Raw genomic sequence first — 72,089 nt, forward strand, 5'->3', positions numbered from 1 at the left:
TAGGTTTAACAGAAAATTGGCCAAGGTATGGTTTTGGTTTCTTGTATTTAATATATAATGTCCTGTGAAAACTTAGGCTAGTTGTCCATAGGTTAGGTTGAACCAGGATGACTTGTTAAAGTTTAGTGAACTAGTAAAACTATGGAGTTGAATATGTTAATATGTTGCTGAATTATTGAGTAATGATGAGGTTTGAGTTTGATTCTAAATGATGATGATGTTATATTGATGATTTATGAGTATTGTTGCTTTGGTTATGATTGCATGGGTTAGAGTTGATGAAACTGAGTGTTGAAGTGTTGTGGAATGAAGAAAATTGTTATAGAATTGTTTTGAGTGTGTTTAATGTTGTTTTGGGTTGTGAAACTTAGTTTGAAAATGAGAATTTGAAAAATAAAGGTGTTGAACTCTTTTGGTAAAAGCATATTTTCAATGAACTTTGGTGATCCATAACCCGAGCTTCGAATATTGAATTTGAGTCAATTTTGATTCAAATCAAAGATAGTTTTAAAAGCTTTAAGAAGGTATAAACTATGTGAAAAATGAAATTTTGTAGATGAAGTTATAGACGTCGAAAGTTATGTGTAAAAATTGAATTTTTGAAGTTCTAGGAAAAACTAGAAACTCTGTTTATGATCTATTAGCCAGGTTTTGGGTTATGGAGTAAGGGTTAGTGAGTGGGAGAAGATAGAATTGGTGTTGAAGGAGTTGAGGAAGGGGATGCTTGATTTGATGAAGAAGACGAGAGTAATGAGGATTTGTAATTTAAAGAGATATATGTGACCGGGTAGTAGGCAATGGCATTGTCCACTTGTTCTGGGTATGAGATAGGGAAGAAAAATCATGAGAAATGACTTTAATTATGGAATTTGAAATGAATGTATGTTTGTGATACCTGTGCAGTAGCAAGGATGGTGACTATTCCCGTTTGCTCCAGGTTAATGTTTGAGATTTGATAACAATAATGATTGATTTAAGCTGAATGAATGTATGTTTGAGACCCTGGGCAGTAGCAAGGATGGTAGTTCGTCCCGCTTGCTCCAGGTTAGTGATTGTGACGCCTGGGTAGTAGCGGCAGTAGTGGATTATTCCACTTACTCCAGGTTGAACTTTTAAACACCCGCTTGGGTAGTAGCCGCAGTAGTGGTTATTCCACTGGCTTTGGGTTAAGTGGGTAGTAGCAAGGAGGTTGTAGCTCAAACTCACTTGCTCTGCATGGGTATTTCAGTCCATGGTTAGCTACCAGGACGTGTCGGGTTAGCTATATAACCGACAGATGATATCATCATCCATAGGGCAGGCATTCATCATATGCATTTATCTGTTTTGCTTGAGTTTATATTTCTTGGGATTGCTTAATTGATAATCTATGCTTACCTGCTATATTTACTACCTGTTGTAATTGTATTCTACTTGTGTTTACCATTGTCTATTTGCTTGTTTGTGTGGTTTCACTGGAGTTGCAGGATTTGGAGGAAAGTAGACGACGGAGGGTTTCAGTTAGAGTTTAGTTAAGAGTTAGAACCTTAGATGATCTACTAATGCGTGAGCATCTTCCCTATCTTTTCCTAGTGAATTTGTATTCAAATTGTCGAGTTTAATCAAGATTTAATTATCTTTAGCCACTATGAATGCTACTTTGAGTTGTTTGTAATTTCTATTTATTTCAGGTAGCATTCTGATGGATTTGATGGAGTTTTGTAGCAGAAAAGGAAGAAAGCGAATGATGTTGTCAACCCTGACCTCTATGAACTCAAACCTAAATAACTCGAGCTATAGAGGTCCAATTGACGTGATTTTAGCAGCATTGGAAAGCTAACTTTTAGAGCTTTCCAACGATATATAATAGTATACCCTTTTCTTCTATTTCATACGTACAATTCTACGTTGAACTTGAGAAACTCTAAGTTCAGCGTGGGATCAAAAGCACAAAGGAGGAATCACGCATCACTCCACGCTGAACTTGGGAATTTCCAAGTTCAGCATGGATCCTAATAACCCCCAAGCACTCAGAAAGATGCGCATGAAGCTAAATTAATTTTGATTGAATTTGTATTTTATTTTAAAATAGGAAAAGATATTATTTTAATTTTAGGAAATATATTTTACATTAATTAGGATTAGATATAAAATGGAAAAGAATCAGCCCTTCGGGCTCATCTCTTCTCTCAGAATTCATTCCGCAATTTACAATTTTTTGGAATCCTTATTTTTCTCTGAACTATGAGCAACTAAACCTCCACTGTTAAGGTTAGGAGCTCTGTCTATTGTATGGATTGATACTATTACTTTTCTATTTTAATTCATGTACTGATTTATAATTCAAGAATTGTTTTCGTTCTTTATTTTATGAATCTGGGTGGAACAGAAGTATGACCTTGGTTCTAATTGAGTTCTTGTATAACTTAGAAAAGCTCTTTACTTGAACAACAGCTTGAAAAATATTCTCCTAAATTTCTAATTATCTGGACTTAACGGGATACGTGACATATAATCCTTTTATATTTGGGTAATTAGGATTTCTGTGGCATATAAACTAGAATTTAACTTCACCCTCTAATTGGAATTAAGTGACCAAGGAATTGGCAGTTGATGAATTTTAGAGGAGACTAAAAAGGTCTAAGGAATTAGGGTTTAGTCACATACAGTTTGCCATGAATTAAATCTTGCATGTTTAAAATAGTTAGTAAGAAAAGTCAATCCGGAAAATAGATATCTCTGAAGCCTTAATTGTTTCTCCATATATTATTCACAATTTGTTTATTGCTTGCTTTCTGATATTCTGAATTTATTGTTAATGCTTTTGAACCTTTAAACACCATTTTCTGTTTGTCTAATTAAGTAAATCACTTAACCACTATTACTTAATCCATCAATCCTCGTGGGATCGACCCTCATTCACTTGAGGTACAACTTAGTATAACCCGATGCACTTGCCGATTAGTTTGTGGGTTATAAATTCCGCACTATCTACCCTACTTATAGTTTACAATTTATTACCTTTAAGTTTATAATTTGAGTATCGACATTCTAGAATTGCCTCTGGCTTTTTCGGGACTTTATTTATTATATATGTGGGCACCTTATCCATACTGAGAACCCTCGGTTCTTATCCCATACGATATTGTGATTTTTCAGATGCAGGTTAAGATGCACCTCGGTGAGCGTCTGAAGTTCCCTATGCAAGCGAAGTTGGTTATTTCGGGATTATTGTATTTAGTATTATGTTTTGTATATGTGTATATATATTCTCCACCCTTATATTTTGTATTTTGTCCCTCTTAGAGGTTGACTTGGAGAAACATGTGTTTTGTCTTATATTTGGGGTTACTCTTTTGGGTTATATATATATATGTATATATTTACTTTGGCCGGTTCTAGCTTCGCGAGCCGAGTCAGAAGCCTTACTATATGTATCTTTGGAATTCTTCTCTCATATTTATCACTTACGCGAGTGACGCGATTTTCTGTTTAACGCTTTTCTTAACTTTTTTTCACAGGCTTCTAGTTAAAATTTCTTTTAACTATTATATATATATATATATTTACTTTTAGAGGTTGTAATACCTTGCCACCTCAACTTTATGAATTAAGCATAAGACTCTCTATGGTAGGGTGTTACAATTGCCAAGCATTATTTTGGTACGACGAAAGAGTAAAAAAACACTACAATACAAGTGAACCGAAATACACACTTTGTTGTAGAGGAGAACAAGTGGAGATTCCATAGTTACAAGAAGCTTCTGAGACTCTTTATAATTTGTTATATGCAGATGATGCCAAAAGCCACCACTTTCATGAGAACATTAGAACTTACAATAGCATGTTTCAATTCACATTCATGGGTGCAAAAATTGAAAGAAGTATTAATCAGACAAAAGGACCACATACATTTATTCTTTTTGGAAAGAATTATCATTTGATGGGTAGTCTAATACCACCAGAGGGGAATATAGCAAAATTTGCCCAGCTATATGTGTTTGATACTGATAATAAATTCTAGAATTGAATGTTTATTCTCAGGTGTGTTTACAATAAATTTTTTTAATATTTCTTATTTAAAATGTCTGAAACAATGAGTCAAAGTTTGGATTAGATTTTTCTTATAGTTCAATTATTCATATACTACTTAATATTGACCATATGTTTTTATGATGCAGGGGGGAAAACAATAACATCCAAGAAATTGATAGGGATCTAAAGACAATGTTAGATGAGCATAATGTTTTAGTCAAGGCATTCCATAAGCTTCGTGAGTCATTTGCTTCTGAGTCTGGAGCAATAGTCAAGCTAAAGCTTTTCAGAAAAAGAGGGAAGGATGGTAAACGTTATAATGTACCTTCAACTAATAAGGTGGCAGCTTTGATTTTTTGTGACTTTGACATAGGCAAAAATGATCGGACATTGTGGATGAAATGCAAACTGGAAAGTTACAACGCATCAATCAACTTAATCCTGCCTATCTTGGTTTACAATATCCTTTATTATTTCCTTTTCGAGAAGATGGATACAATGAGGATATAGTTCTCAACAAGACCAATCCGAACAATGGAAAAGGAAGACAAGAGGTATCAATGAAAGAATTTTTTGCTTTTAGGATACAAAAAAGGTTAGAAGATGGTTCCCCATTATTGTATGCAAGGAGATTATTTCAACAATTCTTGGTGGATGCATATTCAATGATTGAATCAGCTAGATCGAACTATATACGTCATGATTAAGACAAATTTAGATGTGAAATGTACAAAGAAATTAAAGATGCTGTACTTAATTGGGAAATAATGCCATCCTCTCGAGGAAAATGTGTTATTCTACCTTCGTCTTTTACTGGAGGTCCTAGGTACATGATTCAGAATTACCAGGATGCAATGGCTATTTGCAAAGTCATGGGGTATCCAGATCTTTTCATCACATTCACATGTAATCCTAACTGGCATGAGCTTGAGGATTTTTTAAAGAATAGAAAATTATATGCATCTGATCGTCTAGCAATCCCTAATACTAAGTATATGAAACAATGGTGTTGGATATCTCAATTTGATAAATTACTGAGTACTCTTTTAATTGGATAATACTGTTTTATATAGAAAACATATAATATGAGTTATTAAGGCATTTTTATCAATAGGCACTGACAAAGGAATTTTTCATAATGAAAAATTTTATTATTTTGTTACCATGTCTAATTGATTATTGTGCAAGTTATCTTACGAAATTTATTCAACAACTTACTATTGATCAAGATTCTAATTTTAAGATATCATAGTCTCTTCATTTTATTCCTTTTTATTCACATTTTATTTTCTCCAGTTGTTTACACCATTGACTTTCAAAAACGTGGACTCCCTCATGCACACATATTCATTTTCCTTCACCCGGATGACAAGTATCCAATCGGAGAAGACATTGATCATATTATTTTTGCTAAAATTCCGGACCGTAGCAAAGATGGTGCACGGATTCCCACACTCTACACAACTGAACCAGCAAGTGCACTGGGTCGTTTAAGTAATACCTGAGGTGAGTCAGGGTCGATCCCACGAGGATTGTTGGCTTGGATCAAAATGTGGTTATCTTGTAAATCTTAGTTTGGCGAATAGAAAAGTTGTGTAGTTGTTTAAAGGCATAAAAGTAAGGTAAAATAAAGATAGCGTTACTCAGTGGTTGTGAATTCAATGATAAGAAGATGGTTAAGGATTCAGAGATGCCTTGTTCTTCTGGATCAATAATTTCTTACTGTCTACTCCAACTGTGAATGATTTCTTCTATAGCAGGCTGTATGTGATCAACGCCGGTTTGAGCAGCCGCCAATCTTCCTCTAGGCTGAACACCAGGTTTAGTGTGCATCTAGTCTGAATGAGGGTGAAGCTCCTGCAGTTCATCCCTTTGGTGATCCTACTCCAAATGCCACAGACAAGGTCGAATCTTCTGGATCAGAGAATGTTGCGCCTTGGTTCTAGTCTTTACCACAAAGACCCTAATCTCTCCATACCTCGGCTGAACTGATGTCTCGAGAAGTCCCCAACGAAGTCGTGGATTAGCCGTCTAAGAAATGTATCCTCAAGCTAGTGGTTTATTGATATCCGATGAAAAATGCTCGCTAAATCAATGTAGAATAGAGATAACTTTTGACGGTTTAACTCATTCATAAGGTTGAAGAACAAAGATATATCTTATGATAGAATCAAACACGAATTGAAATAGAATGATAGTACTTTTATTAATCCATAAAACTCAGCAGATCTCCTAACCTTAACCTAGGAGGATTAGAAACTCATACTGTACATAAGAACAATACAATTAAAAAATATGGCAAAAATTCTTATGGTGGTCGAATATCCTAAAACAAGAGTGATCTTCTCCTATATATACTAATCTAATAACTAAGGATTACAAAAATATGATAGTCTTAGGCTTGTAGCGCAAAAATCCACTTTCGGGGTCCACTTGGTGAGTGTTTGAGCTGAGCTAAGGGTGTCTCCACGTGCTAGTAGGGCTCTTGGGCGTTGAATGCCCCCTTTGGACTCCCCTTTGGGTGTTGGACGCCAGTTGCTCCCTTTTGGGCATCCAACGCCAGGAAGGGTGTAGATGGTTGGCGTTGAACACCAATTTTGGGCCTATTATATATTTCTGGAAAGCCCTGGGTGTTAGCTTACCATAATCATTGAGAACACTCCATTTGGATATCTGTAGCGCCAGAAATGCTTTGTTTGAGATCACGAAGGTCAAATCCTGACAGCATCTACTACGCTTTCCTTGCCTCTGAATCAGATTTTGTCAAAACTCTCAGATTTCAGCCAGAAAATACCTGAAATCACCATAAAACACAAAAAATCATAGTAGAATCCAAAAATATGAATTTACACTCAAACCTATGAAAATATAATAAAAATTAAATAAAACATAACAAAAACTATATGAAAATGATGTCAAAAAGCATATAAAATATCCGCGCATCACAACACCAAACTTAAACTATTTCTTGTCCCCAAGCAACTAAAAACAAAGTAGGATAAAAAGAAGGGTAAGATACAATAAATCTCAGAGTCTTTAAAGAAACTCAGTTTCAATTAGATGAGCGGGGCTTAGTACCTTTTTGCTTTTGAATAGTTTTGGCATCTCACTATCGATTGAAACTCAGAAGTGTTGGCATCCTTGGAAACTTAGAATCCAGATGATTGATGAGCGGGTAATTTGTACGCTTTTTGGCATTGTTTTTAGTATGTTTTTAGTATGATTTAGTTAGTTTTTAGTATATTTTTATTAGTTTTTAATTAAAATTCACTTTTCTGGACTTTACTATGAGTTTGTGTGTTTTTCTATGATTTCAGGTATTTTCTGGCTGAAATTGAGGGACCTGAGCAAAAATCTGATTCAGAGACTGAAAAGGACTGCAGATGCTATTGGATTCTGACCTCCCTGCACTCGAAGTGGATTTTCTGGAGCTACAGAAGCCAAATTGGCGCGCTCTCAACGGCGTTGGAAATTAGACATCCTGGGCTTTCCAGCAATATATGATAGTCCATACTTTGCCCAAGATTTGATGGCCCAAACCGGCGTTCAAAGTCACCTTCAGAATTCCCAGCGTTAAACGCCGGAACTGGCACAAGAATGGGAGTTAAACGCCCAAACTGGCACAAAAGCTGGCGTTTAACTCCAAGAATAGTCTCTACACGAAAATGCTTCAATGCTCAGCCCAAGAACACACCAAGTGGGCCCGGAAGTGGATTTTTATGTCATTTACTCATCTTTGTAATTCTTAAGCTACTAGTTCCCTATAAATAGGACCTTTTACTATTGTATTTTACATCTGGAGATCTTTGAATCTTTTGATCACTGGGGGCTGGCCTCACGGCCATGCCTAGACCTTGTTCTTATGTATTTTCAACGGTGGAGTTTCTACACACCATAGATTAAGGTGTGGGGCTCTGCTGTACCTCGAGTATTAATGCAATTACTATTGTTCTTCTATTCAATTCAGCTTGTTCTTATTCCAAGATATTCATTCGCACTCAAGAACTTGATGAATGTGATGATTATGTGACACTCATCATCATTCTCACTTATGAACAAGTGACTGACAACCACTTCTGTTCTACAAGCAAACAAGGCTCTAATGTTTATCTCTTGGGTTCTTTAACCCGAATCTTCGTGGTATAAGCTAGAATTGATGGCGGCATTCAAGAGAATCCGGAAGGTCTAAACCTTGTCTATGGTATTCTGAGTAGGATTCAATGATTGAATGACTGTGACGAGCTTCAAACTCGCGATTGTGGGGCGTTAGTGACAGACGCAAAAGAATCACTGGATTCTATTCCGACATGATCGAGAACCGACAGCTGGATAGCCGTGCCGTGACAGGGTGCGTTGAACATTTCCACTGAGAGGATGGGAGGTAGCCACTGACAACGGGGAAACCCTTGCATACAGCTTGCCATGGAAAGGAGTAAGAAGGATTGGATGAAGACAGTAGGAAAGCAGAGAGACGGAAGGGACAAAGCATCTCCATTCGCTTATCTGAAGTTCTTACCAATGAATTACATAAGTATCTCTATCTTTATCTTTTATTCATATATCATCCATAACCATTTGAGTCTGCCTGACTGAGATTTACAAGGTGACCATAGCTTGCTTCATACCAACAATCTCCGTGGGATCGACCCTTACTCGCGTAAGGTTTATTACTTGGACGACCCAGTGCACTTGCTGGTTAGTTGTGCGAAGTTGTGTTTATGCCATGGTATTGAGCACCAAGTCTTTGGGGCCATTACTAGGGATTATTTGAGTTGTGAAAAGTAGTGATCACAATTTCGTGCACCAAGTTTTTGGCGCCGTTGCCGGGGATTGTTTCGAGTATGGACAACTGACGGTTCATCTTGTTGCTTAGATTAGGTATTTTTCAGAGTTCTTAAGAATGAATTCTAGTGTTTCAAGGTGATGTTCTTATCATCACCAAAGCTGATTGATTATCATCAATTTAGCTCTTGAATGCAATGTCCTGCTGAAGCTTGGCTATCCATGTCTAATTTCTTTAGACTAAAGCTTTAGACTAACATTGCATGATTCCTGGAATTCTCATTACGAATTTTGATACCTTTATTTTACTTTTCCACTTATTTTTTGAAAAATCCAAAAAAAAATTACAAAATCATAAAAACCAAAAATATTTTATGTTTCTTGTTTGAATCCAGTGTCTCATTTTAAGTTTGGTGTCTTGCATGCATTGTTTATTTGATCTTGGTTCTATTTTTAAGTCAATAATACAGGGAACTGAAGATTCAGTACATGCAGCAGAGGAATTATACAGAAAAAGCTGGGCGTTCAAAACGCCCAGTGAAGAAGGAAAACTGGCGTTTAAACGCCAGCCAGGGTGCCTGGCTGGGCGTTTAACACCCAAAAGGGTAGCATTTTGGGCGTTTAACGCCAGAATGGATACCATTCTGGGCGTTTAACGCCAGGATGGCACAAGAGGGAAGATTCTGTTTTTAAGGCAAATTTTTTTCAAGTTTTCAAAGTTTTTCAAAATCAAATCTTTTTCAAATCATATCTTTTCAATCATATGTTTTCAAAATCAATTTCTTTCCATTTTCAAAAATACTTGCTATCAATTAATGATTTGATTCAAGATTTCAAGTATGTTGCCTTTTCTGTTGAGAAAGGTTTAATGTTTGAATCATATCTTTTCTTGTTAGCCAAGTCATTAATTTTTAAAAATCAAATCTTTTTAAATTATTTTTCAAATCATATCTTTTCAATCATATCTTTTTAAAACCATAACTTTTCAATCATATCTTTTTAATTTCTAATTTCAAAATCTTTTTCAAAAATTACTTTTCCACTCTTGTTTTTCGAAAATCAATTAGTGTTTTTCAAAATGTTTTTTAAAATCTTTTACTTAATTTTTGAAAATTTATTCCCCTCTTCTCACATCCTTCTATTTATGGAGTACCACTCCTCCTCAATGCACAATTCAAACTCTATCTCACTAAGTTCGAATTTTTCTACCTCTTCCTTCTATTTTTCTGTTTCTCTGACACCTCAAGGAATCTCTATACTGTGACATAGAGGATTCCACATTTTCTTGTTCTCTTCTCTTTCATATGAGCAGGAGCAAAGACAAAAGCATTCTTGTTGAAGCTGATCCTGAACCTGAAAGGACCTTGAAGCGAAAGCTAAGAGAAGCTAAGGCACAACTCTCTGTAGAGGACCTAACAGAAATCTTCAAAGAAGAAGAAGACATGGCAGCCGAAAACAACAACAATGCCAACAATGCAAGGAAGGTGCTGGGTGACTTTACTGCACCTACTCCCGACTTCTATGGGAGAAGCATCTCTATCCCTGCCATTGGAGCAAACAACTTTGAGCTTAAGCCTCAATTAGTTTCTCTAATGCAACAGAATTGCAAGTTCCATGGACTTCCATTGGAAGATCCTCATCAGTTTTTGGCTGAATTCTTGCAAATCTGTGACACTGTCAAGACTAATGGGGTTGACCCTGAGGTCTACAGACTTATGCTATTCCCTTTTGCTGTAAGAGACAAAGCTAGGATATGGTTGGACTCAACCTAAAGATAGCCTGAACTCTTGGGAAAAGCTAGTCAATGCCTTCTTGGCAAAGTTTTTTCCACCTCAAAAATTGAGTAAGCTTAGAGTGGAAGTCCAAACCTTCAGACAGAAGGAAGGAGAATCCCTCTATGAAGCTTGGGAAAGATACAAAAAATTGATCAGAAAATGTCCTTCTGACATGCTTTCTGAATGGAGCATCATAGGAATTTTCTACGCTTTTTGGCATTGTTTTTAGTATGTTTTTAGTATGATCTAGTTAGTTTTTAGTATATTTTTATTAGTTTTTAGTTAAAATTCACTTTTCTGGACTTTACTATGAGTTTGTGTGTTTTTTTGTGATTTCAGGTATTTTCTGGCTGAAATTGAGGGACCTGAGCAAAAATCTGATTCAGAGACTGAAAAGGACTGCAGATGCTATTGGATTCTGACCTCCCTGCACTCGAAGTGGATTTTCTGGAGCTACAGAAGCCCAATTGGCGCGCTCTCAACGGCGTTGGAAAGTAGACATTCTGGGCTTTCCAGAAATATATGATAGTCTATACTTTGCCCAAGATTTGATGGCCCAAACCGGCGTTCAAAGTCACCCTCAGAAATTCCAGCGTTAAACGCCGGAACTGGCACCTAAATGGGAGTTAAACGCCCAAACTGGCATAAAAGCTGGCGTTTAACTCCAAGAGGAGTCTCTACACGAAATTGCTTCATTGCTCAGCCCAAGCACACACCAAGTGGGCCCGGAAGTGGATTTTTATGTCATTTACTCATCTCTGTACACCCTAGGCTACTAGTTTTCTATAAGTAGGACCTTTTACTATTGTATTGAGATATCAGGGTAGCTATCTTCATTTTATGCTATCTTAGATCATTAGGAGGCTGGCCATTCGGCCATTCCTAGACCTTGTTCTTATGTATTTTCAACGGTGGAGTTTCTACACACCATAGATTAAGGTGTGGAGCTCTGCTGTACCTCGAGTATTAATGCAATTACTATTGTTCTTCTATTCAATTCCGCTTGTTCTTTGTCCAAGATATTCATTCGCACTCAAGAACATGATGAATGTGATGATTATGTGACACTCATCATCATTCTCACTTATGAACAAGTGACTGATGGTGCGCGAAATTGTGATCACTACAACTTCACACAACTAACCAGCAAGTGCACTGGGTCGTCCAAGTAATACCTTACGTGAGTAAGGGTCGATCCCACGGAGATTGTTGGTATGAAGCAAGCTATGGTCATCTTGTAAATCTTAGTCAGGCAAACTCAAATGTATAATGGTGACGAACGCATAAAACATAAAGATAAAGATAGAGGTACTTATGTAATTCATTGGTAGGAACTTCAGATAAGCGTATGAAGATGCCTTCCCTTCCGTCTCTCTGCTTTCCTACTGTCTTCATCCAATCCTTCTTATTCCTTTCCATGACAAGCTTATGCAAGGGTTTCACCGTTGTTAGTGGCTACCTCCCATCCTCTCATTGGAAATGTTCAACGCACCCTGTCACGGCACGGCTCTCCATTTGTCGGTTCTCAATCAGGCCGCAATAGAATCCAGTGATTCTTTTGCGTCTGTCACTAACGCCCCGCCTTCAGGAGTTTGAAGCACGTCACAGTCATTCAATCGTTGAATCCTACTCAGAATACCACAGACAGGGTTAGACCTTCCGGATTCTCTTGAATGCCGCCATCAGTTCTCGCCTATACCACGAAGATTCCGGTTAAAGAATCCAAGAGATAAACATTAGAGCCTCGTTTGCTTGTAGAACAAGAGTGGTTGTCAGTCACTTTGTTCATGAGTGAGAATGATGATGAGCGTCACATAATCATCACATTCATCATGTTCTTGGGTGCAAATGAATATCTTGGACAAAGAACAAGTGGAATTGAATGGAAGAACAATAGTAATTGCATTAATACTCGAGGTACAGCAGAGCTCCACACCTTAATCTATGGTGTGTAGAAACTCCACCGTTGAAAATACATAAGCATAAGGTCTAGGCATGGCCGAATGGCCAGCCTCCCAATGATCTAAGATAGCATAAAACGAAGATAGCTACCAAAGTCTGCTAATACAATAGTAAAAGGTCCTACTTATAGATAACTAGTAGCCTAAGGTTTACAGAAATGAGTAAATGACATAAAAATCCACTTCCGGGCCCACTTGGTGTGTGCTTGGGCTGAGCAATGAAGCAATTTCGTGTAGAGACTCTTCTTGGAGTTAAATGCCAGCTTTTATGCCAGTTTGGGCGTTTAACTCCCATTTGGGTGCCAGTTCCAGCGTTTAACGCTGGGATTTCTTGAGGTGACTTTGAACGCCGGTTTGGGCCATCAAATCTTGGGCAAAGTATGGACTATCATATATTGCTGGAAAGCCCAGGATGTCTACTTTCCAACGCCGTTGAGAGCGCGCCAATTGGGCTTCTGTAGCTCCAGAAAATCCACTTCGAGTGCAGGGAGGTCAGAATCCAACAGCATCTGCAGTCCTTTTCAGTCTCTGAATCAGATTTTTGCTCAGAACCTTCAATTTCAGCCAGAAAATACCTGAAATCACAGAAAAACACACAAACTCATAGTAAAGTCCAGAGAAGTGAATTTTAACTAAAAACTAATAAAAATATACTAAGAACTCAACTAAAACTACCAAAAACATACTAAAAACAATGCCAAAAAGCGTACAAATTATCCGCTCATCACAACACCAAACTTAAATTGTTGCTTGTCCTCAAGCAACTGAAAATCAAATAAGATAAAAAGAAGAGAATATGCAATGAATTCCAAAAACATCTATGAAGATCAGTATCAATTAGATGAGCGGGTCTTTTAGCTTTTTGCCTCTGAACAGTTTTGGCATCTCACTCTATCCTTTGAAATTCAGAATGGTTGGCTTCTTTAGGAACTCAGAATCCAGATAGTGTTATTGATTCTCCTAGTTAAGTATGATGATTCTTGAACACAGCTACTTATTGAGTCTTGGCCGTGGCCCAAAGCACTCTGTCTTCCAGTATTACCACCGGATACATACATGCCACAGACACATAATTGGGTGAACCTTTTCAGATTGTGACTCAGCTTTGCTAAAGTCCCCAATTAGAGGTGTCCAGGGTTCTTAAGCACACTCTTTTTGCCTTGGATCACAACTTTATTTCTTTCTTTTTCTTTCTTTTTCTCTCTTTTTTTTTCAGTTTTTCTCTTTTTTTTTTTTTTGTATTCACTGCTTTTTCTTGCTTCAAGAATCATTTTTATGATTTTTCAGATCCTCAGTAACATGTCTCCTTTTTCATCATTCTTTCAAGAGCCAACATCCATGAACCACAAATTCAAGATACATATGCACTGTTTAAGCATACATTCAGAGAACAAGATTATTGCCACCACATCAAAATAATTAAACTATTATAAAATTCAAAATTCATGCAATTCTTTTTCTTTTTCAATTAAGCACGTTTTTATTTAAGAGAGGTGATGGATTCATAGGACATTCATAACTTTAAGGCATAGACACTAAGACACTAATGATCATAAGACACAAACATGGATAAACATAAGCATAAATTTTCGAAAAACAGAAGAATAAAGAACAAGGAGATTAAAGAACGGGTCCACCTCAGTGATGGCGGCTTGTTCTTCCTCTTGAAGGTCTTATGGAGTGCTTGAGCTCCTCAATGTCTCTTCCTTGTCTTTGTTGCTCCTCTCTCATGATTCTTTGATCTTCTCTAATTTCATGGAGGAGAATGGAGTGTTCTTGGTGCTCCACCCTTAGTTGTCCCATGTTGGAACTCAATTCTCCTAGGGAGGTGTTCAGTTGCTCCCAATAGTCTTGTGGAGGAAAGTGCATCCCTTGAGGTATCTCAGGGATTTTATGATGAGTAGGGTCTCTTGTTTGCTCCATCCTTTTCTTAGTGATGGGCTTGAGGTCATGCCTTCTCAGTTGAACTGGCTTCCCTCTTGAATCTCTCTTCATTGAACGCCCTCTTCATAAATGTTTGTGAGGACTTGGTCCAACCTTTGATCAAAGTTGACCCTTTTTGAGTTTGAAAGGGACCTCATGGATCACCTTCTTCATGGCCACAACTTCATAGAAGTGGTCTTGATGCATCCTTGAGATGAATTTCTCCATCTCCCATGACTCAGAGGTGGAAGCTTTTGCCTTCCCTTTCCTCTTTCTAGAGGTTTCTCCGGCCTTGGATGCCATAAATGGTTATGGAAAAACAAAAAGCAATGCTTTTACCACACCAAACTTAAAAGGTTTGCTCGTCCTCGAGCAAAAGAAGGAAGAAGAGAGTAGAAGAAGAAGAAATGGAGGAGACGGAGAGTGGTAGAGGGTGATTGGTGAATTGGTGAAGAAGAAGAGAGAGGGTGGTGGGGTAAGTGGGGATCTTGTGGGGTCCACAGATCCTGAGGTGTCAAGGAAAAGTCATCCCTGCACCAAATGGCATGCAAAATCACGTTTTGTGCTATTTCTGGCGTTAAACGCCGGGCTGGTGCCCATTCCTGGCGTTTAACGCCAGGTTCTTGCCCTTTTCTGGCGTTTAACGCCAGTCTGGTGCCCCTTTCTGGCGTTAAACGCCCAGAATGGTGCCAGACTGGGCGTTAAACGCCCAACAGCTAACCTCACTGGCGTTTAAACGCCAGCAACATCTTCCTCCAGGGTGTGCTATTTTTCTTCCTGTTTTTCATTTTGTTTTTGCTTTTTTCATTGATTTTCTGACTTCTTATGATCATCAACCTACAAAAAAGATAAAATAACAAAAGGAAATAGTTAATTATAAAACATTGGGTTGCCTCCCAACAAGCGCTTCTTTAATGTCATTAGCTTGACAGAGGACTCTTATGGAGCCTCACAGATTCTCAAAGCCATGTTGGAACCTCCCAACACCAAACTCAGAGTTTGAATGTGGGGGTTCAACACCAAACTTAGAGTTTGGTTGTGGCCTCCCAACACCAAACTTAGAGTTTGACTGTGGGGGCTCTGTTTTGAGAGAAGCTCTTCATGCTTCTTCTCCATGGTGATAGAGGGATATCCTTGGGCCTTAAACACCAAGGATTCTTCATTCACTTGGATGATTAGCTCTCCTCTATCAACATCAATCACAGCCTTTGCTGTTGCTAGGAAGGGTCTGCCAAGGATGATGGATTCATCCATGCACTTCCCAGTCTCTAGGACTATGAAATCAGTAGGGATGTAATGGTCTTCAACTTTTACCAAAACATTCTCTACAAGTCCTTGAGCTTGTTTTCTTGAGTTGTCTGCCATCTCTAGTGAGATTCTTGCAGCTTGTACCTCAAAGATCCCTAGCTTCTCCATTACAGAGAGAGGCATGAGGTTTACACTTGACCCTAAGTCACAAAGAGCCTTCTTGAAGGTCATGGTGCCTATGGTACAAGGTAGTGAAAACTTCCCAGGATCTTGTCTCTTTTGAGGTAATTTCTGCCTAGACAAGTCATCCAGTTCTTTGGTGAGCAAGGGAGGTTCATCTTCCCAAGTCTCATTTCCAAATAACTTGTCATTTAGCTTCATGATTGCTCCAAGGTATTTAGCAACTTGCTCTTCAGTGACATACTCATCCTCTTCAGAGGAAGAATACTCATCAGAGCTCATGAAAGGCAGGAGTAAGTCCAATGGAATCTCTATGGTCTCATTTTGAGCCTCGGATTCCCATGGTTCCTCATTGGGGAACTCAGAGGAGATTGGTGTACGCCCATTGAGGTCTTCCTCAGTGGCGTCCACCTCCTCTCTTTCCTCTCCATATTCGGCCATGTTTATGGCTTTGCACTCTTCTTTTGGATTTTCTTCTGTATTACTTGGGAGAGTACTAGGAGGGAGTTCAGTAACTTTCTTGCTCAGCTGACCCACTTGTCCTTCCAAATTTCTGATGGAGGACCTTGTTTCATTCATGAAACTTTGAGTGGTTTTGATTAGATCAGAGACCATTGTTGCTAAGTCAGAGGTATTCTGCTTAGAATTCTTTGTCTGTTGCTGAGAAGATGATGGAAAAGGCTTGTTATTGCTAAATCTGTTTCTTCCACCATTATTATTATTGAAACCTTGTTGAGGTCTCTCTTGATTCTTCCATGAGAAATTTGGGTGATTTCTCCATGAAGAATTATAGGTGTTTCCATAGGGTTCTCCTAGGTAATTCACCTCTTCCATTGAAGGGTTCTCAGGATCATAAGCTTCTTCCTCAGATGAAGCTTCCTTAGTACTGCCAGGTGCATTTTGCATTCCAGACAGACTTTGAGAAATCAAATTGACTTGTTGAGTCAATATCTTGTTCTGAGCCAGTATGGCATTCAGAGTATCGATCTCAAGAACTCCTTTCTTCTGACTAGTCCCATTGTTCACAGGATTTCTTTCAGAAGTGTACATGAATTGGTTATTTGCAACCATTTCAATTAGTTCCTGAGCTTCTGTAGGCGTCTTCTTCAGATGAAGAGATCCTCCAGCAGAGCTATCCAAAGACATCTTGGATAGTTCAGAGAGACCATCATAGAAAATACCTATGATGCTCCATTCAGAAAGCATGTCAGATGGACATTTTCTGATTAATTGTTTGTATCTTTTCCAAGCTTCATAGAGGGATTCTCCATCCTTCTGTCTGAAGGTTTGGACTTCCACTCTAAGCTTACTCCATTTTTGAGGTGGAAAGAACTTTGCCAAGAAGGCATTGACTAGCTTTTCCCAAGAGTCCAGGCTATCTTTAGGTTGTGAGTCCAACCATATTCTAGCTCTGTCTCTTACAGCAAAAGGGAATAGCATCAGTCTGTAGACCTCAGGGTCAACCCCATTAGTCTTGACTGTGTCACAGATTTGCAAGAACTCAGCTAAAAACTGATGAGGATCTTCCATTGGAAGTCCATGGAACTTGCAATTCTGTTGCATTAGAGAAACTAATTGAGGCTTAAGCTCAAAGTTGTTTGCTCCAATGGCAGGGATAGAGATGCTTCTCCCATAGAAATTGGGAGTAGGTGCAGTAAAGTCACCCAGCACCTTCCTTGCATTGTTGGCATTGTTGTTGTTTTCGGCTGCCATGGGTTCTTCTTCTTTGAAGAATTCGGTCAGGTCCTCTAAAGAGAATTGTGCTTTGGCTTCTCTTAGCTTTCTCTTCAAGGTCCTTTCAGGTTCAGGGTCAGCTTCAACAAGAATGCCTTTGTCTCTGCTCCTGCTCATATGAAAGAGAAGAGAACAAGAAGATGTGGAATCCTTTATGTCACAGTATAGAGATTCCTTAAGGTGTCAGAGGAAACGAAAAATAGAAGAAAGAAGGTAGAAGAATTCGAACTTGATTAGATAAGGTTCGAATTGTGCATTAAGAAGGAGTAGTACTCCATAAATAGAAGGATGTGAGAAGGAGGGAAGAGAATTTTCGAAAATTGATTAGAAAGATGTCAAAAACATTTTAAAAATTGATTGATAATTTTCGAAAATTGAAAGTGGAAAAGAAATAAAGTGATTTTTGAAAAAGATTTTGAAATTAGAAATCAAAAAGATTTGATTGAAAACTATTTTGAAAAAGATGTGGTTAAGAAGATATGATTGGTTTTAAAAACATGTGATTGAGAAGATATGATTTGAAAACAATTTAAAAAAAAAAGATTTGATTTTTTTTTTTAAATTAATGACTTGCCTAACAAGAAAAGATATGATTCAAACATTAAACCTTTCTCAACAGAAAAGGCAACAAATTTGAGATGTTCAATCAAATCATTAATTGTTAGTAAGTATCTTTGAAAAAGGAAAGAAATTGACTTTGAAAACATTTGATTGAAAAGATATGATTTGAAAAAGATTTGATTTTGAAAAACTTTGAAAACTTAAAAAAAAATTGATTTGAAAACAAAATCTTCCCCCTTTGCCATCCTGGCGTTAAACGCCCAGAATGGTGCACATTCTGGCGTTTAACGCCCAAAATGCACCCTTTTTGGGCGTTAAACGCCCAACCAGGTACCCTGGCTGGCGTTTAAACGCCAGTCTGTCCTTCTTCACTGGGCGTTTTGAACGCCCAGCTTTTTCTGTGCAATTCCTCTGCTGTATGTTCTGAATCTTCAATTCTCTGTATCATTGACTTGAAAAGACACAAATCAAAAATATTTTTGGATTTTTAATAATCAAAATGCAACAAGAATGAAATAACAATGCATGCAAGACACCAAACTTAGCAGTTTGTATACTACTGACACTAATGAGAATGCATATGAGACACACAAAACACTCAAGTCAATTGAATTCAAAGATTAGAACACGAAAATCATCAAGAATTACTTGAAGACCATTAAGACACATGAATGTATGCAATTGACACCAAACTTGAGATGAGACACTAAACTCAAACAAGAAATTTTTGGATTTTATGAGTTTTTTGAATTTTTTTTTCTTTTTTTTGTGTTTTTCGAAAATTAAGTGGAAAAAAATATCAAAATTCTTAATGAGAATTCCAGGAATCAGTGCAATGCTAGTCTAAGACTCCGGTCCAGGAATTAGACATGGCTTCACAGCCAGCCAAGCTTTCAAAGAAAGCTTCAGTCCAAAACACTAGACATGGCCAAAGGCCAGCCAAGCCTTAGCAGATCACTGCTCCAAAAGCAAGAGTGACAAAAATCAACAAGCTCTTGTGATGATAAGTTGAAACCTCGGTCCAATGAGATTAGACATGGCTTCTCAGCCAGCCAGATTTCAACAAATCATCATGAAACTCTAGAATTCATCTTCAAGAATTTCGAAAAAAAAAATACCTAATCTAAGCAACAAGATGAACCTTCAGTTGTCCAAACAGAACAATCCCAGGCATTGTTACCAAAAGCTTGCTCAAAACTTGAACAATCCCCGGCAACGGCGCCAAAAACTTGGTGCGCGAAATTGTGATCACTACAACTTCACACAACTAACCAGCAAGTGCACTGGGTCGTCCAAGTAATACCTTACGTGAGTAAGGGTCGATCCCACGGAGATTGTTGGTATGAAGCAAGCTATGGTCATCTTGTAAATCTTAGTCAGGCAAACTCAAATGTATAATGGTGACGAACGCATAAAACATAAAGATAAAGATAGAGGTACTTATGTAATTCATTGGTAGGAACTTCAGATAAGCGTATGAAGATGCCTTCCCTTCCGTCTCTCTGCTTTCCTACTGTCTTCATCCAATCCTTCTTATTCCTTTCCATGGCAAGCTTATGCAAGGGTTTCACCGTTGTCAGTGGCTACCTCCCATCCTCTCATTGGAAATGTTCAACGCACCCTGTCACGGCACGGCTATCCATCTGTCGGTTCTCAATCAGGCCGGAATAGAATCCAGTGATTCTTTTGCGTCTGTCACTAACGCCCCGCCTTCAGGAGTTTGAAGCACGTCACAGTCATTCAATCATTGAATCCTACTCAGAATACCACAGACAAGGTTAGACCTTCCGGATTCTCTTGAATGCCGCCATCAGTTCTCGCCTATACCACGAAGATTCCGGTTAAAGAATCCAAGAGATAAACATTAGAGCCTCGTTTGCTTGTAGAACAAGAGTGGTTGTCAGTCACTTTGTTCATGAGTGAGAATGATGATGAGCGTCACATAATCATCACATTCATCATGTTCTTGGGTGCAAATAAATATCTTGGACAAAGAACAAGCGGAATTGAATGGAAGAACAATAGTAATTGCATTAATACTCGAGGTACAGCAGAGCTCCACACCTTAATCTATGGTGTGTAGAAACTCCACCGTTGAAAATACATAAGCATAAGGTCTAGGCATGGCCGAATGGCCAGCCTCCCAATGATCTAAGATAGCATAAAACGAAGATAGCTACCAAAGTCTGCTAATACAATAGTAAAAGGTCCTACTTATAGATAACTAGTAGCCTAAGGTTTACAGAAATGAGTAAATGACATAAAAATCCACTTTCGGGCCCACTTGGTGTGTGCTTGGGCTGAGCAATGAAGCAATTTCGTGTAGAGACTCTTCTTGGAGTTAAACGCCAGCTTTTATGCCAGTTTGGGCGTTTAACTCCCATTTGGGTGCCAGTTCCAGCGTTTAACGCTGGGATTTCTTGAGGTGACTTTGAACGCCGGTTTGGGCCATCAAATCTTGGGAAAAGTATAGACTATCATATATTGCTGGAAAGCCCAGGATGTCTACTTTCCAACGCCGTTGAGAGCGCGCCAATTGGGCTTCTGCAGCTCCAGAAAATCCACTTCGAGTGAAGGGAGGTCAGAATCCAACAGCATCTGCAGTCCTTTTCAGTCTCTGAATCAGATTTTTGCTCAGAACCTTCAATTTCAGCCAGAAAATACCTGAAATCACAGAAAAACACACAAACTCATAGTAAAGTCCAGAAAAGTGAATTTTAACTAAAAATTAATAAAAATATACTAAGAACTCAACTAAAACTACCAAAAACATACTAAAAACAATGCCAAAAAGCGTACAAATTATCCGCTCATCAACTGACAACCACTCTGTTCTACAAGCAAACAAGGCTCTAATGTTTATCTCTTGGATTCTTTAATCAGAATCTTCGTGGTATAGGCAAGAACTGATGGCGGCATTCAAGAGAATCCGGAAGGTCTAACCTTGTCTGTGGTATTCTGAGTAGGATTCAATGATTGAATGACTGTGACGTGCTTCAAACTCCTGAGGGCGGGGCGTTAGTGACAGACGCAAAAGAATCAATGGATTCTATTCCGGCCTGATTGAGAACCGACAGATGGATAGCCGTGCCGTGACAGGGTGCGTTGAACATTTCCACTGAGAGGATGGGAGGTAGCCACTGACAACGGTGAAACCCTTGCATAAGCTTGCCATGGAAAGAAGTAAGAAGGATTGGATGAAGACAGTAGGAAAGCAGAGAGACGGAAGGGAAGGCATCTTCATACGCTTATCTGAAGTTCCTACCAATGAATTACATAAGTACCTCTATCTTTATCTTTATGCTTTATTCGTATATCACTATACCCATTTGAGTCTGCCTGACTAAGATTTACAAGGTGACCATAGCTTGCTTCATACCAACAATCTCCGTGGGATCGACCCTTACTCGCGTAAGGTTTATTACTTGGACGACCCAGTGCACTTGCTGGTTAGTTGTGCAAAGTTGTGTTTATGCCATGGTATTGAGCACCAAGTTTTTGGGGCCATTACTAGGGATTATTTGAGTTGTGAAAAGTAGTGATCACAATTTCGCACACCAAGTTTTTGGCGCCGTTGCCGGGGATTATTTTGTGTATGGACAACTGACGGTTCATCTTGTTGCTTAGATTAGGCATTTTTCAGAATTCTTAAGAATGAATTCTAGAGTTTCATGATGACCTGTTGAAATCTGGCTGGCTGAGAAGCCATGTCTAATCTTATTGGACCGAGGTTTCAACTGATCATCACAAGAGCTTGTTGATCTCTATCAATCTTGCTATTGGAGCAATGATCTGCTAAGGCTTGGCTGGCCATTGGCCATGTCTAGTGTTTTAGACCGAAGCTTTCTTTGAAAGCTTGGCTGGCTGTGAAGCCATGTCTAATTCCTGGACCGGAGTCTTAGACTAGCATTGCAATGATTCCTGGAATCCAAACTAAGAATTCTGAAACTTTTATTTTCTATTTCATATAATTTTCGAAAAAAGCACAAAAAAATTTCAAAATCATAAAAAAACCAAAAATATTTTATGTTTCTTGTTTGAGTCTACTGTCTAATTTTAAGTTTGGTGTCTTGCATGTATTGTTTATTTGATCTTGGTTCTATTTTCAAGTCAATAGTACAGGGAACTGAAGATTCAGAACATGCAGCAGAGGAATTACACAGAAAAAGCTGGGCGTTCAAAACGCCCAGTGAAGAAGGACAGACTGGCGTTTAAACGCCAGCCAGGGTGCCTGGTTGGGCGTTTAACGCCCAAAAAGGTAGTGCATTGGGCGTTAAACGCCAGAATGTGCACCATTCTGGGCGTTTAACGCCAGGATGGCACAAAGGGGAGGATTTTGTTTTCAACTCAATTTTTTTTCAAGTTTTCAAAGTTTTTCAAAATCAAATCTTTTTCAAATCATATCTTTTCAATCAAATGTTTTCAAAATCAATTTCTTTCCTTTTTCAAAGATACTTGCTATCAATTAATGATTTGATTCAACATTTCAAGTATGTTGCCTTTTCTGTTGAGAAAGGTTTAATGTTTGAATCATATCTTTTCTTGATAGCCAAGTTATTAATTTTTAAAATCAAATCTTTTTAAAATGTTTTTCAAATCATATCTTCTCAATCACATTTTTTTAAAACCAATCATATCTTTTTTATCACATCTTTTTCAAAATAGTTTTCAATCAAATCTTTTTGATTTCTAATTTCAAAATCTTTTTCAAAAATCACTTGATTTCTTTTCCACTTTCATTTTCGAAAATCAAGTAGTGTTTTTCAAAATGTTCTCAAATTCTTTAACTTGATTTTCGAAAAAAAGCTCCTCCTCCCTTCTCACATCCTTCTATTTATGGAGTACCACTCCTTCTCAATGCACAATTCGAACTCTATCTGATTAAGTTCGAATTTATCTACCTCTTTCTTCGATTTTTCTGTTCTTCTGACACCTCAAGGAATCTCTATACTGTGACATAGAGGATTCCATATTTTCTTGTTCTCTTCTCTTTCATATGAGCAGGAGCAGAGACAAAGGCATTCTTGTTGAAGCTGACCCTGAACCTGAAAGGACCTTGAAGCGAAAGCTAAGAGAAGCTAAGGCACAACTCTCTGTAGAGGACCTAATAGAAATCTTCAAAGAAGAAGACATGGCAGCCGAAAACAATAACAATGCAAACAATGCAAGGAAGGTGCTGGGTGACTTTACTGCACCTACTCCCGACTTCTATGGGAGAAGCATCTCTATCCCTGCCATTGGAGCAAACAACTTTGAGCTTAAGCCTCAATTAGTTTCTCTAATGCAACAGAATTGCAAGTTCCATGGACTTCCATTGGAAGATCCTCATCAGTTTTTAGCTGAATTCTTGCAAATCTGTGACACTGTCAAGACTAATGGGGTTGACCCTGAGGTCTACAGACTTATGCTATTCCCTTTTGCTGTAAGAGACAGAGCTAGGACATGGTTGGATTCACAACCTAAAGAAAGCCTGGACTCATGGGAAAAGCTAGTCAATGCCTTCTTGGCAAAGTTCTTTCCACCTCAAAAATTGAGTAAGCTTAGAGTGGAAGTCCAAACCTTCAGACAGAAGGATGGAGAATCCCTCTATGAAGCTTGGGAAAGATACAAACAATTGATCAGAAAATGTCCTTCTGACATGCTTTCTGAATGGAGCATCATAGGTATTTTCTATGATGGTCTCTCTGAACTATCCAAGATGTCTTTGGATAGCTCTGCTGGAGGATCTCTTCATTTGAAGAAGACGCCTACTGAAGCTCAAGAGCTAATTGAAATGGTTGCAAATAACCAATTCATGTACACTTCTGAAAAGAATCCTGTGAACAATGGGGCAAATCAGAAGAAAGGAGTTCTTGAGATTGATACTCTGAATGCCATATTGGCTCAGAACAAGATATTGACTCAACAAGTCAATTTGATTTCTCAAAGTCTGTCTGGAATGCAAAATGCACCAAGCAGTACTAAGGATGCTTCATCTGAAGAAGAAGCCTATGATCCTGAGAACCCTTCAATGGAAGAGGTGAATTACCTAGGAGAACCCTATGGAAACACCTATAATTCTTCATGGAGAAGTCACCCAAATTTCTCATGGAAGAATCAAGAAAGACCTCAACAAGGTTTCAACAACAATAATGGTGGAAGAAACAGGTTTAGCAATGGCAAGCCTTTTCCATCATCTTCTCAGCAACAGACAGAGAATTCTAAGCAGAACCCCTCTGACTTAGCAACCATGGTCTCTGATCTAATCAAAACCACTCAAAGTTTCATGACTGAAACAAGGTCCTCCATTAGGAATTTGGAGGCACAAGTGGGACAGCTGAGCAAGAAAGTTACTGAACTCCCTCCTAGTACTCTCCCAAGCAACACAGAAGAAAATCCAAAAGGAGAGTGCAAGGCCATCAGCATGGCCGAATTTGGAGAGGAAGGAGAGGAAGTGAACGCCACTGAGGAAGACCTCAGTGGGCGTGCACTGACCTCCATTGAGTTCCCCAATGAGGAACCATGGGAATCTGAGGCTCAAAATGAGACCATAGAGATTCTATTGGACTTACTTCTGCCTTTCATGAGCTCTGATGAGTATTCTTCCTCTGAAGAGGATGAGTATGTCACTGAAGAGCAAGTTGCCAAATACCTTGGAGCAATCATGAAGCTAAATGACAAGTTATTTGGAAATGAGACTTGGGAGAATGAACCCCCTTTGCTCACCAAAGAACTGGATGACTTGTTTAGGCAGAAATTACCTCAAAAAAGACAAGATCCTGGGAAGTTTTCAATACCTTGTACCATAGGCACCATGACCTTTAAGAAGGCTCTGTGTGACTTAGGGTCAAGTGTAAACCTCATGCCTCTCTCTGTAATGGAGAAGCTAGGGATCTTTGAGGTGCAAACTGCAAGAATCTCATTAGAGATGGCAGACAACTCAAGAAAACAAGCTCATGGACTTGTAGAGGATGTTTTGGTGAAGATTGAAAACCATTACATCCCTGCTGATTTCATAGTCCTAGAGACTGGGAAGTGCATGGATGAAACCATCATCCTTGGCAGACCCTTCCTAGCCACAGCAAAGGCTGTGATTGATGTTAATAGAGGAGAACTGATCATTCAAGTGAATGAAGAATCCTTGGTGTTTAAAGCTCAAGGATATCCCTCTGTCATCATGGAGAGGAAGCATGAAGAGCTTCTCTCAAAACAGAGCCAAACAGAGCCCCCACAGTCAAACTCTAAGTTTGGTGTTGGGAGGCCACAACCAAACTCTAAGTTTGGTGTTGAACCCCCACATTCAAACTCTAAGTTTGGTGTTGGGAGATTCCAACGTTGCTCTGATCATTTGTGAGGCTCCATGAGAGCCATCTGTCAAGCTACTGACATTAAAGAAGCGCTTGTTGGGAGGCAACCCAATGTTATATTTTATCTATTTTCTTTTGTTATTTTATGTTTTTTGTAGGTTGATGATCATGAGAAGTCACAAAATCAATTGAAAAAGCAAAAACAGAATGAAAAACAGGAAGAAAAATAGCACACCCTGGAGGAAGAACTTACTGGCGTTTAAACGCCAGTAAGGCTAGCAGGTGGGCGTTTAACGCCCAGTCTGGCACCATTCTGGGCGTTTAACGCCAGAAAGGGGCACCAGACTGGCGTTAAATGCCAGAAAAGGGCAAGAACCTGGCGTTAAACGCCAGAAATGGGCACCAGCCCTGCGTTTAACGCCAGAATTGGCTCAAAACGTGATTTTGCATGCCATTTGGTGCAGGGATGACTTTTCCTTGACACCACAGGATCTGTGGACCCCACAGGATCCCCACCAACCCCACCACTCTCTCTCTTCTTCACCCATTCACCAATCACCTCAACACCTCTTCCCCAAAAACCCTTCACCTATCAAATCCCATCTTTCTCTTCACCACTCACATCCATCCTTCATAAAACCCCACCTACCTCACCATTCAAATTCAAACCACTTTCCCACCCAAACCCACCCTCACTTGACCGAACCTTACCCTTCCCCCTCCCCTATATATACCCTTCTTCACCCCTTCATTTTCACACAACCTAAACACCACTTCTCCCCCTCTTTGGCCGAACACAAAAGCCATTCCCTTCTTCCTCATTTCTTCTTCTTCTACTCTCTTCTTTCTTCTTTTGCTCGAGGACGAGCAAACCTTTTAAGTTTGGTGTGGTAAAAGCGTTGCTTTTTCGTTTTTCCATAACCATTTATGGCATCCAAGGCCGGAGAAACCTCTAGAAAGAGGAAAGAGAAGGCAAAAGCTTCCACCTCCGAGTCATGGAAGATGGAAAGATTTATCTCAAGGGTGCATCAAGACCACTTCTATGAAGTTGTGGCCTTGAAGAAGGTGATCCCCGAGGTCCCTTTTTCACTCAAAAAGGGTGAATATTCGGAGATCCGACATGAGATCCGAAGAAGAGGTTGGGAAGTTCTTACCAACCCCATTCAACAAGTCGGAATCTTAATGGTTCAAGAGTTCTATGCCAATGCATGGATTACCAAGAACCATGATCAAAGTGTGAACCCGGACCCAAAGAATTATCTTACTATGGTTCGGGGGAAATACTTGGATTTTAGTCCGGAAAGTGTAAGGTTGGCATTCAATTTGCCCATGATGCAAGGAGATGAACATCCTTACACTAGAAGGGTCAACTTTGATCAAAGGTTGGACCAAGTCCTCACAGACATTTGTGAAGAGGGCGCCCAATGGAAGAGAGATTCAAGAGGAAAGCCGGTTCAATTGAGAAGGCATGACCTCAAACCCGTGGCTAGAGGATGGTTGGAGTTTATCCAACGCTCAATCATTCCCACTAGCAACCGGTCCGAAGTTACTCTAGACCGGGCCATCATGATTCATAGCATCATGATTGGAAAAGAAGTGGAAGTTCATGAGGTTATAGCCCAAGAACTCTATAAGGTGGCGGACAAGTCCTCTACCTTAGCAAGATTAGCCTTTCCTCATCTCATTTGTCACCTCTGTTATTCTGTTGGAGTTGACATAGAAGGAGACATCCTCATTGATGAGGATAAGCCCATCACTAAGAAAAGGATGGAGGACACAAGAGACCCCTCTCATCATGAGATCCCTGAGATGCCTCAAGGGATGCACTTTCCTCCACAAAACTATTGGGAGCAACTGAACACCTCCCTAGGAGAACTGAGTTCCAACATGGGACAACTAAGGGTGGAGCATCAAGAACACTCCATCATTCTCCATGAAATTAGAGAAGATCAAAGAATCATGAGAGAGGAGCAACAAAGACAAGGAAGAGATATGGAGGAGCTCAAGCACTCCATAGGATCTTCAAGAGGAAGAAAGAGCCGCCATCACTAAGGTGGACCCGTTCTTTAATTTTCTTGTTCTTTATTTTCTGTTTTTTGAAAATTAATGCTTATGTTTGTCCATGTTTGTGTCTTGTGATCATTAGTGTCTTAGTGTCTATGCCTTAAAGTTATGAATGTCCTATGAATCCATCACCTTTCTTAAAAAAAAATGTTCTTAATTGAAAAAGAAAAGAATTGCATGAATTTTGAATTTTATAGCAGTTTGATTATTTTGATGTGGTGGTAATATTTTTGTCTTCTGAATGTATGCTTAAACAGTGCATTTGTCTTTTGAATTTGTGGTTCATGAATGTTGGCTCTTGAAAGAATGATGAAAAAGGAGACATGTTACTGAGGATCTGAAAAATCATTAAAAATGATTCTTGAAGCAAGAAAAAGCAGTGAATACAAAAAAAAAAAGAAGAGGCGAAAAAAAAACGAAAAAGAAAGAGAAAAAGAAAGAAAAAGAAAGAAATAAAGTTGTGATCCAAGGCAAAAAGAGTGTGCTTAAGAACCCTGGACACCTCTAATTGGGGACTCTAGCAAAGCTGAGTCACAATCTGAAAAGGTTCACCCAATTATGTGTCTGTGGCATGTATGTATCCGGTGGTAATACTGGAAGACAGAGTGCTTTGGGCCACGGCCAAGACTCAATAAGTAGCTGTGTTCAAGAATCATCATACTTAACTAGGAGAATCAATAACACTATCTGGATTCTGAGTTCCTAAAGAAGCCAATCATTCTGAGTTTCAATTAAGCGGCTGGCCTCACGGCCATGCCTAGACCTTGTTCTTATGTATTTTCAACGGTGGAGTTTCTACACACCATAGATTAAGGTGTGGAGCTCTGCTGTACCTCGAGTATTAATGCAATTACTATTGTTCTTCTATTCAATTCAGCTTGTTCTTATTCCAAGATATTCATTCGCACTCAAGAACTTGATGAATGTGATGATTATGTGACACTCATCATCATTCTCACTTATGAACAACTGACTGACAACCACTTCTGTTCTACAAGCAAACAAGGCTCTAATGTTTATCTCTTGGGTTCTTTAACCAGAATCTTCGTGGTATAAGCTAGAATTGATGGCGGCATTCAAGAGAATCCGGAAGGTCTAAACCTTGTCTGTGGTATTCTGAGTAGGATTCAATGATTGAATGACTGTGAGGAGCTTCAAACTCGCGATTGTGGGGCGTTAGTGACAGACGCAAAAGAATCACTGGATTCTATTCCGACATGATCGAGAACCGACAGATGGATAGCCGTGCCGTGACAGGGTGCGTTGAACATTTCCACTGAGAGGATGGGAGGTAGCCACTGACAACGGTGAAACCCTTGCATACAGCTTGCCATGGAAAGGAGTAAGAAGGATTGGATGAAGACAGTAGGAAAGCAGAGAGAGGGAAGGGACAAAGCATCTCCATTCGCTTATCTGAAGTTCTTCCCAATGAATTACATAAGTATCTCTATCTTTATCTTTTATTCATATATCATCCATAACCATTTGAGTCTACCTGACTGAGATTTACAAGGTGACCATAGCTTGCTTCATACCAACAATCTCCGTAGGATCGACCCTTACTCGCGTAAGGTTTATTACTTGGACGACCCAGTGCACTTGCTGGTTAGTTGTGCGAAGTTGTGTTTATGCCATGGTATTGAGCACCAAGTCTTTGGGGCCATTACTAGGGATTATTTGAGTTGTGAAAAGTAGTGATCACAATTTCGTGCACCAATGATATTATTGACTCTCTTAGTTTAGTTCTTTTTGATTCTTGAACACAGCTTTTAATGTCTTGGCCGTGGCCCTAAGCACTTTCTTTTCTAGTATTATCATCGGATACATAAATGCCACAGACACTTAACTGGGTGAATCCTTTCGGATTGTGATTCAGCTTTGCTAGAATCCCCAGATAGAGGTGTCCAGAGTTCTTAAGCACACTCTTTTTGCTTTGGATCACGACTTTAACTGCTCAGTCTCAAGCTTTTTTACTTGATACCTTCACACCACAAGCATATAGTTAGGGACATTGTTCCTTTGGAGTGCTTAGGCCATGATTTTGTTTCTTTTAGGCCCCTTAACTATTGATGCTCAAAGCCTTGGATTCTTTTGCCCTTGCCTTTTGGTTTAAAGGGTTATTGGCTTTTTGCTCTTACCTTTTGGTTTTAAGAGCTATTGGCGTTTTCTGCTTTTTATTTTTGCATAAATATCTTTTTTTTCTTTTATTTCTTTTTGCTACTTTTTCTTGCTTCAAGAATCAATTGCTTTTGATTTTTCGGATCATCAATAATACTTCTCCTTTTTCATCATTCTTTCAAGAGCCAACATTCTTAATTCCAATTTCAAATCTGCACTGTTCATTCATACATTCAGAAAATAAAAGCAACACCACCACATCAAAATAATTAACTATTCTTAAGATAAAACTTAAAATTCATGCATCTTAATTTTATTTTTCAAATAAAATTTTCTTTTAAGTAAGGTGAGAGATATATGGAACATTTGATAACTTTTAAGACATAGATATAAATGATCATGCAATAAGGACACGAGAACAGACAACAAAACATAATAGAAAACAGAAAAATGACATAAAAGCAAGGGGTGATGGAACGGGATCACCTTAGTGACGGCGGCTACCACTTCCTCTAGAGAATCTAATATAGTGCTTGATGTCTTCAATATCACGCCCGTGTCTCTGTTGTTCTTCCCTCATAGCTCTTTGATCTTCTCTAATTTCATTGAGGATGGTGGAATGCTCTTGATACTCCATCCTCAGCTGATTCATGTTAGAGCTTAATTCTCCCATAGAAGTATGCCATTGATCCCAATAGCTTTGAGGAGGAAAATATACATCCCTTGAGGTATCTCAGGGATCTCATGTTGAGGTGGTTCCACATGCTCATGTTGTGGTTCATGTATCGACTCTCTAGTATGCTCTATCCTTCTTTTTGTGATGGGCTTGTCTTCCTTAATTGGAGTGTCACCTTCTGTGACAATTCCAGCTGAATTGCATAGGTGACAGATAAGATGAAGGAAAGCTAACTTTGCTTGAGTGGAGGGGCTATCCACTACTTTGTACAACTCTTGAGGTATCACCTCATGTACTTCCACCTCATTTTCGAGCATGATACAATGGATCATGATGGCTCGGTCTATGGTCACCTCGGACTGGTTGCTAGTAGGGATGATAGAACGTTGGATGAATTCCAACCATCTTCTAGCTATGGGCTTGAGGTCAAGCCTTCTTAGTTAGATAGGCTTGCCTTGGGAATCCCTTTTCCACACTGCTCCTTCTACATAGATGTCTGAGGGTACTTGATCGAACCTTTGATTAAAATTGACCCTTCTATTGTAAGGATGTGGGTCTCCTTGCATCAAAGGCAAGTTGAACGCCAACCTTACACTTTCTGGACTGAAGTTTGAGATTCTCCCTCGGACCGTGGTGCTCCAATTTTTAAGATGAGGGTTCACACTAACATCATGGTTTTTCGTGACCCATGCATTAGCATAGAACTCTTGCACCATTAAGATCCCAACTTCTTGGATGGGATTGATTAGAGAGTTCTCCGACCTTGGGTGCCATAAGTGGGAATAAAAAGCAAAAAATATAGCTTTTCCAACACCAAACTTAAAAGCTTTACTCGTTCTAGCGTAAAAATAAACAAAAGAGAGGAATGGAGTAGAAGAAGAAGAAGATAGATGGAGATGGAGGGAGAAGAGCAATTCGGCCAAGTGAGGGCTAAAGGTGTATGAGTAATGTGTGGGATAAGTGGAATAAGGGGGTATTTATAGGGAGGATGTGGTTAGGGTTTCAAATGAATGGGGCATTATGGGTGAGAAAATTTGAAATTTAGTGGGTGGGGGTTGGTGGGAGTTATGATGTTTTGAGGAAAAGGTATGAATGTGATTGGTTTAGGGTTTATAGGGAAGAGTGTGTAGGGAAGTGTAAAAAGAAGAGAGAAAAAGGTGGGGTAGGTGAAGATGCTTTTGGACCCACTAGTCCTGAGAGGCTAGGGAATTTAAATTCCCTACCCCCTTATGGGTGTAGAACACTCAGCTTATGCCGCTACCCCACTCAGGGCGTTGAACGCCCAGGAGGGACCTTCTTCATGGCATTTAACACCATGTCTTCTACTTTTTTTGGGCATTGAACGCGCAGCCTCTGCTCCATGGATGGCGTTCAATGCCAATAATGTTACCCTTTGTCGACGTTGAACGCCCACTCTTGCCTTCTTGTTTGGCGTCAACGCCAACAAGACATGTACTCCAGGGTATTCTAATTCCACTTCTAAACATTTCTGTCTCTGTTCTGACTAATGCACATGATCATGAACCTAAAGAAAATAACTAAGAAAAATAAATTCAAAGAAAAACATAAATAATAATTATGGTTGGGTTGCCTCCCAACAAGCGCTTCTTTAACGTTACTAGCTTGATGGTCAGCTCCTTACGGAGATTGATATGGGCTCAGAATTTTGCCCCTTACTGTGAACTTTCTTCCTGTTTTCTCATGGATGAGCTCCATATGCTCTAGAGATAAGACTCAACTCACTGTATGTGGTATGACTGGTTTCTTTGTAAAGATAACTCTCATGCCAGGTGAGAGGCCTTCAGTAGGGATATTTTTGTCCCTCCAGCCTTTAAGTACTTTCTTCTTAGTACCTTTGTTCTCAGTGCTTGTTGCTGGCTGCCCAACACAAACCTTAGAATTGGTGTTTAGGGGCTTAGTAAAGCTCTACACTGAGAGAGATGGTTGGAACACTAAGTTGCACAGTTATCTCTCTTTTCTCAGAGGGAGAGTTGGGGTGAGGCATCTTGAACAAGATGTGCTTCTCCCCTAGTTGTAAAATTAGTTCTCCCTTTGCTACATCAATGATAGCATTGGCAGTGGCTAGGAAAGGTCTTCCAAGGACGATGGACTCATCCTCATCTTCGCCAATATCTAAGATTATGAAGTTTACAAGGATGTAAAGGTCTTCAACTTTTACTAAGACATCCTCACAAGGCCATATACTCTTTTCATTAACTTGTCTACCATCTTTAGTGAGATATTTGCAGCTTGTAACTCAAAGATTCCCAACTTCTCAATCACAGAGAGTGGCATGAGATTTATATTTGATCCTAGGTCAGACAGAGCCTTATTAAAGGTCATGGTGCCTATGGTGCAAGGAATTAGGAAGTGTCTTGGATCCAGAAGCTTTTGAGGCAGCTTCTGCTGAACCAAAGCATTGAGTTCTTTGGTAAGCACTGGAGGTTCTTCCTCCAATGTCTTTACTCCGAATAACTTGGCATTTAGCTCTATGAGCGCTCCTAGGTATCGAGCAACTTGCTCTTCACAAGTTTCCTCATCCTCATCAGAGAATGAGTATTCATTAGAACTCATGAATTACGAGAATGGTCGCAAGGGGACCTCTATGGTCTCTACATGAGTCTTGGCTTCCTTTAATTCTTGGATAGGGACTTCATCAGTGGGTGTTGAATGCTCAGTAGGAACACCCTTACTGGCGTTCAGATCCATCTCTTGTAGAACGTTGAACGCTCATGATGAGCGGATAATTTGTACACTTTTTGGTATTGTTTTTAGTATGTTTTTGGTAGTTTTAGTTGAGTTTTTAGTATATTTTTATTAGTTTGTAGTTAAAATTCACTTTTCTGGACTTTACTATGAGTTTGTGTGTTTTTCTGTGATTTCAGGTATTTTCTGGCTGAAATTGAGGGATCTGAGCAAAAATCTGATCCAGAGACTCAAAAGGACTGCAGATGCTGTTGGATTCTGACCTCCCTGCACTCGAAGTAGATTTTCTGGAGCTACAGAAGCCCAATTGGCGCGCTCTCAACGGCGTTGGAAAGTAGACATCCTGGGCTTTCCAGCAATATATAATAGTCCATACTTTGCTCAAGATTTGATGGCCCAAACCGGCGTTCAAAGTCACCTCAAGAAATTCCAGCGTTAAACGCCGGAACTGGCACCTAATTGGGAGTTAAACGCCCAAACTGGCACTAAAGCTGGCGTTTAACTCCAAGAAGAGTCTCTACACGAAAATGCTTCATTGCTCAGCCCAAGCACACACCAAGTGGGCCCGGAAGTAGATTTTTATGTCATTTACTCATCTTTGTACACCTTAGGCTACTAGTTATCTATAAGTAGGACCTTTTACTATTGTATCAGGGGACTTTTGGTAGCTATCTTCGTTTTATGCTATCTTAGACCATTGGGAGGCTGGCCATTCGGCCATGCCTAGACCTTGTTCTTATGTATTTTCAACGGTGGAGTTTCTACACACCATAGATTAAGGTGTGGAGCTCTGCTGTACCTCGAGTATTAATGCAATTACTATTGTTCTTCCATTCAATTCCGCTTGTTCTTTGTCCAAGATATCACTTGTTCTTCAACATGATGAAGGTGATGATTGACGCCCATCACCATTCTCACTCATGAACAAGGTGACTGACAACCATTCTTGTTCTACAAGCATCTGAGGCTTAGTGAATATCTCTTGGATTCCTGATTGCACGATGCATGGTTGATCGCCTGACAACCGAGTGCTCGCCTGACAAACGAGCCAACCATTCCGTGAGATCAGAGTCTTCGTGGTATAGGCAAGAACTGATGGCGGCATTCAAGAGAATCCGGAAGGTCTAACCTTGTCTGTGGTATTCTGAGTAGGATTCAGTGATTGAATGACTGTGACGTGCTTCAAACTCCTAGCAGGCTAGGGCGTTAGTGACAGACGCAAAAATATCAATGGATATTATTCCGGCCTGAACGAGAACCGAAAGATGATTAGCCTATGCTGTGACAGAGCATCAGGGACGTATTTTCACTGAGAGGATGGGAGGTAGCTGCTGACAACAGTGAAACCCTACACGAGCTTGCCATGGAAAGGAGTAAGAAGGATTGGATGAAGGCAGTAGGAAAGCAGAGAGACGGAAGGGAAGGCATTTTCATACGCTTGTCTGAAGCTCTTACACCAATGATATACATAAGTATCACTATCTTTATCTTTTATATTATTTTCGTTCATCACCATATCCATTTGAGTCTGCCTGACTAAGATTTGCAAGATGACCATAGCTTGCTTCAATGCTAACAATCTCCGTGGGATCGACCCTTACTCACGTAAGGTATTACTTGGACGACCCAGTGCACTTGCTGGTTAGTTGTGCGAAGTTGTGTAATGCCATGGAATTGAACCACCAAGTTTTTGGAGTTCATGACCAGGGATTATGAGAGTTGTGAAAAGTATTGTTCACAATTTCGCGCACCAAGTTTTTGGCGCCGTTGCCGGGGATTGTTCAAGTTTTGAGCAAGCTTTTGGTAACAATGCCTGGGATTGTTCTAGTTTGGACAACTGACGGTTCATCTTGTTGCTTAGATTAGGTATTTATTTTTTTCGAAATTCTTGAAGATGAATTCTAGAGTTTCATGATGATTTGTTGAAATCTGGCTGGCTGAGAAGCCATGTCTAATCTGATTGGACCGAGGTTTCAACTTATCACCACAAGAGCTTGTTGATTTTCATCAATTTTGCTTTTGGAGCAGTGATCTGCTAAGGCTTGGCTGACCTTTGGTCATGTCTAGTGTTTTGGACCGAAGCTTTCTTTGAAAGCTTGGCTGGCTGTGAAGCCATGTCTAATTCCTGGACCGGAGTCTTAGACTAGCATTGCACTGATTCCTGGAATTCTCATTAAGAATTTTGATATCTTTTCCCACTTAATTTTCGAAAAATACAAAAAAAATCACAAAATCATAAAACCAAAAATATTTGATGTTTCTTGCTTAAGTCTAGTGTCTCATCTTAAGTTTGGTGTCAATTGCATGCATTCATTCATGTGTCTTAAGGATCTTCAAGTAATTCTTGATGATTTCTTACTCTGATCTTTGAATTCTTTTGGCTTGAGTGTTTATGTGTCTCATATAGTGTCAGTAGTACACAAACTGCTAAGTTTGGTGTCTTGCATGCATTGTTATTTGATTCTTGTTGCATTTTGATTATTAAAAAATCCAAAAATATTTTTAATTTGTGTCTTTTCAAGTCAATGATACAAAGAATTGAAGATTCAGAACATACTGCAGAGGAATTATACAGAAAAAGCTGAGCATTCAAAAATGCCCAGTGAAGAAGACAGACTGGCGTTTAAACGCCAGCCAGGGTACCTGGTTGGGCGTTTAACGCCCAAAGAGGTAGCATTTTGGGTGTTAAACGCCAGAATGTATACCATTCTGGGCGTTTAACGCCAGGATGGTGCTAGGGGGAAGATTTTGTTTTCAAAATCAATTTTTTTTTCAAGTTTTCAAAGTTTTTCAAAATCAAATCTTTTTCAAATCATATCTTTTCAATCAAATGTTTTCAAAATCAATTTCTTTCCTTTTTCAAAGATACTTACTAACAATTAATGATTTGATTGAACATTTTTTGCCTTTTCTGTTGAGGAAGGTTTTATGTTTGAATCATATCTTTTCTTGTTAGGCAAGTCATTAATTTTTTTTTAAAATCAAATTTTTTTTAAAATTGTTTTCAAATCAAATCTTTTTAAAATTGTTTTCAAATCATATCATCTCAATCACATCTCTTTAAAACTAATCATATCTTCTCAACCTCATCTTTTTCAAAATAGTTTTCAATCAAATCTTTTTAATTTCTAATTTCAAAATCTTTTTCAAAAATCACTTGATTTCTTTTCCACTTTCAATTTTCGAAAATTATCAACATCCTTTTAATTAATTTTCGAAAACTTCTTCCTCTCTTCTCACATCCTTCTATTTATGACTAACACTACTTCTTAATGCAAAATTCGAACTCTATCTTTTTCTGATAAGTTCGAATTTTCTACTTCTGTCTTCTACTCTTCTTTTCCTCTGACACTTAAAGGAATCTCTATACTGTGACATAGAGGATTCTACATTTTCTTGTTCTCTTCTCTTTCTTATGAGCAGGAGCAAAGACAAAGGCATTCTTGTTGAGGCTGACCCTGAACCTGAGAGGACCTTGAAGCGAAAGCTAAGAGAAGCTAAAGCACAACTTTCTGTTGAGGACCTGACCGAACTCTTCAAGGAAGAAGAACCCATGGCAGCCGAAAACAACAACAATGCCAACAATGCAAGGAAGATGCTGGGTGACTTCACTGCACCTACTCCTGATTTCTATGGGAGAAGCATCTCTATCCCTGTCATTGGAGCAAACAACTTTGAGCTTAAGCCTCAATTATCTCTAATGCAACAGAATTGCAAGTTCCATGGACTTCCAATGGAAGATCCTCATCAGTTCTTAGCTGAATTCTTGCAAATCTGTGACACAGTCAAGACTAATGGGGTTAACCCTGAGGTCTACAAACTGATGCTATTCCCTTTTGCTGTAAGAGACAGAGCTAGAATATGGTTGGATTCTCAACCTAAAGAAAGCCTGGACTCTTGGGAAAAGCTAGTCAATGCCTTCTTGGCAAAGTTCTTTCCACCTCAAAGATGGAGTAAGCTTAGAGTGGAAGTCCAAACCTTCAGACAGAAGGATGAAGAATCCCTCTATGAAGCTTGGGAAAGATACAAACAATTAATCAGAAGATGTCCCTCAGACATGCTTTCTGAATGGAGCATCATAGGTATTTTCTATGATGGTCTCTCTGAACTATCCAAGATGTCTTTGGATAGCTCTGCTGGAGGATCTCTTCATCTGAAGAAGACGCCTACAGAGGCTCAGGAACTAATTGAGATGGTTGCAAATAACCAATTCATGTACACTTCTGAAAGGAATCCTGTGAACAATGGGACAAGTCAGAAGAAAGGAGTTCTTGAGATTGACACTCTGAATGCCATTTTGGCTCAGAACAAGATATTGACTCAACAAGTCAATTTGATTTCTCAAAGTCTGTCTGGAATGCAAAATGAACCTGGCAGTACTAAGGATGCTTCACCTGAGGAAGAAGCTTATGATCCTGAGAACCCTTCCATGGAAGAGGTGAATTACCTAGGAGAACCCTATGGAAACACCTATAATTCTTCATGGAGAAATCACCCAAATTTCTCATGGAAGAATCAAGAGAGACCTCAACAAGGTTTCAATAACAATAATGGTGGAAGAAACAGGTTTAGCAATGGCAAGCCTTTTCCATCATCTTCTCAGCAACAGACAGAGAGTTCTAAGCAGAGTACTTCTGACTTAGCAACAATGGTCTCTGATCTAATAAAGACCACTCAAAGTTTCATGACTGAAACAAGGTCCTCCATTAGGAATTTGGAAGGACGAGTGGGTCAGCTGAGTAAGAAAGTTACTGAACTTCCTCCTAGTACTCTCCCAAGTAATACAGAAGAAAATCCAAAAGGAGAGTGCAAAGCCATAAACATGGCCGAATATGGAGAGGAAAGAGAGGAGGAGGACGCCACTGAGGAAGACCTCAGTGGGCGTGTACCAATCTCCTCTGAGTTCCTCAATGAGGAACAATGGGAATCTGAGGCTCAAAATGAGACCATAGAGATTCCATTGGACTTACTTCTGCCATTCATGAGCTCTGATGAGTATTCTTCCTCTGAAGAGGATGAGTATGTCACTGAAGAGCAAGTTGCTAAATACCTTGGAGCAATCATGAAGCTAAATGACAAGTTATTTGGAAATGAGACTTGGGAGGATGAACCACCTTTGCTCACCAAAGAACTGGATGACTTGTCTAGGCAGAAACTGCCTCAAAAGAGGCAGGATCCTGGGAAGTTTTCTATACCTTGTACCATAGGCACCATGACCTTCAAGAAGGCCTTGTGTGACTTAGGGTCAAGTGTAAACCTCATGCCCCTCTCTGTAATGAAGAAATTAGGGATCTTTGAGGTGCAAGCTGCAAGAATCTCATTAGAGATGGCAGACAATTCAAGAAAACAAGCTCATGGACTTGTAGAGAATGTTTTGGTGAAGATTGAAGACCATTACATCCCTACTGATTTTATAGTCCTAGAGACTGGGAAGTGCATGGATGAATCCATCATCCTTGGCAGACCCTTCCTAGCCACAGCAAAGGCTGTGATTGATGTTGATAGAGGAGAGTTGATCATTCAAGTGAATGAAGAATCCTTGGTGTTTAAGGCCCAAGGACATCCCTCTATCATCATGGAGAGGAAGCATGAAGAGCTTCTCTCAAAACAGAGCCAAGCAGAGCCCCCACAGTCAAACTCTAAGTTTGGTGTTGGGAGGCCACAACCAAACTCTAAGTTTGGTGTTGAACCCCCACATTCAAACTCTAAGTTTGGTGTTGGGAGGTTCCAACACGGTTCTGAGTATTTCTGAGGCTCCATGAGAGTCCTCTGTCAAGCTAATGACATTAAAGAAGCGCTTGTTGGGAGGCAACCCAATGTTTTATAGTTAACTATTTTCTTTTGTTATTTTATCTTTTTTGTAGGTTGATGATCATAAGAAGTCACAAAAACAATGAAAAAAGCAAAAACAGAATGAAAAACAGGAAGAAAAACAGCACACCCTGGAGGAGAAGAAGCTGGCGTTCAAACGCCAGTAATGCTAGCTGTTGGGCGTTTAACGCCCAGTCTGGCACCATTCTGGGCGTTTAACGCCAGAAAGGGGCACCAAACTGGCGTTAAACGCCAGTAAAGGGCAACAACCTGGCGTTAAACGCCAGGAATGGGCACCAGCCCGGCGTTTAACGCCAGAAATGGCTCAAAACGTGAATTTTGATGCCACTTGGTGCAGGGATGACTTTTCCTTGACACCACAGGATCTGTGGACCCCACAGGACCCCACCACCACCCTCTCTCTTCTTCCCCCATTCACCAATCACCTCAATACCTCTTCCTCAAAAACCCTTCACCTATCAAATCCCATCTTTCTCTTCACCACTTACATCCATCCTTCATAAAATCCCACCAACCTCACCCTTCAAATTCAAACCACTTTCCCTCCCAAACCCACCCATAATGGCCGAACCATTACCCCCCTCTCTTCTATATATACCCTTCTTCAACCCTTCATTTTCACACAACCTAAACACCACTTCTCCCCCTCTTTGGCCGAACACACTACCATCTCCCTTTTCCTCATTTCTTCTTCTACTCTCTTCTTTCTTCTTTGCTCGAGGACGAGCAAACCTTTTAAGTTTGGTGTGGTAAAAGCGTTGCTTTTTCGTTTTTCCATAACCATTTATGGCATCCAAGGCCGGAGAAACCTCTAGAAAGAGGAAAGGGAAGGCAAAAGCTTCCACCTCCGAGTCATAGGAGATGGATAGATTCCTCTCAAGGGTGCATCAAGACCACTTCTATGAAGTTGTGGCCTTGAAGAAGGTGATCCCCGAGGTCCCCTTTTCACTCAAAAAGGGTGAATATCCGGAGATCCGCCATGAGATCCGAAGAAGAGGTTGGGAAGTACTCACCAACCCCATTCAACAAGTCGGAATCTTGATGGATCAAGAGTTCTATGCCAATGCATGGATCACCAAGAACCATGACCAAAGTGTGAACCCGAATCCAAAGAATTATCTCACTATGGTTCGGGGGAAATACTTGGATTTCAGTCCGGAGAGTGTGAGGGTGGCGTTCAACTTGCCTATGATGCAAGGAGATGAGCATCCTTATACAAGAAGGGTCAACTTTGATCAAAGGTTGGACCAAGTCCTCACAACCATATGTGAAGAGGGCGCACAATGGAAGCAAGATTCAAGAGGAAAGCCGGTTCAATTGAGAAGGCATGACCTCAAGCCCGTAGCTAGAGGATGGTTAGAGTTCATACAACGCTCAATCATTCCCACTAGCAACCGGTCCGAAGTTACCATAGACCGGGCCATCATGATCCATAGCATCATGATTGGAGAAGAAATAGAGGTTCATGAGGTTATAGCCCAAGAACTCTACAAGGTGGCGGACAAGACCTCCACTTTGGCAAGGTTAGCCTTTCCTCATCTCATCTGTCACCTCTGTTATTCAGTTGGAGTTGACATAGAGGGAGATACCCCCATTGATGAGGACAAGCCCATCACCAAGAAAAGGATGGAGTACACAAGAGACCCCTCTCACCATGAGATCCCTGAGATTCCTCAAGGGATGCACTTTCCTCCACAAAATTATTGGGAGCAAGTAAACACCTCCCTAGGAGAATTGAGTTCCAACATGGGACAACTAAGGGTGGAGCATCAAGAACACTCCATTCTCCTCCAAGAAATTAGAGAAGATCAAAGAATCATGAGAGAGGGGCAACAAAGACAAGGAAGAGACATTGAGGAGCTCAAGCACTCCATAGGACCTTCAAGAGGAAGGAAGAGCCGCCATCACTAAGGTGGACCCGTTCCTTGATTTCCTTGTTCTTTATTCTTCTGTTTTTCGAATTTTTATGCTTTATGTTTGTCCATATTTGTGTCTTGTGATCATTAGTGTCTTAGTGTCTATGCCTTAAAGTTATGAATGTCCTATGAATCCATCACCTTTCTTGAATAAAAACGTGCTTAATTGAAAAGGAAAGAATTGCATGAATTCTGAATTTTATAATAGTTTAATTAATTTGATGTGGTGGCAACACTTTTGTTCTTTGAATGTATGCTTGAACAGTGCATATGTCTTCTGAATTTGTGGTTCATGAATGTTGGCTCTTGAAAGAATGATGAAAAAGGAGACATGTTACTGAGGATCTGAAAAATCATAAAAATGATTCTTGAAGCAAGAAAAAGCAGTGAAAAAAAAAAAGAGAAAAAGCAAACGAAAAAAAAAACCGAAAAAAAAAGAAGAAAGAAAAAGAAAGAAAAAAGGTTGTGATCCAAGGCAATAAGAGTGTGCTTAAGAACCCTGGACACCTCTAATTGGGGACTTTAGCAAAGCTGAGTCACAATCTGAAAAGGTTCACCCAATTATGTGTCTGTGGCATGTATGTATCCGGTGGTAATACTGGAAGACAGAGTGCTTTGGGCCACGGCCAAGACTCAATAAGTAGCTGTGTTCAAGAATCATCATACTTAACTAGGAGAATCAATAACACTATCTGGATTCTGAGTTCCTAAAGAAGCCAATCATTCTGAATTCCAAAGGATAAAGTGAGATGCCAAAACTATTCAGAGGCAAAAAGATAAAAGCCCCGCTCATCTAATTAATACTGATCTTCATAGATGTTTTTGGAGTTCATTGCATATTCTCTTCTTTCTATCTTATTTGATCTTCAGTTGCTTGGGGACAAGCAACAATTTAAGTTTGGTGTTGTGATGAGCGGATAATTTGTACACTTTTTGGTATTGTTTTTAGTATGTTTTTGGTAGTTTTAGTTGAGTTTTTAGTATATTTTTATTAGTTTGTAGTTAAAATTCACTTTTCTGGACTTTACTATGAGTTTGTGGGTTTTTCTGTGATTTCAGGTATTTTCTGGCTGAAATTGAGGGATCTGAGCAAAAATCTGATCCAGAGACTCAAAAGGACTGCAGATGCTGTTGGATTCTGACCTCCCTGCACTCGAAGTGGATTTTCTGGAGCTACAGAAGCCCAATTGGCGCGCTCTCAACGGCGTTGGAAAGTAGACATCCTGGGCTTTCCAGCAATATATAATAGTCCATACTTTGCCCAAGATTTGATGGCCCAAACCGGCGTTTAAAGTCACCTCAAGAAATTCCAGCGTTAAACGCCGGAACTGGCACCTAATTGGGAGTTAAACGCCCAAACTGGCACTAAAGCTGGCGTTTAACTCCAAGAAGAGTCTCTACACGAAAATGCTTCATTGCTCAACCCAAGCACACACCAAGTGGGCCCGAAAGTAGATTTTTATGTCATTTACTCATCTTTGTACACCTTAGGCTACTAGTTATCTATAAGTAGGCCCTTTTACTATTGTATCAGAGGACTTTTGGTAGCTATCTTCGTTTTATGCTATCTTAGACCATTGGGAGGCGGGCCATTCGGCCATACCTAGACCTTGTTCTTATGTATTTTCAACGGTGGAGTTTCTACACACCATAGATTAAGGTGTGGAGCTCTGCTGTACCTCGAGTATTAATGCAATTACTATTGTTCTTCCATTCAATTCCGCTTGTTCTTTGTCCAAGATATCACTTGTTCTTCAACATGATGAAGGTGATGATTGACGCCCATCACCATTCTCACTCATGAACAAGGTGACTGACAACCATTCTTGTTCTACAAGCATCTGAGGCTTAGTGAATATCTCTTGGATTCCTGATTGCACGATGCATGGTTGATCGCCTGACAACCGAGTGCTCGCCTGACAAACGAGCCAACCATTCTGTGATATCAGAGTCTTCGTGGTATAGGCAAGAACTGATGGCGGCATTCAAGAGAATCCGGAAGGTCTAACCTTGTCTGTGGTATTCTGAGTAGGATTCAGTGATTGAATGACTGTGACGTGCTTCAAACTCCTAGCAGGCTAGGGCGTTAGTGACAGACGCAAAAATATCAATGGATATTATTCCGGCCTGAACGAGAACCGACAGATGATTAGCCTATGCTGTGACAGAGCATCAGGGACGTATTTTCACTGAGAGGATGGGAGGTAGCTGCTGACAACAGTGAAACCCTACACGAGCTTGCCATGGAAAGGAGTAAGAAGGATTGGATGAAGGCAGTAGGAAAGCAGAGAGACGGAAGGGAAGGCATCTTCATACGCTTGTCTGAAGCTCTTACACCAATGATATACATAAGTATCACTATCTTTATCTTTTATATTATTTTCGTTCATCATCATATCCAATTGAATCTGCCTGACTAAGATTTACAAGATGACCATAGCTTGCTTCAATGCTAACAATCTCCGTGGGATCGACCCTTACTCACGTAAGGTATTACTTGGACGACCCAGTGCACTTGCTGGTTAGTTGTGCGAAGTTGTGTAATGCCATGGAATTGAACCACCAAGTTTTTGGAGTTCATGACCGGGGATTATGAGAGTTGTGAAAAGTATTGTTCACAATTTCGCGCACCAAGTTTTTGGTGTGATGAGCGGATAATTTGTATGCTTTTTTGGCATTGTTTTTAGTATGTTTTTAGTATTTTTTAGTTAGTTTTTAGTATATTTTTATTAGTTTTTAATTAAAATTCACTTTTCTGGACTTTACTATGAGTTTGTGTGTTTTTCTGTGATTTCAGGTATTTTCTAACTGAAATTGAGGGTTCTGAGCAAAAATCTGATCCTGAGACTGAAAAGGACTGCAGATGCTGTTGGATTCTGACCTCCCTGCACTCGAAGTGGATTTTCTGGAGCTACAGAAGCCCAATTGGCGCGCTCTCAACGGCATTGGAAAGTAGACATCCTGGGCTTTCCAGAAATATATAATAGTCCATACTTTGCCAAAGATTTGATGGCCCAAACCGGCGCTCAAAGTCACCTACAGAAATTCCAGCGTTAAACGCCGGAACTGGCATAAAATTTGGAGTTAAACGCCCAAACTGGCATGAAAGCTGGCGTTTAACTCCAGAAAAGGTCTCTACACGAAATTCCTTCATTGCTCAGCCCAAGCACACACCAAGTGGGCCCGGAAGTGGATTTTTCTATCATTTACTCATTTCTGTAAACCTTAGGACACTAGTTTACTACTTATAGGATCTTTTGACATTGTATCCGGACCTTATGACCTCATAACATTTCTTACACGTTTCTTTCCACAGTATGAGTCTCTAAACCCCATGGTTGGGGGTGAGGAGCTCTGCTGTGTCTTGATGGATTAATGCAATTACTACTGTTTCTTATTCAATCATGCTTGTTTCGATTCTAAGATAACACTTGTTCTTAATCCGGATGAATGTGATGATCCGTGACAATCATCATCATTCTCAACCATGAACATGTGCCTGACAACCACCTCTGTTCTATCTTAGATTGAGTAGTTATCTCTTGGGTTCTTTAATCGGAATCTTCGTGGTATAAGCTAGAACTGATGGCGGCATTCAAGAGAATCCGGAAGGTCTAAACCTTGTCTGTGGTATTCTGAGTAGGATTCAATGACTGGATGACTGTGACGTGCTTCAAACTCCTGAGGGCGGGGCGTTAGTGACAGACGCAAAAGAATCACTGGATTCTATTCCGGCCTGATTGAGAACCGACAGATGATTAGCCTATGCTGTGACAGAGCATCAGGGACGTATTTTCACTGAGAGGATGGGAGGTAGCCACTGACAATGGTGAAACCCTACATACAGCTTGCCATGGAAGGAGCCTTGCGTGTTTGATGAAGAAGACAGTAGGAAAGCAGAGATTCAGAAGATGGAGCATCTCCAAGCCTCAACCCATTCTCCATTACTGCAATACAAGTAACCATTTCATGTTCTTTTGCTTTTTACAATCAATCCTGATAATTTCTGATATCCTGACTAAGATTTACAAGATAACCATAGCTTGCTTCAAGCCGACAATCTCCGTGGGATCGACCCTTGCTCACGCAAGGTATTACTTGGACGACCCAGTGCACTTGCTGGTTAGTTGTGCGGGATTGCAAAAGTGTGATTGCAATTTCGTGCACCAAGTTTTTGGCGCCGTTGCCGGGGATTGTTCGAGTTTGGACAACTGACGGTTTATCTTGTTGCTTAGATTAGGACTGTTTTCTTTTTGTTGGTTTAGAGTCTTTTAGTTGAGTCTAGTTTCATATTCTAAGTTTGGTGTCAATTGCATGCTTTTGTTTTTTTTCTTTTGATTTTCGAATTTTGCATGTTCTTAGTCCCTTTTTGATTCATAAAAATTCTAAGTTTGGTGTCCTCTTTGTGTTTTTCTCTTAAAATTTTCGAAAAATTAGTGTTTGATTTCTAAAAATTTTAAGTTTGGTGTCTTTTTGTGTTTTTCTCTTTCCTCTTTTTAAGAATCAAATCTTTTTCATAAAAATTTTTCAATCATATCTTTTTAATTGCTGTTTTCAAAATCTTTTTTTTTACTAATTGATTCAGTTCTCAATTTGCTTTGATCTCATTTTCCCTTTGATTTTCGAATTTTTTTATTTTAGTTTCCTTTTGTTTTATTTTATTTTATTTTAATTTTTTCGGTTATTTCAAAAAAATAAAAATAAACAAAATTCATCTCTTTGCAATCATTATCATTTCCCTTTTGTCCATTATGGACTTAAGTGGAATTAATCAGTCCAGAAGGACTCTGGGGTCATATGCTAACCCCATTACAGCTGCATATGGGAGTAGCATCTGCACGCCCCCCATCAAGGCAAGCAGCTTTGAGCTAAACCCTCAACTCATTATCATAGTGCAGCAAAATTGCCAGTATTCCGGTGTTCCACAGGAAGAACCTACTGAGTTTCTGGCACAGTTCTTACAAATTGCTGACACAGTACATGATAAAGAGGTAGATCAGGATGTCTACAGACTATTACTGTTTCCATTTGCTGTAAAAGACCAAGCCAAAAGGTGGTTGAATAACCAACCTACAGCAAGCATAAAGACATGGAAACAGTTAACAGACAAATTCCTGAATCATTTTTACCCTCCAAAGAGGATGACACAGCTAAGGCTGGACATCCAAGGCTTTAAACAAGAGGATAATGAATCCCTTTATAATGCCTGGGAGAGGTATAGAGGTATGCTAAGAAAATGTCCCTCTGAAATGTTTTCAGAGTGGGTACAGTTAGACATTTTCTACTATGGGCTTACAGAAAAAGCTCAGATGTCTTTAGACCACTCAGCTGGTGGATCTATACACATGAGGAAGACAATTGAAGAAGCTCAAGAGCTTATAGACACTGTTGCTAGAAACCAATACTTGTATTCTAGCAATGAATTCGTTCCAAAGGAGGAAGTCATGGCATTAGTCACTGATCCTAATCCTCAAGAACAGATGAATGAGCTTAATCAACAATTGCTCCTAATGACAGAACAGTTAGCAGAATTTAAAGAGATGCTCCATGAAACTAAGGTTGCTAATAAGAGCATAGAACTACAGTTGAATCAAGCAAAACAGCAAATATCTAAACAGATAACAGAGGAGTGTCAAGCAGTTCAATTGAGGAGTGGGAAGAACTTGAATACCAATGCTCAAAACTGAGACTTGAGTGATTCTCAGTGAAAGTCCAGCTAAAGACAGTAAAGAAGCGCTTGCTGGGAGGCAACCCAGTCATTAGAAAGTTGTATGAATTGTTCCTACAGAGGCAAGTATCAAAAATGAAGGAATTCACAGAGTTACAGAAGGATTCAGCTCAAAAAGCAGAGAAAATGAGCTTACTGGCGAAAAAATGCCAGTAAGGGGCATTTTGGGCGTTAAACGCCAGAATGGGCACCATTCTGGGCGTTTAACGCCGGTAATGGTGCCATTTTGGGCGTTAAACGCCAGAATGGGCACCATTCTGGGCGTTTAACGCCAGGTGTGCAGCATCCTGGGCGTTTTGGAAAAACGCCCAGTGACAAAGGATTTCTGGCGTTTAACGCCAGCCAGGGCACCTGACTGGGCGTTAAACGCCCAAAAGGGGTAGCAAATGGGCGTTAAACGCCAGAATGGGTGCCATTCTGGGCGTTTAACGCCAGAAAGGTGGGGGGACCACATTTTTGTTTTCAACTCAATTTTTTTCAAACTTTCCTCTTTTTAACCATACTCTTCTACATAAATGCTCTTCAACCTTTCATCATTCACTTTCAAATCTTCACAAATCAAAACCATTCTTCAAATCTATTTCAAATTAATCCCAAATCTTCTTCAAAAACTCACCCTTTTCTCAATTTCTTTTCATATCTTCTCAAATCTCCTTTCAAATTTTTAATTTTTCGAAATCTCTTCTCCCCTCCCTTATAAATTCACGTTTGGAACCCCCTTTGCCCACACCATTCGAATTTCCTCTTCCTCCCCCTCTCTTCTCTCTTTCCTTTTGCTTGAGGACAAGCAAACCTCTAAGTTTGGTGTGCTTTTCCGTGATCACTAAGCCAAGATTCATCAATATCATGGCTCCTAAGGGAAAACAAACCAATTTAAGAGGCAAGAAAGAGAATAATCCAAAGAATCTTTGGAATGAAGAGAAGTTCTTAACCAAAGAACATGAAGACCATTATCATAAAATAATGGGTCTGAGGTCAGTGATCCCGGAAGTTAAATTTGATCTGAAAGAAGATGAATATCCGGGGATCCAAGAGCAAATTCGAAACAGAGGATGGGAAGTTCTAACCAATCCTGAGATAAAGGTTGGAAGGAACATGGTTCAGGAATTCTACTCAAATCTGTGGCTAACAGATAAGCAGAGAATGACTGGAACCGCTTACCATACCTACAGAACCATGGTCAGAGGGAAAGTTATATACTTTCATCTGGACAAAATAAGAGAAATCTTCAAGTTGCCTCAACTGCAAGATGATCCTGATTCCTTTAATAGGAGGATGGTGAGAGTAGATAAGGGGTTGGATCAAGTTCTAGAGGACATATGCCTCCCTGGAACTAAGTGGATAACCAATTCTAAGGGTGTCCCAAACCAACTCAAGAGGGGAGACCTCAAGCCAATTGCAAGAGGTTGGCTAGACTTTATTGGGCGTTCCATATTGCCCACTAGCAACCGTTCTGAGGTAACCATCAAGAGAGCAGTGATGATTCATTGCATTATGCTTGGAAAAGAGGTGGAGGTCCATCATGTGATTGCTTGTGAGATCTACACAATTGCAAATAAGAATTCCACTGAAGCCAAATTGGCTTATCCAAGCTTGATTTCCTTGCTCTGTAAAGAGGCTGGGGTGAAGATGGGAGTAGATGAGTTCATACCCATTGAACACCCAATCACTAAGAAGTCAATGGAAGGACAAGTGCAAGACAACTCCATCAAGAGGAGGGCGCAGGAATTCCTCCCTGAATTCCCAAGAATTGACTACTGGTCCAACCTGGAAGCATCTATTAACAAGTTGCAAGAGACTATGGAGCAACTGAAGGAAGAACAGCAGAATCAAAACTGCATGCTCTGCAAATTGCTGAAGGAACAAGAGAAGCAGGGGCGTGAACTCCAAGAGTTGAAACGCCAAAAGCTCTCCTCTCAAGCTGAGGGAGCATCCACTTCTCAAAATCAAGGTTGTTGAGTCCTAACTCTGTGAAAACCTCTATCATTAGGAGCCTATTTTTTTTTCGTTTTTCTTGTTTTGTTTTCTATTTTTATTTCTTTAGTCTCATCTTATATCTATATTTGAGTCTTGTTCTTAGTTCATAATTAATAAAATTTAAGTTTATGCCTTAAAGCTATGAATGTCCTATGAATCCATCACCTCTCTTAAAAGAAAAAAATGCTTTAATCACAAAAGAACAAGAAGTACAGGATTTCGAAATTTATCTCTGAAACTAGTTGAATTAGTTTGATGTGGTGACAATACTTTTTGTTTTCTGAATGAATGCTTGAACAGTGCATATGTCTCTTGAATTTGTTGTTTTAAGAATGTTAAAATTGTTGGCTCTTGAAAGAATGATGGAAAAGGAGAACTGTCATTGAGGATCTGAAAAATCATCAATTTGATTCTTGAAGCAAGAAAAAGCAGTGAATACAAAAAAAAAAAATTTCGAAAAAAAGAGAAAAAAAAAGAGAGAAAAAGAAAGAAAAAGAAGGAAATAAAGTTGTGATCCAAGGCAAAAGTGTGTGCTTAAGAACCCTGGACACCTCTAATTGGGGACTTTAGCAAAGCTAAGTCACAATCTAAAAAGGTTCACCCAATTATGTGTCTGTGGCATGTATGTATCCAGTGGTAATACTGGAAGACAGAGTGCTTTGGGCCACAGCCAAGACTCATACACTGGCTATGTTCAAGAATCAATATACTTAACTAGGAGAATCAATAACACTATCTGAGTTCTGAGTTCTTATAGATGCCAATCATTCTGAACTTCAAAGGATAGAGTGAGATGCCAAAACTGTTCGGAGGCAAAAAGCTACTAGTCCCGCTCATCTAATTGGAGCTATGTTTCTTTGATATTTTGGGAGTCTATAGTATATTCTCTTCTTTTTATCCTATTTTGATTTTCAGTTGCTTGGGGACAAGCAACAATTTAAGTTTGGTGTTGTGATGAGCGGATAATTTGTATGCTTTTTTGGCATTGTTTTTAGTATGTTTTTAGTATTTTTAGTTAGTTTTTAGTATATTTTTATTAGTTTTTAATTAAAATTCACTTTTCTGGACTTTACTATGAGTTTGTGTGTTTTTCTGTGATTTCAGGTATTTTTTGACTGAAATTGAGGGTTCTGAGCAAAAATCTGATCCTGAGACTGAAAAGGACTGCAGATGCTGTTGGATTCTGACCTCCCTGCACTCGAAGTGGACTTTCTGGAGCTACAGAAGCCCAATTGGCGCGCTCTCAACGGCATTGGAAAGTAGACATCCTGGGCTTTCCAGCAATATATAATAGTCCATACTTTGCCCAAGATTTGATGGCCCAAACCGGCGCTCAAAATCACCTACAGAAATTCCAGCGTTAAACGCCGGAACTGGCATAAAATTTGGAGTTAAACGCCCAAACTGGCATGAAAGCTGGCGTTTAACTCCAGAAAAGGTCTCTACACGAAATTCCTTCATTGCTCAGCCCAAGCACACACCAAGTGGGCCCGGAAGTGGATTTTTCTGTCATTTACTCATTTCTGTAAACCTTAGGACACTAGTTTACTACTTATAGGATCTTTTGACATTGTATCCGGACCTTATGACCTCATAACATTTCTTACACGTTTCTTTCCACAGTATGAGTCTCTAAACCCCATGGTTGGGGGTGAGGAGCTCTGCTGTGTCTTGATGGATTAATGCAATTACTACTGTTTCTTATTCAATCATGCTTGTTTCGATTCTAAGATAACACTTGTTCTTAATCCGGATGAATGTGATGATCCATGACAATCATCATCATTCTCAACCATGAACATGTGCCTGACAACCACCTCTGTTCTATCTTAGATTGAGTAGTTATCTCTTGGGTTCTTTAATCGGAATCTTCGTGGTATAAGCTAGAACTGATGGCGGCATTCAAGAGAATCCGGAAGGTCTAAACCTTGTCTGTGGTATTCTGAGTAGGATTCAATGACTGGATGACTGTGACGTGCTTCAAACTCCTGAGGGCGGGGCGTTAGTGACAGACGCAAAAGAATCACTGGATTCTATTCCGGCCTGATTGAGAACCGACAGATGATTAGCCTATGCTGTGACAGAGCATCAGGGACGTATTTTCACTGAGAGGATGGGAGGTAGCCACTGACAATGGTGAAACCCTACATACAGCTTGCCATGGAAGGAGCCTTGCGTGTTTGATGAAGAAGACAGTAGGAAAGCAGAGATTCAGAAGATGGAGCATCTCCAAGCCTCAACCCATTCTCCATTACTGCAATACAAGTAACCATTTCATGTTCTTTTGCTTTTTACAATCAATCCTGATAATTTCTGATATCCTGACTAAGATTTACAAGATAACCATAGCTTGCTTCAAGCCGACAATCTCCGTGGGATCGACCCTTGCTCACGCAAGGTATTACTTGGATGACCCAGTGCACTTGCTGGTTAGTTGTGCGGGATTGCAAAGTCTGTCTGGAATGCAAAATGCACCTGGCAGTACTAAGGATGCTTCACCTGAGGAAGAAGCTTATGATCCTGAGAACCCTTCCATGGAAGAGGTGAATTACCTAGGAGAACCCTATGGAAACACCTATAATTCTTCATGGAGAAATCACCCAAATTTCTCATGGAAGAATCAAGAGAGACCTCAACAAGGTTTCAATAATAATAATGGTGGAAGAAATAGGTTTAGCAATAACAAGCCTTTTCCATCATCTTCTCAGCAACAGATAGAGAGTTCTAAGCAGAGTACTTCTGACTTAGCAACAATGGTCTCTGATCTAATAAAGACCACTCAAAGTTTCATGACTGAAACAAGGTCCTCCATTAGGAATTTGGAAGGACAAGTGGGTCAGCTGAGTAAGAAAGTTACTGAACTTCCTCCTAGTACTCTCCCAAGTAATACAGAAGAAAATCCAAAAGGAGAGTGCAAAGCCATAGACATGGCCGAATATGGAGAGGAAAGAGAGGAGGAGGACGCCACTGAGGACGACCTCAATGGGCGTGTACCAATCTCCTCTAAGTTCCTCAATGAGGAACAATGGGAATCTGAGGCTCAAAATGAGACCATAGAGATTCCATTGGACTTACTTCTGCCATTCATGAGCTCTGATGAGTATTCTTCCTCTGAAGAGGATGAGTATGTCACTGAAGAGCAAGTTGCTAAATACCTTGGAGCAATCATGAAGCTAAAAGACAAGTTATTTGGAAATGAGACTTGGGAGGATGAACCACCTTTGCTCACCAAAGAACTGGATGACTTGTCTAGGCAGAAACTGCCTCAAAAGAGGCAGGATCCTGGGAAGTTTTCTATACCTTGTACCATAGGCACCATGACCTTCAAGAAGGCCTTGTGTGACTTAGGGTCAAGTGTAAACCTCATGCCCCTCTCTGTAATGGAGAAATTAGGGATCTTTGAGGTGCAAGCTGCAAGAATCTCATTAGAGATGGCAGACAATTCAAGAAAACAAGCTCATGGACTTGTAGAGAATGTTTTGGTGAAGATTGAAGACCATTACATCCCTACTGATTTCATAGTCCTAGAGACTGGAAAGTGCATGGATGAATCCACCATCCTTGGCAGACCCTTCCTAGCCACAGCAAAGGCTGTGATTGATGTTGATAGAGGAGAGTTGATCATTCAAGTGAATGAAGAATCCTTGGTGTTTAAGGCCCAAGGACATCCCTCTCTCATCATGGAGAGGAAGTATGAAGAGCTTCTCTCAAAACAGAGCCAAGCAGAGCCCCCACAGTCAAACTCTAAGTTTGGTGTTGGGAGGCCACAACCAAACTCTAAGTTTGGTGTTGAACCCCCACATTCAAACTCTAAGTTTGGTGTTGGGAGGTTCCAACACGGTTCTGAGTATTTCTGAGGCTCCATGAGAGTCCTCTGTCAAGCTAATGACATTAAAGAAGCGCTTGTTGGGAGGCAACCCAATGTTTTATAGTTAACTATTTTCTTTTGTTATTTATCTTTTTTGTAGGTTGATGATCATAAGAAGTCACAAAAACAATGAAAAAGCAAAAACAGAATGAAAAACAGGAAGAAAAACAGCACACCCTGGAGGAGAAGAAGCTGGCGTTCAAACACCAGTAATGCTAGCTGTTGGGCGTTTAACGCCCAGTCTGGCACCATTCTGGGCGTTTAACGCCAGAAAGGGGCACCAGACTGGCGTTAAACGCCAGTAAAGGGCAACAACCTGGCGTTAAACGCCAGGAATGGGCACCAGCCCGGCGTTTAACGCCAGAAATGGCTCAAAACGTGAATTTTGATGCCACTTGGTGCAGGGATGACTTTTCCTTGACACCACAGGATCTGTGGACCCCACAGGACCCCACCACTACCCTCTCTCTTCTTCCCCCATTCACCAATCACCTCAATACCTCTTCCCCAAAAACCCTTCACCTATCAAATCCCATCTTTCTCTTCACCACTCACATCCATCCTTCATAAAACCCCACCAACCTCACCCTTCAAATTCAAACCACTTTCCCTCCCAAACCCACCCATAATGGCCGAACCATTACCCCCCTCTCTCCTATATATACCATTCTTCAACCCTTCATTTTCACACAACCTAAACACCACTTCTCCCCCTCTTTGGCCGAACACACTACCATCTCCCTTTTCCTCATTTCTTCTTCTACTCTCTTCTTTCTTCTTTGCTCGAGGACGAGCAAACCTTTTAAGTTTGGTGTGGTAAAAGCGTTGCTTTTTCGTTTTTCCATAACCATTTATGGCATCCAAGGCCGGAGAAACCTCTAGAAAGAGGAAAGGGAAGGCAAAAGCTTCCACCTCCGAGTCATGGGAGATGGATAGATTCCTCTCAAGGGTGCATCAAGACCACTTCTATGAAGTTGTGGCCTTGAAGAAGGTGATCCCCGAGGTCCCCTTTTCACTCAAAAAGGGTGAATATCCGGAGATCCGCCATGAGATCCGAAGAAGAGGTTGGGAAGTACTCACCAACCCCATTCAACAAGTCGGAATCTTGATGGTTCAAGAGTTCTATGCCAATGCATGGATCACCAAGAACCATGACCAAAGTGTGAACCCGAATCCAAAGAATTATCTCACTATGGTTCGGGGAAATACTTGGATTTCAGTCCGGAGAGTGTGAGGGTGGCGTTCAACTTGCCTATGATGCAAGGAGATGAGCATCCTTATACAAGAAGGGTCAACTTTGATCAAAGGTTGGACCAAGTCCTCACAACCATATGTGAAGAGGGCGCACAATGGAAGCAAGATTCAAGAGGAAAGCCGGTTCAATTGAGAAGGCATGACCTCAAGCCCGTGGCTAGAGGATGGTTAGAGTTCATACAACGCTCAATCATTCCCACTAGCAACCGGTCCGAAGTTACCATAGACCGGGCCATCATGATCCATAGCATCATGATTGGAGAAGAAATAGAGGTTCATGAGGTTATAGCCCAAGAACTCTACAAGGTGGCGGACAAGACCTCCACTTTGGCAAGGTTAGCCTTTCCTCATCTCATCTGTCACCTCTGTTATTCAGTTGGAGTTGACATAGAGGGAGATACCCCCATTGATGAGGACAAGCCCATCACCAAGAAAAGGATGGAGTACACAAGAGACCCCTCTCACCATGAGATCCCTGAGATTCCTCAAGGGATGCACTTTCCTCCACAAATTATTGGGAGCAAGTAAACACCTCCCTAGGAGAATTGAGTTCCAACATGGGACAACTAAGGGTGGAGCATCAAGAACACTCCATTCTCCTCCAAGAAATTAGAGAAGATCAAAGAATCATGAGAGAGGAGCAACAAAGACAAGGAAGAGACATTGAGGAGCTCAAGCACTCCATAGGACCTTCAAGAGGAAGGAAGAGCCGCCATCACTAAGGTGGACCCGTTCCTTGATTTCCTTGTTCTTTATTCTTCTGTTTTTCGAATTTTTATGCTTTATGTTTGTCCATGTTTGTGTCTTGTGATCATTAGTGTCTTAGTGTCTATGCCTTAAAGTTATGAATGTTCTATGAATCCATCACCTTTCTTGAATAAAAACGTGCTTAATTAAAAAGGAAAGAATTGCATGAATTCTGAATTTTATAATAGTTTAATTAATTTGATGTGGTGGCAACACTTTTGTTCTCTGAATGTATGCTTGAACAGTGCATATGTCTTCTGAATTTGTGGTTCATGAATGTTGGCTCTTGAAAGAATGATGAAAAAGGAGACATGTTACTGAGGATCTGAAAAATCATAAAAATGATTCTTGAAGCAGAAAAAGCAGTGAAAAAAAAAAGAGAAAAAGCAAACGAAAAAAAAAAAACCGAAAAAAAAAGAAGAAAAAAAAAAGAAGAAGAAAGAAAAAGAAAGAAAAAAAGTTGTGATCCAAGGCAATAAGAGTGTGCTTAAGAACCCTGGACACCTCTAATTGGGGACTTTAGCAAAGCTGAGTCACAATCTGAAAAGGTTCACCCAATTATGTGTCTGTGGCATGTATGTATCCGGTGGTAATACTGGAAGACAGAGTGCTTTGGGCCACGGCCAAGACTCAATAAGTAGCTGTGTTCAAGAATCATCATACTTAACTAGGAGAATCAATAACACTATCTGGATTCTGAGTTCCTAAAGAAGCCAATCATTCTGAATTCCAAAGGATAAAGTGAGATGCCAAAACTATTCAGAGGCAAAAAGATAAAAGCCCCGCTCATCTAATTAATACTGATCTTCATAGATGGTTTTGGAGTTCATTGCATATTCTCTTCTTTCTATCTTATTTGATCTTCAGTTTCTTGGGGACAAGCAACAATTTAAGTTTGGTGTTGTGATGCGCGGATAATTTGTACACTTTTTGGTATTGTTTTTAGTATGTTTTTGGTAGTTTTAGTTGAGTTTTTAGTATATTTTTATTAGTTTGTAGTTAAAATTCACTTTTCTGGACTTTACTATGAGTTTGTGTGTTTTTCTGTGATTTCAGGTATTTTCTGGCTGAAATTGAGGGATCTGAGCAAAAATCTGATCCAGAGACTCAAAAGGACTGCAGATGCTGTTGGATTCTGACCTCCCTGCACTCGAAGTGGATTTTCTGGAGCTACAGAAGCCCAATTGGCGCGCTCTCAACGGCGTTGGAAAGTAGACATCCTGGGCTTTCCAGCAATATATAATAGTCCATACTTTGCCCAAGATTTGATGGCCCAAACCGGCGTTCAAAGTCACCTCAAGAAATTCCAGCGTTAAACGCCGGAACTGGCACCTAATTGGGAGTTAAACGCCCAAACTGGCACTAAAGCTGGCGTTTAACTCCAAGAAGAGTCTCTACACGAAAATGCTTCATTGCTCAGCCCAAGCACACACCAAGTGGGCCCGGAAGTGGATTTTTATGTCATTTACTCATCTTTGTACACCTTAGGCTACTAGTTATCTATAAGTAGGACCTTTTACTATTGTATCAGGGGACTTTTGGTAGCTATCTTCGTTTTATGCTATCTTAGACCATTGGGAGGCTGGCCATTCGGCCATGCCTAGACCTTGTTCTTATGTATTTTCAACGGTGGAGTTTCTACACACCATAGATTAAGGTGTGGAGCTCTGCTGTACCTCGAGTATTAATGCAATTACTATTGTTCTTCCATTCAATTCCGCTTGTTCTTTGTCCAAGATATCACTTGTTCTTCAACATGATGAAGGTGATGATTGACGCCCATCACCATTCTCACTCATGAACAAGGTGACTGACAACCATTCTTGTTCTACAAGCATCTGAGGCTTAGTGAATATCTCTTGGATTCCTGATTGCACGATGCATGGTTGATTGCCTGACAACCGAGTGCTCGCCTGACAAACGAGCCAACCATTCCGTGAGATCAGAGTCTTCGTGGTATAGGCAAGAACTGATGGCGGCATTCAAGAGAATCCGGAAGGTCTAACCTTGTCTGTGGTATTCTGAGTAGGATTCAGTGATTGAATGACTGTGACGTGCTTCAAACTCCTAGCAGGCTAGGGCGTTAGTGACAGACGCAAAAATATCAATGGATATTATTCCGGCCTGAACGAGAACCGACAGATGATTAGCCTATGCTGTGACAGAGTATCAGGGACGTATTTTCACTGAGAGGATGGGAGGTAGCTGCTGACAACAGTGAAACCCTACACGAGCTTGCCATGGAAAGGAGTAAGAAGGATTGGATGAAGGCAGTAGGAAAGCAGAGAGACGGAAGGGAAGGCATCTTCATACGCTTGTCTGAAGCTCTTACACCAATGATATACATAACTATCACTATCTTTATCTTTTATATTATTTTCGTTCATCACCATATCCATTTGAGTCTGCCTGACTAAGATTTGCAAGATGACCATAGCTTGCTTCAATGCTAACAATCTCCGTGGGATCGACCCTTACTCACGTAAGGTATTACTTGGACGACCCAGTGCACTTGCTGGTTAGTTGTGCGAAGTTGTGTAATGCCATGGAATTGAACCACCAAGTTTTTGGAGTTCATGACCAGGGATTATGAGAGTTGTGAAAAGTATTGTTCACAATTTCGCGCACCAGCTCAATAGGGGCATCTTCACTGGCGTTCAACGACAGCTTCTCTGCCAATTTGGGCGTTAAACGCCTAGTAAGGTCCTCTTTACTGGCGTTCAACGCCAAATTTTGTGCTAGTTTGGGCGTTGAATGCCCAGTAAGGTCTTCCTTACTGGCGTTTAATGCCATTAAAGGTGTAGCATTGGGCGTTGAACGCCCAGTAAGGACTTCCTTACTAGTGTTCGACGCCAAGAATGGCATATCATTGGGCATTGAACGCCTATTAGGGATCTCATTATTGGCGTTCAACACCAGGTTACTCCCTTTGAATTTGGCCTCAACTTCAGTAGTGATGGCCTTGCACTCTTCTCTTGGGTTTACTTCAGTGTTACTAGGAAGAGTGCTAGAAGGAGTCTCAGGGATTCTCTTACTCAGTTGACTAACTTGTACCTCCAAATTTTTTATGGAGGACCTTGTTTTAGTTATGAAACTATGTGTAGTCTTAGAGAGGTTGGAGACTATAGTGACTAAGTCAGAAAGGCTCTGCTTAGGAATCTCCATATGTTCTTGAGAATATAGGAATGGTGGCCTGTTCTTGAACCTATTCTGGGTTCTTCCACCTTGATTATTATGGAAGCCATGCTAAGGCTTCTGTTGATCCTTCCATGAAAGGTTAGGATAATTCCTCCATGATGGATTGTAGGTATTTCCATAAGGTTCTCCCATGTAATTCACCTCCTCCATCATGGGTTGGTTAGGATCATAAGCATCTACTTCAGAGGAAGCTTCTTGGGTGTTGCCAGCTGCAACTTGCATTCCAGTCAAATGCTGAGAGATCATATTGACCTGTTGGGTCAAGATCTTATTCTGAGCCAATATGGCATTCATAGTGTCTGCTTCAAGAACTCCTTTCTTCTGAGCTACCCCATTATTCATAGGGTTTCTCTCAGAAGTGTACATGAATTGGTTGTTCGCAACCATCTCAATGAGTTCTCTTGCTTCTATAGGCGTTTTCTTCAAGTGGAGTGATCTACCTGCAAAGCTATCCAATGATATTTTGGATATCTCAAACAAACCATCATAGAAGATAGCTAGGATAGACCATTCTGAGAGTATGTCAGGAGGACATCTCCTGATCAGTTGCTTGTATCTTTCCCAGGCTTCATAGAGGGATTCACTTTCTTTTTGTCTGAAAGTTTGAACTTCCACTCTAATTCTCCTCATCTTCAGAGGAGGAAAGAACTTGGCTAAGAAAGCATTGACCAATTTTTTCCAGGAGTCTAGGCTTTCTTTAGGTTGAGAGTCCAACCATATCCTAGCTATATCTCTAACCGCAAAGGAAAAGAGCATAAGTCTGTAGACCTCAGGATCCACTCCATTGGTCTTAATAGAGTCACAGACTTGCAGGAATTCAGATAGAAACTGATGTAGATCTTCCAGTGGAAGTCCATAGAATTTGCAATTCTGTTGCATAAGAGAGACTAATTAAGGTTCAAGTTCAAAGTTGTTTGCTCTAATGGTAGGTATGGAGATACTTCTTCCATAGAAATCAGAAGTTGGTATGGTGTAGTCACCAGGAACCTTTCTTGCATCTTTTTCATTATTAGGCTCTGATGCCATGCTTTCAGCTTCTTATTCGAAAATCTCTATAAAGTTTCTTCCGGAGTGTTGTGCTTTAGCATGTTATAAACGCTTCCTTAGAGTCCTCTCAGGTTCAGCATCAGGATTTAAGAGAGGTTCTATATCCCGGTTCCTGGTTATAAACAAGAAGAGAAAGCAAAGAAAGAAAGAAGAATGGGAGCTCTATGTTCATAAGAATTATGTTTTTTTGTTATTGAGTTTGGTCCTAACAACGTATTTTGATCAGGATGTCTTATACATATTATTGAGATAATTATTTAAAAAAATTAGTAGTATTACACAATTATATGTCTTTGTTCACGAAGTCTTTATTTACTTTTTACCAACTTTATTCTTGAGGTATGTTATTGTATTATTTATGGAATTGTTATTATTTTTATTTATATGAACTCTCTTTTTCTATTATTTATTATTTTTTGTTAACTATTTGTTTGACATTATACACTTTTATAATTGTGATTTTTGTGTATTGTTTTTTTATTATCTTTTTATAATATGATTTATTGATCCCATTAGGTAAAGTAAATTAAACAAAAAATTAATCGTAAATAGTAATAATAGTAAAAAATTATAACATACAAAAAAGTGTAAACCCCGCTAAAATCAGTAAATAATTAGTAAATAAATCAAATTTTAATTAGATAAATTAAAAATATAAAAATAATATCAAAATAGGATAGAGCTCTTCAAAACAAAAATTTTGATACCAATTTCGAAAAATTTGGCCCAAAATTGGACCGGATAGACCGAACCGGTTGAACCAGGTCTAAAACCAGGCCCGTGGGTCCAACCGGACCCATAACATAAAAGGGACAGAATCATCTTCATCCCCATTCAGCATAAAAAATGCTGAACAGCATTGGGGAGGAAGAGAACTTCGATAACCCTCATCAAATCTTCTTTCCGGCATAACTTCCCAATTTGAGCTCTGATCGCCGCACCGTTTGCGGCCACGGGTCCAGCACGTCGAGCTCTACATTTTTGTCGGATCGATTTCACCGGTAAGTCCCAATTTCATTTCAGAATCTCTAGCCCATTTCTTATTGTGAAATTGAACCATTGTGATGAAATCTTGCCCAATTTGGTATTTTAGGTTCGATTTAGCTTACAAAGCCTATTGGGCTTGAGTTATTATGAGTGTGGGTACAGTAAGAACAACCTAAACTATAGCCAATTTTGATTTTATTATGTAAAAGCTGAATTTGGAATATATATGTGTATTAGGTGTGAATTAAGTATATATATGAGCATTGGAATTGAATTGTGGGCATTTGGAAGCTTGGTGGTGATTGGAGCTGAGATTTTGGTTGGTTTTTCAATGCTTGAGGGGTTGTGTTGTAGCTAGTGTGGCTGCGTTGGACTAAATAAAATGATCGGCCAAGGTATGATTAAGGTTTCGCGCATTTAACATTTAAGGTTTTGTGAAAACTTAGGCTAGAGCATTATATGATAAGTTGAAATGGTAACTTGCATTAAATGATTAGTTTTGTGATGTTGATGGATAAGTGGATGTTGAGTTTGTGTTAAGGAATATGGATAGTTTATGATGTTTCTTGAGATTTGGTTATTATTGAATGTGTATACATATTCATAAATTCTTCATCCATCATCATTATACTAATATATATATATATATATATATATATATATATATATATATATATATATATATATTAGTATAATGATGATGGATGAAGAATTTATGAATATGGCAATGTAAAGACATGGTTGTGATTGAGTGGTATTTATTTAGACTTGTTGATATTGACTTGCTGAATAATGTTGTAATGAGGGTTGAAGGATTTCATGATGAAGATAATATGAGTATGTATAGTAATATGTGGTTTGTGGCTAATCTTGTAAAGTTGGGTGAAATGTGGTGTTATTGAGCTAAGTTGTAAGAATTGTTGTGCTATGATTAAAAGGATAGTTAGATTGATGGTTGTGGTATGTTGAGTTGAATGGAAATGAGCTTTGAAAGGAAAAAATGTGGTTTTGGTGAAAAAAATGAGGTTTGGTAAAATTTGGTAAAAAATGGTTTTTGATGAAATTTGATAGTCCATAACTTGCTCCTCAAATTTTGAATGGAATTGCGGTTTATTTCAAATGAAATATGGTTTTGCAAGCTTTTGAATGATATAAATTTTGTGAAAAATGGAATTTTGTAGAGAAAGTTATGGATGACAGAAGTTTGGTGTAGAAAATGTATATGTAGGTAACTAAAATTCTGGTTTTGCAGCTTTTTGGGCAATCTATAAATTTTTTGGAAAAATGTACATCCACGCGTACGCGTGGCCCACACGCACACGTGGCATAGAATTTTATACTGCACATGCGCGAATAGCCCATGCATGCTCGTGATGAGCCAACATGCATAACCACGCATACGGATGACTCAAGCGTACGCATCATGTAACAACCCCGATTTTCGAGTACGTGAGATCTTTTCTGAAGGTATGGATTTCTCTAGAAGATCATTAAAGGGAATACCTCTGATATATCATCAAGCATCTCAATCCTCATTGTCATTATGTCATATTTAAGCTAGAACCTCTTTTTGGCAAGCTCGATAACGCAATCGCGAAGAACCTAGTTTTTGAACCGTATCGATTAGGAGTTTTGATATGGTTTCCATAAATAGTCTCAGTTTGATGAACCGGACTTGATTCATGAGAGAAGAGAGATAATAGTGTAATATTATCATTATATTAGTATTAGAAGCTACTTGAATGATATTATAAGGTTACCTAGTCTGTTTTAGTTAAAAACAGGAAATCGGTTTAACCGGGTTCACAGTTTACTAGAGTAGCTTAGCACCAGCACTCTCTGATGACTTTAACAATGCAAAGGCCTCATCATACATGTTTTATTCTCATATTAAATATGTTACTTGTGTTATTTATGCTAGTAGCTCAAAAAGGAATTTTTAGAGATGTTTTAATAAGTGTTCCGATACATCTAGTTTTATATTTATACACCTGAGATATTTTAATATTATTTTAACCCACCTCTAAGCCAACCAATCACAACTCACCCTACACCCCGAAAATTCCCAAGGCTGGTTCATTTACTCCTTGTGGCCAAAATTTCCAAGAGAGAAAAAGAGAGGAAAGTTCTTAGTTCCAAATCTTCAAAGATTGATTTCTTCTGAACTAAAACTCAAATCAAAATTCCAATCTGACCAAAATGATCCTCTCTTCCTTCTCTACATAACCATTTGACTTATCAAGGCTGTAAATATGGTTAGATGGCTGTCCCTTTCTCCTTTGAATTCGGTTTTCAAGGAAGCATGCTTAAAACATGTGTTTTCTTGATGTTCTTCCTTAGATCTCTTGCTTAGCTTGACTTGTGAGCCAAGAATCTTCAATTCCTAGCACGTTTAAGTTGATGAATCCCTTCCTAACATGTTGATTAAGGTTTGGTCAGTTGAGGCTTTATGGATTCAAAGTTGTTCTTGATGTGTTTTAGGAGGAAAAGTACTTTAAGAACACTTCAAAGAGTAACCGGATTTGGAGCAACAAATCAAGGTAGGGTTTGGTAAAATTAATCTTGATTAATTGTGTTTGAGTTGTGTGATTATGATATGGTTTGTTTATGCTTGAAATTGATTGTTTATATGAGTGTTCTTATTGAAATTTTGGTGAAAATTTGATGAAATTTGATAAAATTCAAGCTATGAACTTGTGTTCTTGTGGCTTCTGAAAAAACGAACCCTAACCCTTAATTTGGGGTTCAATTTGTGTTAGAATCAAGTGGAAAATATAAGGCTTTGGTGGCTGCAATTTTATTTTGAATTATGGTAAAAATCGGTTGCTGAAAAGATTAAAAAACAGGTGAAAACAAAGAAAAAATCTGAAAAATTTACGAAGAACCCGAAGAACACTTTGAGTGTGGTGAAGAACTTTTAAGAACACTTTTTAGATCTTAAAATGGGCAAGGTTGTAATTATTTTGGTGTTTGAGGGGTTATTTTGTAATTTCCAAAAGTTAGGGTGGTTAAAGTAGAAATATTAAAAGTTACAGGTGGTAAAAAGTAAATTTTAAAGTTAAAAGTAAAAGACAAGTTAATTTTTGAAAATTTAATAATAAAATAAAAAAATAATAAAATATTAAATAATAATATTTAATTAAAAATAATATTTTAATAAAAATAATAAAATAATACGGAAAATGCAGCTTTTGTAAAAGTTTTAGAAAGACAACTTTAAGTGCAGAATCTCATAATTACCTTCATAAAATACCTAGGGAGTGGTAATAACATATTAGTGAGGCAAAGACAAAGAAAAGATAAAAATTTAAAGAAGAGATAAAAGTCAAAGAAAAAGTCTGTAAAGTTTTAATGACAGAAAAACAGACAGAGATTAGTGAACAAATTAGGGCAACATAGTTAGTCCTTGAGTTGCGGCTAGGGTTAGGTATTATATGAAAAGTTAAACTATTTCAGTATATACTTAATGAACTTATACTTGGGACAGGCTAACTATTCATACCGAAATTTACATAAGCCTTAAATACATACGTTAAACAGAGAAATCAAAGCAGAATAAAGAGACACAGAGAAAGAATAATATAATAAAGAACATAGGACCTATTGAAAGGTCATTTGTTGCTTGAGGCAACTCAAGAGATGTTTGTTTGTTCATTTGTAGCATTAAGGCAACTCTAGAGTTATTTGTATGTTCATCTACTGCATTCAGGCAGTCAGATAAATAGTGGTACGACCACAGGACATTTTTCAGTGCTACACAGCTATAGAGAGCTATACCTGAAACTGATAACCTGGGATCACTTGCAGAGGATATTAATTCATACACAGCTAAATGCCGCACCTGTAAGGCAAGGATTACTTACAGAGGATATGATTTCATACACGGCTGGAATGCCGCCACCTGTAAGGCAGAGTCTGCTAATAGAGGATATGACGCATACGTTAGTTAGTGAGAACTGTACTTATGCTTACTAGAAAACCATACCCGTTTTAGCTGCTTCGGGTTACGTCGGGAGCGGGTAGAAACTGACAAATGAGCTCATTACCTACACTAGGACTAGACATGCATCATTCTTGTTTGCGCATCATTCTTTGTTGCATTTCTTTTATGTGTGTGATCTATTTCTTTATGTTTGTCTATGTGTATGCTATATCTGTGTTTTATTTTCTTGTATTCTTCTGTTCGTGTTCTGTTCTCTGTTTTCTCTATTTATCTTCATCTCCTGTTTACTGCTTTGCTGTATTCTGCTATCTGTCTACTAAACAATACATAACTAATGAACGTAACTAATAACCCCAGCCCTACTAAGAACTCCCTAGTTCTTACCCCCTTCTCTCTCTTCCCCCTTCAAATGGAAACGGGCATGATGTTCTATGAAGTCGAAGACCTATACATTTACGAGGATCCAGTGTACTATGGTTACTACATTTTGAGTGCGGAGCCTTGTATGAGATGTTACGCGTTAGGAAATCGTCCCTTCCAACATCCTTTGTAAAGCCCGCTTTTTGACCCCGATGCTCCTTACGACTTTCTCTTATCCTGGTTACACCTTGACGCACCTGGGCATCCTTTTTCTGATGGTCCCGGACACCCTATACCAGCTCAACTCTTGAATGCGGTTGCACCTGAGCCTATCATTCTTGATAAGCCCGAGATTGCTGGAGAGTACGTACCTGTGATTCCACCAGAGAGGGATTTTCCCCTGAGCCGATTCCTGACTTTCTACAGCCTGATGAGCCGGCACTACTGGATGACGGGGTGACTCCTATATACGCGAACGGACTTGTGCTCGCGAATGGTTTTGTACATAGTGACAGTAGTGGTTCTGGAATGTCTGAGGGTATAATTGTAGCTACAGAAAATGAGGAGGAGGAAGATCCTGAGATAGAGATAGAGCAGGATGAGGAGATGGGATAGACTCGTGACGATCTTCTGAACGGCCAAGTGTAGATATAGTTGGTATGCGAAATTGTGATTCACACTTTTCACAACTCCACATAGCTGACCAACAAGTGCACTGGGTCGTCCAAGTAATACCTTACGTGAGTAAGAGTCGATCCCACGGAGATTGTCGACTTGAAGCAAGCTATGGTCATTTTGTAAATCTCAGTCAGGCAGATTCAAATGGTTATGAGGTGTTGGTAATTAAAAGATAAATAAAACGGAAAATAAAATACAGTTACTTATGTAGTTCCTTGTTGGGAATTTTAGATAAGTGTTTGGAGATGCTTTGTTGCCTCTGAACCTCTGCTTTCCTATCGTTCTCATCCAATCATGCATACTCCCTTTCATGGCAAGCTGTATGTTGGTGGATCACCATTGTCAATGGCTACCATCTGTCCTCTCAGTGAAAACATGTCCTCTACAGTTTCCCGTATGGCTAATCAGCTGCCGGTTCTCGATCGTGTCGGAATAGAATACATTTATTCTTTTGCACACTGTCACTGTGTCAAACAGTCATGAGTTTGAAGCTCGTCACAGTCATCCCATCCCAGATCCTACTTGAAATACCACAAACAAGGTTTAGACTTTCCAGATCTCAAAAATGCTGCCAATTGATTCTAGCTTATACCACGAAGGTTCTAACGTCACGGATTCGAATGCTCTATTGTCAGGAGAGGTGCTTCAGATCCATGGGTCAGATACCAAAGAGAATATACTCCAGCTGTCATCCAATGACTACGTTGAACATCATGTAGACCGCTTTGTGGTTGTCAGGCACGCGGATCTTGGCTAAGCGAGTAACGAAGATTGGGTGATTGTCACGGGTCACCCCTTCATTCTAACTTAACTGAATTAAGTACGAGAGTATATCTTGGAGGAGAAGTAGGCGTGAATTGAATAGAAAAACAATAATACTTGCATTAATACTCAAGGAACAGCAGAGCTCCTCACCTTAATATGTGAGGTGTAGAAACTCCACCGTTGAAAAATACATAAAAGCAAGGTCTAGGCATGGCCGAATGGCCAGCCTCCCAAATGGCATAGTACAATCAAAATAGGGTTTAAAGACCTGATCTAAGGATCGAAGAATGGTCCAAAGATGTGAATACACTAGTAAAAAGTTCTATTTATACTAAACTAGTAAACTAGGTTTACAGAAAATGAGTAGATAGTGCAGAAATCCACTTTCGGGGCCCACTTGGTGTGTGTTTGGGCTGAGCATTGAAGCTTTCACGTGCATAGGCTCTTCTTGGAGTTTAAACACCAGTTTTGGTGCCAGTTTGGGTGTTTAACCCCAACTTTAGTGCCAGTTCTGGCATTTTACGCCATAAAATGGTTTTTGGTGGGCGTTTAGATGCCAGTTTGGACCATCAAATCTCGGGCAAAGTATAGACTATTAAACATTGCTAGAAAGCCCAAGATGTCTACTTTCCAACGCAATTGAGAGCGTGCCAATTTGGCTTCTGTAGCTCCAGAAAATCTACTTTGAGTACAGGGAGGTCAGAATCCAACAGCATCTGCAGTCCTTTCTCAGCCTCTGAATCAGATTTTTGCTCAGGTCCCTCAATTTCAGCCAGAAAATACCTGAAATCATAGAAAAACACACAAACTCATAGTAAAGTCTAGAAATGTAATTTTTGCATAAAAACTAATAAAAATATACTAAAAAGTAACTAAAACATACTAAAAACTACCTAAAAATAATGCCAAAAAGCGTATAAATTATCCGCTCATCACAACACCAAACTTAAATTGTTGCTTGTCCCCAAGCAACTGAAACCAAATTAGGATAAAAAGAAAATAAAATACAATAAATTCCAAAATATCAATGAAGCTTAGTTCCAATTAGATGAGCGGGACTAGTAGCTTTTTGCTTCTGGATAGTTTTGGCATCTCACTTTATCCTTTGAAGTTCAGAATGATTGGCATCTATAGGAACTCAGAATTCAGATAGTGTTATTGATTCTCCTAGTTCAGTAAGTTGATTCTTGAACACAGCTACTTTATGAGTCTTGGCCGTGACCCTAAGCATATTGTTTTCCAAAATTACCACTGGATACATAAATGCCACAGACACATAACTGGGTGAACCTTTTCAGATTGTGACTCAGCTTTGCTAGAGTTCCCAGTTAGAGGTGTCCAGAGTTCTTAAGCACACTCTTTTGCTTTGGATCACGACTTTAACCACTCAGTCTTAAGCTTTTCACTTGGACCTTCATGACACAAGTACATGGTTAGGGACAGCTTGATTTAGCCACTTAGGCCAGGATTTTATTCCTTTGGGCCTTTCTATCCATTAATGCTCAAAGCCTTGGATCCTTTTTACCCCTGCCTTTTAGCTTAAAGGGCTACTGGTTTTTTCTGCTTGCCTTTTCTTTTTCTTTCTTTATTTTTTTTGCCATTTTTTCGCAAGCTTTTTCATTTTCACGGCTTTTTCTTGCTTCAAGAATCAATTTTATGATTTTTCAGATTATCAATAACATTTCTCTTTGTTCATCATTCTTTCAAGAGCCAACAATTTTAACATTCATAAACTTTCTTATAAAAAAATATGCACTGTTCAAGCATTCATTCAGAAAACAAAAAATGTTTCTACCACATCAAAATAATTAAACTAATTTTAATATAGAATTCGAAATTCATGTACTTCTTATTTTTTTGGAATTAGAAACATTTTTCATTTAAGAAAGGTGAAGGATTTATGGGACATTCATAGCTTCAAGGCATAGACACTAGACACTAATGATCATGTAATAAAGACACAAACATAGACAAAACATAAAGCATATAAACCGAAAAACAGAAAAATAAGAGCAAGGAAGTTAAAGAACAGGTCCACCTTAGTGATGGCGGCTAGTTCTTCCTCTTAAAGATCCTATGGAGTGTTTGAGCTCCTCAATATCTCTTCCTTGCCTTTGTTGCTCCTCTGATGAGCGGATAATTTATACGCTTTTTGGCATTATTTTTAGTATATTTTTAGTTAGTTTTTATTATATTTTTATTAGTTTTTAGTTAAAATTCACTTTTCTGGACTTTACTATGAGTTTGTGTGTTTTTCTGTGATTTCAGGTATTTTCTGGTTGAAATTGAGGGACCTGAGCAAAAATCTGATTCAGAGGCTGAAAAGGACTGCAGATGCTGTTGGATTCTGACCTCCCTGCACTCGAAGTGGATTTTCTGGAGCTACAGAAGCCCAATTGGCACGCTCTCAATTGCTTTAGAAAGTAGACATCTTGGGCTTTCCAGCAATGCCTAATAGTCCATACTTTGCCTGAGATTTGATGGCCCAAACAGGCGTTCCAAGTCAACTCAAGAATTCTGGTGTTTAACGCCGGAACTGGCACAAGAATGGGAGTTAAACGCCCAAACTGGCACAAAAACTGGCGTTTAACTCCAAGAGAAGTCTCTACACGAAAATGCTTCAATGCTCAGCCCAAGCACACACCAAGTGGGCCCGGAAGAGGATTTTTATGTCATTTACTCATCTTTGTAAACCTTAGGCTACTAGTTCTTTATAAATAAGACCTTTTGCTATTGTATTTTCATCTTTGGACGTCTAGTTCTTAGATCATCTTGGTTCTTCTGGTTCCCTCTCTGGTGCCGAAGCCAATGATCACTATTATTATTTATGTATTTTCAACGGTGGAGTTTCTACACACCATAGATTAAGGTGTGGAGCTCTGCTGTACCTCGAGTATTAATGCAATTTCTATTGTTCTTCTATTCAATTCAGGTTATTCTTGTTCTAAGATATCACTTGTTCCTCAACTTGATGAATGTGATGATCCGTGACACTCATCATCATTCTCACCTATGAACGTGTGCCTGAAAACCACCTCCATTCTACCTTAGATTGAGTGGATATCTCTTGGATCCCTTAATCGGAATCTTCGTGGTATAAGCTAGAATTGATGGCGGCATTCAAGAGAATTCGGAAGGTCTAAACCTTGTCTGTGGTATTCTGAGTAGGATTCAAGGATTGAATGACTGTGACGAGCTTCAAACTCCTGAAGGCTGGGCGTTAGTGACAGACGCAAAAGAATCACTGGATTCTATTCCAACCTGATTGAGAACGGACAGATGATTAGCCGTGCTGTGACAGAGCGCGTTGAACATTTTCACTGAGAGGACAGGACTGTAGCCACTGACAATGGTGATGTCCAACATACAGCTTGCCATGGAAAGGAGTAAGAAGAATTGGATGAAGACAGTAGGAAAGCAGAGAGACGGAAGGGACAAAGCATCTCCACACGCTTATCTAAAATTCTCACCAATGAATTACATAAGTATCTCTATCTTTATTCTATGCGTTATTCATAAATCACCTATAACCATTTGAATCTGCCTGACTGAGATTTTCAAGATGACTGATGAGCGGATAATTTATATGCTTTTTGGCATTGTTTTTAGTATGTTTTTGGTAGTTTTTGTTGAGTTTTTATTATATTTTTATTAGTTTTTAGTTAAAATTCACTTTTCTGGACTTTACTATGAGTTTGTGTGTTTTTCTGTGATTTCAGGTATTTTCTGACTGAAATTGAAGGTTCTGAGCAAAAATCTGATCCAGAGACTGAAAAGGACTGCAGATGCTGTTGGATTCTGACCTCCCTGCACTTGAAGTGGATTTTCTGGAGCTACAGAAGCCCAATTGGCGCGCTCTCAACGGCGTTGGAAAGTAGACATCCAGGGCTTTCCAGCAATATATAATAGTCCATACTTTGCCCAAGATTTGATGGCCCAAACCTGCGTAGCAAACCGGCCTCAGAAATTCCAGCGTTAAACGCCGGAACTGGCATAAAACTTGGAGTTAAACGCCCAAACTGGCATGAGAACTGGCGTTTAACTCCAGAAAATGTCTCTACACATAAAAGCTTCAATGCTCAGCCCAAGCACACACCAAGTGGGCCCGGAAGTGGATTTTTCTGTCATTTACTCATTTCTGTAAACCTTAGGATACTAGTTTACTACTTATAGGACCTTTTGACTTTGTAATCAGGACGGAATGCGACCTTATGACATTGTACACGTTTTCTTCTACAGTATGAGTCTCTAAACCCCATGGTTGGGGGTGAGGAGCTCTGCTGTGTCATGATGGATTAATGCAATTACTACTGTTTCTCATTCAATCATGCTTGCTTCCATTCTAAGATAATACTTGTTCTTAATCCGGATGAATGTGATGATCCGTGACAATCATCATCATTCTCAACCATGAACGTGTGACTGACAACCACCTCCGTTCTACCTTAGATTAAGTAGTTATCTCTTGGATTCTTTAATCGGAATCTTCGTGGTATAAGCTAGACTGATGGCGGCATTCAAGAGAATCCGGAAGGTCTAAACCTTGTCTGTGGTATTCTGAGTAGGATTCAATGACTGAATGACTGTGACGTGCTTCAATCTCCTGAAGGCGGGGCGTTAGTGACAGACGCCAAAAGAATCACTGGATTCTACTCCGGTCTGATTGAGAACCGACAGATGGAATGCCGTGCCGTGACAGGGCATTAGGAATCGTTCCAATGAGAGGATGGGAGGTAGCCACTGACAATGGTGAAACCCTACACACAGCTTGCCATGGAAGGAGACCTGCGTGACTGAAGAAGAAGACAGTAGGAAAGCAGAGATTCAGAAGATGGAGCATCTCCAAACCTCAACCTATTCTCCATTACTGCAAAACAAGTAACCATTTCATGTTCTTTTGCTTTTCACAAACAATCCTGATAATTTCTGCTATCCTGACTAAGATTTACAAGATAACCATAGCTTGCTTCAAGCCGAAAATCTCCGTGGGATCGACCCTTGCTCACGCAAGGTATTACTTGGACGACCCAGTGCACTTGCTGGTTAGTTGTGCGGGATTGCAAAAGTGTTATTGCAATTTCGTGCACCAAGTTTTTGGCGCCGTTGCCAGGGATTGTTCGAGTTTGGACAACTGACGGCTTGTCTTGTTGCTTAGATTAGGACTGTTTTATTTTTGTTGGTTTAGAGTCTTTTAGTTGAGTCTAGTTTCATATTTTAAGTTTGGTGTCATTTGCATGCTTTTGTTTTTCTTTTTGATTTTCGATTTTTGCATGTTCTTAGTCCCTTTTTGATTCATAAAAGTTCTAAGTTTGGTGTCCTCTTTGTGTTTTTCCTTTAAAATTTTCGAAAAAAAAATAGTGTTTGATTTTCTAAAATTTTAAGTTTGGTGTCATTTTGTGTTTTTCTCTTTCCTCTTTTTTAAAAAAAAAAATCAAATCTTTTTCATAAAAACTTTTCAATCATATCTTCTTAATTGCTGTTTTCAAAATCTTTTTAATTAACTAATTGATTCAGTTCTCAATTTGCTTTGATCTTATTTTCTTTCTAATTTTCGAAATCTTATTTTATTTTCCTTTTGATTATCGAATTTTTATTTTAAATTTCCTTTTTGTTTTTATTTTTATTTTTCGGTTATTTCAAAAAAAAAAACAAACAAAATTTATCTCTTTGCAATTATTATCATTTCCCTTTTGTCCAATATGGACTTAAGTGGAATTAACCAGTCCAGAAGGACTCTGGGGTCCTATGCCAACCCCAGTACAGCTGCATATGGGAGTAGCATCTGTGTACCTCCCATCAAAGCAAGCAGCTTTGAGCTAAACCCTCAACTCATTATCATAGTGCAGCAAAATTGCCAGTATTCCGGTCTTCCAGAGGAAGAACCTACTGAGTTTCTGGCACAGTTCTTACAAATTGCTGACACAATACATGATAAAGAGGTAGATCAGGATGTCTACAGACTGTTACTGTTTCCATTTGCTGTAAAAAATCAAGCAAAAAGGTGGTTGAATAACCAACCTACAGCAAGCATAAAGACATGGAAACAGTTAACAGAAAAATTCCTGAATCATTTTTACCCTCCAAAAAGGATGACACAGCTAAGGCTGGACATCCAAGGCTTTAAACAAGAGGATAATGAATCCCTTTATGATGCCTGGGAGAGGTATAGAGGTATGCTCAGAAAATGCCCCTCTGAAATGTTTTCAGAGTGGGTACAGTTAGACATCTTCTACTATGGGCTTACAGAAAAAGCTCAGATGTCTCTAGACCACTCAGCTGGTGGATCTATACACATGAGAAAGACAATTGAAGAAGCTCAAGAGCTTATAGACATTGTTGCTAGAAACCAATACTTATATTCTAGCAAGGAATTCGTTCCACAAGAAGAGGTCATGGCAGTAGTCAATGATCCTAATCCTCAAGAACAGATGAATGAGCTTAATCAACAATTGCTCCTGATGACAGAACAGTTAGCAGAATTTAAAGAAATGCTCCATGATACTAAGGTTGCTAACAAGAGCATAGAACTGCAGTTGAATCAAGCAAAACAGCAAATATCTAAACAATAACAGAAGAATGTCAAGCAGTTCAACTGAGGAGTGGGAAAACACTGAATGCCACTACTCAAAAGAGCAAGAAGTCAATTAAGGAACAGTTGACAGAGGATAACCAAGCCACTGTTCAAAATCCCTCTGAGGACAGTAAGAGCCCAGAGAGGAATATTATTGGCGTTCAAACGCCAGAAAGGGAAGGAAAGTTGG

At 39.5% G+C, this 72,089-nt stretch overlaps 4 non-coding genes across 4 annotated transcripts; 1 reads left to right on the forward strand and 3 right to left on the reverse strand.

Annotated features, from left to right (window-relative positions):
- Positions 1-10,641: 10,641 nt before the first annotated feature.
- LOC130983315 (small nucleolar RNA R71) lies at positions 10,642-10,749 on the reverse strand. The gene has a single exon (XR_009087311.1). It is a non-coding gene; the product is annotated as a small nucleolar RNA R71 (small nucleolar RNA).
- Positions 10,750-23,714: 12,965 nt separating this feature from the next.
- LOC130984821 (small nucleolar RNA R71) lies at positions 23,715-23,822 on the reverse strand. Its single transcript, XR_009088728.1, has one exon. It is a non-coding gene; the product is annotated as a small nucleolar RNA R71 (small nucleolar RNA).
- A 13,161-nt stretch (positions 23,823-36,983) lies between these two features.
- On the reverse strand, positions 36,984-37,091 carry LOC130984510 (small nucleolar RNA R71). Its single transcript, XR_009088444.1, has one exon. It is a non-coding gene; the product is annotated as a small nucleolar RNA R71 (small nucleolar RNA).
- A 20,974-nt stretch (positions 37,092-58,065) lies between these two features.
- Positions 58,066-58,172, forward strand: LOC130983708 (small nucleolar RNA R71). Its single transcript, XR_009087686.1, has one exon. It is a non-coding gene; the product is annotated as a small nucleolar RNA R71 (small nucleolar RNA).
- The last annotated feature ends 13,917 nt before the right edge of the window (positions 58,173-72,089 follow it).

The sequence above is a fragment of the Arachis stenosperma genome, chromosome 5, assembly GCF_014773155.1.
Source record: "Arachis stenosperma cultivar V10309 chromosome 5, arast.V10309.gnm1.PFL2, whole genome shotgun sequence".
Lineage (NCBI taxonomy): Eukaryota > Viridiplantae > Streptophyta > Magnoliopsida > Fabales > Fabaceae > Arachis > Arachis stenosperma.